We start from the raw sequence: 72,089 nt of genomic DNA, 5'->3' as shown, positions 1-72,089 counted from the left end.
CGAAACACTCAATTTCAATTCAGTCGCTGTCAAGACGTTTGAAAATCTTCCTAATTGGTACATTTCTGTTCTAAAAGCATCCTTGGTAAACGCAAACTGTTTATCTCGCTTCCCTGTACACCATTAAAATATTGGCCATCTCTGTGACAGTCACATCTTATAATAGCTTTACCATACTCGCTAACAGTTAACACTGTGCTAATTGCCCAAAGCTAAACTTGTAAATGTTCTGCAACCAACCATCCACCAGACTATTGATAGCTGGTAGGTTTGATTTCTGAACCTTCGCACCTGGCTTGTCGCCTGCCTCTCGCAGAGCGCCTGTACGTGATATATCACTGTCCTGCAATTGTGTATTCCCTAAACCACTGGAAAGGCACCTAAATGAGCGCAAAACACAAATTCAAGCATTACAGTTCATACTTGTACCTTTGCAGGTTTGCATTTCCAAACAAAAAAAAAACCTCTGATTTTGGCATTCACTGATAACCATTACATTTATGACCAGTGATTACAAAATTTATATTTTGTGTATCATAAAAAAACTAAAGTCGCTTAGTTTATTTTAAAATACCTACACAGATATATTAGTCACACTATTAAAGTATTTTAATTTGTAGATATATTTTAAATGTTCCCCACCCGAAAACCTCATTTCCCCGTACTTGTCCTGTAAAAATGAAGCAGTGGAATGATGTTTCACCGCTACCTTAATGAAGTGATCTATATGCTGTGTCGTGTAGTACAGTAATATCGAAAATAAAGAACTTTTTAACCTCTGGTCCTTTCCTAACCAAAAGGTGCCCGTGATACTAAAAATAACGCCATAACTACATTTAGCTGATTAACAAAATAAGAAGCTAACCATTAGCAGAAAAAAATAGTAAATACGCTACAGGTGGTGACAGAATTTTAATATAGATATTAATCAAAATTACTTCAATGTCATTTGTGTAGAATCTACACATTAACTTACTTTAGACAATAAATAGTTACTTCTCTAAAACAAAACTACTTACAATACTTGAACTATATATATTTAAAGGATCGGACGTTAACTACATAAACAAACTTAGAAATACAAAATATACAATTTACTTTCAAAACCTCACAAATAACCGCCAACTGATGTCAGATTTTCTTTTTTCAACGGTAGAATGCTGCCAACGTTGACGCAAAGAAAACAATTCAGTTGACGACATCCCTCCCTCTCTTTTCGATGGTTGACAACTTGACGTGCTGTTGTTTGGTTTTTGGTTAAGTAATTCGTAGAAAATGGCGCATTTCGCGTCGGCTATGCCTAATCAGGAGTTTTTATGGGATATATTTCAAAGGTAGATCTCAGATCATGTACGCATTAGTCAAGTAGTTATTTTTGTAATGAGTGGTTTGGTTCGTATGCATATTATTCACCATTTGAAAAGTGATTTGCTATGTCAATGTCAATAGAGCTTTCACCCCAAGTATGTTCATCAGTTGCCGTTTTCCACTCGCTACCAGTGGCGTACCCAGGATTTGTGTATAGGGGGTGTTAAGAAGAAGTATTCCCCCCCCCCCCCGTATTAAAGCGGGGGGTCCGGGGGTCCTCTCCCGGAAAAATTTGGATTTTAAGGTGTATAAAATAGTGCTATTTCAGCAGTTTTCGGTTCTTAAATTTAAATATTTTAATGGTAAAAATTTTATTAATTTTAATATGAAATTTGTTTGAGTGATGAATAAGAAATTAATTAAAGATTTGGTGCTAAGGGGGGGGAGGTGTTTGAACCCCTAAAAAACCCCCCTGGCTACGCCCCTGCTCGCTACCATCGAGTCCTTTTTTGAATCTAGTTACTTTCCCCCTTGTGGCAAACTTTTACAATTTCTCGTGGTTCCTTTTCTTCATGTAATTTTAACTATGCAACTTATTTCATGATAAAAACTGATTGATTTGTTTACACTCTGATTTTGTTTTTCACCCGGTGGCAAGAAGTCCTCCCCTTTCTCTATCTCCCCCTCCTCCCATTTTAGTCTTCGCCTCAGATCAGGGGCTCAATAACTAAATTTCCAAAGGGGGGGCAATATACCTTTTTATAAAGAATCATCGATCCCCCCTATTGAAGTGGGGGGTCTGGGAGTCCTCCCCCGGGAAAATTTGTGTTTAAAGGTGGAAAATGGTGCTATTTAAGCAGTTTTATTATATAAAAATTGATTACACAGCACTTTCTTTGCCCCCATTTACCCCCACTTCAAGGTTTCAGAGGGGGGGGGGGAAATACCCTTGCCCCCCCCCCCTGTTGTTGCGCCCTTGCCTCAGATCCCTTGCATCTCTCACACCCAGCATTCATTCCTCCCTTCCTGTCCTTGCAAGGAAAGCATGCCTCCCTCTTTCTGTGCACCTCCATACCCTCTAGAGCTTCCACCCTGTATACCCAACTGTATAGATATTCCCAATTGCCCACCTTGAAACATTACCAACCTTTCCACCTGTCTCCTCTGTAGCATTCCCCACCCGGGATCTGTTATCTCTGATCATGTCGGCCTTTGTAACGGCCTCTTCCTCTGCATTCTGATGCTCTTGGGGACAAGATGGTTGAAGCATCAGATCACTTGCCCTCCACCAAGATGATCTGTGTTCAATTTCTGGTGGGTCGGACCCAAGTTCTTCACATTTTTGAAATTTGGCAGCTGTCGAAGTAAATGTGTTTTCTCTGGGTTATTATACATTATGCCATTGCTCCATCCTCATCTTTAATGACTTCAATGTGATAAGACATTTAGCCCTAATTCTAATTTGTCTTTGCACACCAGCGTTGTCCCAAGGTCTGAGTTCAAGAATGCTGCAACTGTTAAATTCTTGGTAATTATTAGACGTTGTGGCTTTTTAGAACAGAAAGAAATAAAATTGCAAAACAGTGGTTTTCACACAGTACGCACATCCCTAAATTTACTCCTAAGAGATGGTTTTATAACCTACTAGTTTGTGAAAAAAATTAAAATTTTATATCTTAGTTACATTACAATACCTGTGTTTTTAAGCTGCTGCTGCTGCCATTCATTGCGATAAATAGGAATATACATTTTCCATATACATACTAGAAATGTTCCTGAATAAACCCCGAAAGGATAGTTTCTTAATTCTTACTGGTTTGTGAAAAAATAACAGTTTACAGCTTACATTACAATGCAATCGCCAACATTCATTGTTTATGTTTATCTGTGTGGGTTTTTTTTTATTTTTTTATTTTTTTGAGAAGTTTAGTCAATGGAAGTGTTCTAATAATGAAATTTGTTTAAATAACAATTGTAAGAAATTTTTAATGCCTGTATTTCATGTTTGTTGTTTTATTAGAATAAGGAATTGTATTACAAAATGTTTGTTTTATTACATTACATTTAAAGTAGGTACTACTATTTTGAGTCACGTAAGGAATGAGTCTAATGGAAGCCTAAAATTTGAATTGAATTAATGTTGTTCATTTTCTGTGTGGAATACGTGCTGTGCAATGAAGTATCTGACACATTGAATTTTGTAGTCTTTTCAGGGAATTCTTTGATTAGAGCCGTTGTATATTCTGTGTTTTTTATGGCTAGTGTTTCATGTATCCAAGTTTATCCCAGCATCCTGTTGGCTTGATCCTGTGGTACATGATGCTTGCTGTTTTAGTTCATTATGTCGGAAGATCCTGCACATATAAATATTTGCGAAATAAGAAAAAATTAATCCTTTTTATTCAACTTACGATCACAATTCATTATTAAATGACAACTTTTTTTATGTACAGGATCTTCTGACGTACTGAACTAAAACAGAAAGCATCGTGTACCATAGGATCCTGCCATCAGGATCTTTCATCATACTGAACTAAAATAGCAAGCATCATGTACCACAGTATCAAGCCAACCGAATCATGCTATCAGGATCTTTCGACATACTGAATTAAAACAACAAGCATCATGTACAGGACCAAGCCTTCAGTATCCAGGGATAAACTTCAATATATGAAGCGAAAGAATTAGCGTATTTTTAATTCTCTATAAGTAGTTGGCTACAGTTGTGTTAAGCAAAGAGATATACGATCGTGGTAAGCAATGACTGGCTGTGGCAGTGTGAAAACACAGGTATTGTAATGTAAGCATTAAACTGTTATTTTTCACGAACCAGTAGGAATTAAGAAACCATGTTTTCAGGATAATATAAGGACGTTTCTAGTATTTGAAAAACATATTTTCCGTTTTTATTTACTTTTCGTTCCACGAAGCCGTGATGTCCGATGCTGGTATAATAATGTAAGCTATAAACTATTATTTTTCACAAACTAGTAGGAATAAAAAAAACATCCCTTCAAGGTAAATTTATGGACGTGTGTAGTGTGTGGAAACCATGTTTTCCATTTTTTTTTCTTTCCGTTATAAAAAGCAGTGACATCCGATAATTACCAAATTATTACGTTGCTACTCTTTTGTGAATAATCCCAAAAATGTTTTTTTTTTTAACACTTAAGTGATTCCTCTATTTACCCTAGAAACAGTGTTTCTAAATTAATGCAAGAGTCTGAGAAATTAAAGTTTATAGGTTATTTTAGTGAGCCTGTGAAGTGATGGGACCACTGCCGGAGTGCATCTTTATCCTGTGACTCTCGATATATAAGTATGTGTGTATTTTGTGATGCAGTGGAAGATAAATAAAAATGTTTTAAAAATGTGTGAGTCTCTACCTACTGCATCCAGACTCAAGTGTCAACCCTTGACAGGGATTTTATTTAGCGGTATGACTGCATGAAGTGCCGATTTGTTATGTGCAATAGCACGTTACCCGATATAAAAAAAATAGTCATGTGTATCTGTAACAATTCCGCACCTCCATACTGCCCTTTGGCATCCTTCGAAGCAATTCCAGTGCCCAAAACCCTTTCACCACCACCCACTGACTATGATTTGTGGCCTCAGAGTGTGTCTGCAACAACACCCTAGCTAGCTGTATCCCATGTCTCCTGTTCTCTCCAGCGATAAACCTTTCATGGCCACCATGATAATTAGGAGTTTTTGTGCTATTCTGAAGGAAACAAATCAAGAAAACTATTTCTAATGTTGATTAATTACTCCACGGGTCTTTTTTATATTCAGACAGGATTATAAGAATTTTGATTGTGGAGAAGGACTACGAAGATCAGGAAAATAGTTTGGCTAAAAATTATTAATAAAATTAAATCATTGATTTTTTTTAGTCTCATAAAATTGCCATTAATTAAACATTCCATATTACTAAAATTGTTAAAACTTCAGTTAGCAGTGAGGCACAGCTTTGTAATACTAGCACTGGGATTTATTTAATTCCCAAAGTCCCATCTTATAATAATTATAGTAACTGTAAACAGTAGGGGTTCCATAGCACTCTCCAGCAGGGCTCCTACATCATTTATCTACCAAAATGTTCCCCCTTTTCATCTTTTCAGTCAGTCCATTTCTATCAGGAAATCTCGCTCGCGCCTGTTCTACCATCCCTCCCTACCTTGTTGAAAGCGTTCTCAAAATCTATGAAGTATACTTTCACCAGCATGTTTCCATCAGCTCCTTCCACTGTATCTTCTGGCAAGCCAGCCTCCGCACATCATAATACCTCCTGAAATCATTCGAACCAGTCTTTGACAATCCCGCCCACTAGGTTCTGCAGCTGGCAGATATTTGCAGTTTGATACAGACACCACTTCTGCCTCCCCAAACTGCCCTCGGCCAATAACTGGCAACAGCAACTTTGCAAGGTAAAAGTTGTGTATCGCGTATCCAAGTCTATTCCCTTGATCCTAATGGCATGATCCTGTGGTACATGATGCTTCCTGTCTTAATTTAGTACATCGAAAGAACCTGAATATAACAAAAATTGTGATGTAACAATAAGTTATGATTGTAATATCAGTTCAATTAAAAATTTAAAAAAAAAATTACTTCCTAACATTGTATTGCAATATTTTTTTGTCCAGGATCTTACGACGTACTAAATTAAAACAGAAATCATCATGTTCCACATGATCAATCATACAGGACCATGCCATCAGGATCAAGGTATAAACTTGGAGACGTGATCCGGAGCAATTACTTACCCTTTACATTATCGTGAATTAATTAGTGATTACATAAGTGCATTGTATTACTTTTTTTTAGGAGCAAAAAAATGTATACTTTTTTCTAGTTAATTTTTGAAGGAATATTACTGTGATGCACGCAAAGCGCTGTACTTACAGAGTTCTTTTGATTGTATATTTGTTGTGGTATACTACTGTCCACTTTCCATAATTGGTACCAATAAAATATTGAGTAATTGTTCTGTATCATGTATCCAAGTTCATCCTTTGATTATGAAGGCATGATAATCTATAGGTACATTGATCATATGGTGCATGATGCTAGCTTTTTTAGTTTAGTAATTTTAAAGATCCGGGCCAGACAAAAACTCAAATATCAGAATACAAGCAAATTGTCATGCCTTAAGAATGTGAATTTTTTCATTCGTATTCAACTTACTATCATAATTCATTGTTATATCACAAGTTTTTGTTATGTCCAGAATCTTTTGACGTACTAAATTATATAGCAAGCATCATTTACCACTGGATCAATATATACAGAATCAAGGTATCAACTTGCATATATGGCCATATAATTAGTGCCATCTGTGTTTGTATTTGTATGTAATATGATTGCAATTGTGAACAAGATTTGCTTATTGCCATACATATAGGAGATAGGTACCTAGTTTTAATGCTGTTGTTTTTTCCGTAGGGTAGACAGAGATCGAAGTGGATACATTTCGGCCGATGAGCTGCAGCAAGCTCTTTCTAACGGGACGTGGACGCCATTCAATCCAGAGACAGTTCGTCTTATGATTGGTAAGAACAACGATTCACTTTTCAATTACATATTCTTTGACATGATTAGATAACCAGATGATTAGTGTAGGTTTTGTAGACTATGCCAAAGTTACATGTGTATAATTCATACTGCTTTTTCATTTCCCGTGTTAATGTTGTTTTGCATCAAATTTTCTAGTGCACAAAATTGTGTGTGGGATGCTCTTTAGATTCTTAATTTAATAAGTGTAGGTCAGCTACTCGTCATCACTAATTTCGTTCAAACTCACACTATATGTAAGGCTTGACTAGAAATGAAAGTGATGTAAGTGGGAGTTCCAGATGGCCCAGCATGAAGGAAATAAAAATTTTGTTGCGGATTGGTCAGTAAATAAGCCTTTTTTGTTAGCATAAGCATGATACAAAAAAATTACAAACAACCAAATAACATTTAAGAGACAAGATTACATATTTGACGAATACATTAACGACGACAGTGCAAAAACATAATAATAATCAAACAAAATATCCCAAAAACTAAATACAAAAGTTCAAAGTATTAATGTATAAAAGGTATAAAATCTAATAGTATAAAAGGAATAGTTTGTAACAACCCAGACAACAGCCTTCCCCATGCAATCCAGTAATAATAATTTTTTCTATAAATTTTTGTCATATTTCATGTTAGATGTAAAGTTTTTCCTTTTTCAAAGTTATTGTGAACGTAATTCACCGGGTTTATTGTTGTTATTTTTAAAATGCATAAGTTAATTTTTGAAGTAATTTTTTTTTTGCTGGCATCTTTGTGTGGGAAGGCATGCTGACGTAATTCTCCTTCGTTCTTTCCACGACCGAGGCTTTGTTTCACACGCTAGGCATTTGAGTCACTGTCACTAGAAACAGTTATAAATAACAAGTGGAGTAAACAAGAATAATATATTGATAAAAAGCCATGATTAAATATAATTAGACATATGTTTATTTATATTAAATTTAAAGTAAAGGAATTTTTTTTTAATACAGTAGAATCTCGTTATAGCGAGCACGGTAATAGCGAGGACACTGCTATAACGAGGAATTTTTGAGGAATTTACGGCGTGATCGCTTGAAGCGTGCTTTGGTTATTTGTCTGCTTTATCTCCACCCCTCTCGCTCACCACTAGACATCTTGCCATTGATGCCTGTTACATTCTTCAGCCGTGCAGTCGCCACCTAAGTGCGTGGCTTTAAAAATAGAATCCCGTCCTTTCTTTCTTTTATCAAACTTCCGTTAGTTATCTGTGCCTGCGGCTTCACAGTCACAGCATCACTGGCTGGCTTCAAGGCCAAGGTAGGCTCGAGTCGAATAAACCAAGCCTTTGAATATACATATACTTGTACGCATTTCTTATTATTTAGAAAATAGACCAAATCTATTTTTCCCCGCCATTAAACATAACAATGTGCACTTTTTTTTAAAATATAAATGCTCTTAATTAATTTGTTGCGATATTTTCATTAACAAATAATAACATTGTTTATATCTATGTTAGGCCAAGAAAGTCAGAGCCGTCTTTATACTTGTTGCTAATTGATTGCGTTAATAATACACAAATATTTATAAACTTGTTTGGAATTATTTCAGTTGTGACACGTTTACAAACATGTCACGTTATTTATTTTACTATCTGACAAATAGTAGGCACTACCGTATTTATTTCCGAATCGCTAGGACAATTTTCTTGTAACTTTCGTTTTGGTCAGTTGTTGGGGTATCTGTCCGGTAAAGGGGTGGTGATGGTTTGAGTTTAATCCCAAATTTATTTTCTAAAAAAGTTGACAGGTTTCTTTAAATGAAAAAAGGATAGTTTTCCAGCGACTATTTCGTTTGTGGCGTATGTGCGTTGCCGCACTCCTGCTTTTTTGAAAGAAATTAAATTGTCGCACTACACTAGCACCACCTGTTAGCAACATCCCGAACCAACATGGCCGCCAGCAGACAGCCCGCGTCGACAATAGATAGCAGGACAATGCTGCGTCGGCCGCGGGCTGAGATGCTATACTTACGTGGCGTGGTAGGGTATTCTGGTTATTTTGACGCAATCGGTGATCGCATCCATACTTGTGGGGTATCGTTTTAAAGAGAATTCACACATCTGCTCACAGAAATTATACAGGTTTAAACACAATTTTTATGCTATTTTTGGTTTATTTTTATTTTTTGGGGGCCAAAATTTGTCCAATTTGATTATAGTGAGGACACGGTTATAGCGAGGATCAAACCCGGAACCATGACACCTCCCTATAACGGGACTCTAGTGTATTTAATTTGTTACTAGAGCGGACAAAAATAACTTCCATTTTTTTTGTAACATTTCAAAAGATAATGTCATTCGTTTTGCTTAATGTGCATAGTAAAGGTGTTTGTCAACAATTAAAGGTAGATACTGTAATCCCAGTATTCTTAAGAAGATAATTACTATTAATTTTATTGAAATAGCAATAATATATAAATAAGGTGTCTAAAGTCACTGTTAAAGATAAAGATCTTAGAATAAACTAAATTTTATGAAAAAGTTAGTATTTTTATCTATAATTTTGATTAATTTATATTGTTATTTGTCTCATTTATCACTATCGGATTTTATGATATTCCAAATAACAAATCTCACTAGAACTAAAAGTAAACTAATAATAGAATCTAAATTAGAGGTAGTGAAAGTAATATATTGACTCAAAGCTAATAATCTATTACATTGAGATCTAAGAGATTCTACATGATTATGAAATAATAGTTTATTATCAAGTAAGACACCTACATCGCTAACACAAAATGATTTGACAATAACATGACTCTATTTTGTAGTCAAAAGCAATGGAATGATTAGGGGAGAAAGTTATAGTCATAGTTTTCTCGTAGTTAAGGTCGTCAAGATCGAGACTGCACCACTCTAGAACAGAAACAGGCCCGTAACATTTCAGTTGGAGAAGTTGACAATCTTGAAAAAGGTTATTACCATCACGCCGTTAGTCCATTGGGGATGACACTGTTGCTGCACTACTCCGCCAATTCATCAAGTTGAATTTCAGAAGTGTAAAATGACTGGATTTCAACTTTAAAGTGTCCTGTTAACAACTTGAAATGACTGGATTTCAACTTTAAAGTGTCCTGTTAACAACTTGAAATCCAGTCATTACTCAGTATCAAAGACTTCAACAGTCAAATCTTGTAATCAAGAAATCATTTAAATGTAAAGAAAACCAAAAACAAAAATGTGCTATACTTCTAGGTTCAACGGACCTAAATGGGCATCCAACACAAAAAAAAAAATCATAAATACATTTAGTAAAACTCTTTCAGAATGTGAAAAATCTGTTTCAGAAAAAGGTCTCTAACTAGACAGAATGAACTGTGATGATAAAATCACCAAAAAAATCCTGCAATGGCGTAAATCCAAGAAATTGTATTAAATCAAAATTCCCCATCGCGTAAATCGTTTAAAGAACGAGAAATAGTTAATTGTGCTTTGGCATGAAATTTTAAAGTCAATCTTACCCGTTGCAAGAATCTTTCAAAGAGCATTTTCATTTGTTCTTACTTTTTGTGAGAAAAAATTTGTGAACTTTAAATTAGAATTTGTTAGAACTAAAATAAATGTACAAACCTTTTATGGGTACTCATTTATTTATATGTGGCATGAAAATTAGCAATACTGTCCAGCTGAGAAAAACTAATTACTCAGATTGTAACATGCTTGAAGTCCACAACACCTCTGTGTGATATGCAGGTTGCTCAAATAGAAATTATAATGGGAAAAACATTTAAATAAGCTGTTACGGCATGCCTCAATCCCATGGCAATCACTTGCTGTGATTTATCAGAAGGACATGCAAGCCCTGAGCATATAAAATACTTACTTATTCTGTGTTGTGTTATTTATAACTATTATTTTTAATTTTAATCTTAGATAATTATATATTTTAAGATCATAAATCAAACCAGATATTATTTAATTTATATGAAAGACTGAAGTAATGAATTCATATTTACAGCAAGAGTAAATATTTTGCCATAATTGCATGACATATTGTTTTTTTTTTTTCAGGAATGTTTGACAAGCAAAATTTAGGTAAAATAAATTTTGAAGATTTTGGCGCACTTTGGAAGTATGTGACTGACTGGCAGAACTGCTTCCGATCCTTCGACCGAGACAATTCGGGCAACATAGACGGCCAGGAGCTGAAGACTGCGCTAACATCGTTTGGGTACAGGCTGTCTGACAACACTGTCAACCTTCTAGTGAGGAAGTACGATAGACTGGGCCGAGGGACCATATATTTCGATGACTTTATCCAGTGCTGCATTGTGCTTCATGTGAGTATTGGTACTTTTCCCTTGCTAAAGTGGTTCCTAGGGGCCATGGTGATTAGTGGCCAAATCACATGTCTCAGGCTATGTGGGTTCATTAATGGGGGATGTTGCAGTAATTTAATGGGTTTTCTTGGAATCCTCCCATTTCCCTTATCAGTGCTTCCCTTGCTGCTCTGTCTTACTGTTTCACCCCCCAATATTCATCTCTAATGAAATTTTCAACAACCTTAAACTCTTAGTCATTCAAAATTGTCCCATCAATATCTAGTGCAGAATGATACCTTCTTTTTTTCTAGTAATAACAATATGTTACAATTACTAATGTTTCTGAGGTTCTGTGTTGGAATCCCAGCAGAACGGGTGATTTTCAGGTTTGGGAGTACACCAATCCCTCACTTAGCACGACTAATTCGTTCCTAAAAATGTTCGTGTTAATCGAAATCGCGTATTCTGAAGCATTAGTCCCCATAAATATAAGGCTAAATTATTTAATGTGTTCCAAGATGTGTAGGGAAGTAATCTTTACATAATATAAATGCGTAGAATAATATTTGAAAATGCATATGTCATATCATTTATCTTTTTAAGCCTACCACCGAATACGTTAGATAAAGAAAACATGGCACAGTGTAACGGGAGATAAGTGGTAACATATTTACCGTCAGTCAGCAGGTTGGCTTGCCCGCCCAGGCGTGACCTTCAACACGCGCGCGCATCTGTCTGCCTGCTGTTGCAAGCAGCTGGATCCTTTGTTATTACGTTTAAAACTTAACAAAATTAAAACACTTTTATGAAATTAAGAACCGGTTTTATGTAACTTTAAAACACACAGCCATATGTAAACATTTAATTTGTTATGCACACCTCTTATAAAAGCGGCAATGTAAACAAATCAGTTAACAGATAAACAGATTTAGATTTTCCCTAGAGCACAAACATAACATTAAAATACGGGTACACTCCCTATTTAACGCGGTTGTCGGGGGACATAACTTTTACCCGCGTTGTTGCATAACCGCGATGTTTCGATATGACCAAGGTCAAAAGGCATAAAACACCGCCTGTGTTCTAATAGGTCGGCAAGCACGCACAGTATAGACGGCCCGCCTTTGTGCGGACTTTGCATCCGCAGTTTCCACTAAACACGGGTGCAAAAATAAAAATAATAAATTTTAAAGATAAATATTAAATGTTGAATTGTTTTTATTTTTCCGCGTGCCGCGCACAGTTTGTCGCACGGCCTACGAGCGCGCCACACGCCGCCATACACACGTGCGGCACACAAGCTGCTGCTGCCAGTCTCGTGGTGTTAGCCACAGTATCTGCTTCGTCAGTGTCCGTAAAAAAGTAAGTGCAGTGTGTGCGGTTTCACACGATTCTGTGGTCAAAGTATTCTAAAAAGAAAGGCCGTAGTGATACTTCAAACCGAATATGAATCGCAAAGTACCGAGTTAGATTGACAAAATAAAAATTCTAGATTTACTTACAGATAGCTTGTCTTTTGTAGAAGCAGGCCGCAGATACTGGAAAAAAACGATTCTAGCATTCGTACAATAAACAATAAAGAATCGTCTATCGTGTCAAGTGGTTAAACTTTATTATCCATGCTTACAGTAAATTATAAATGGTCACATGTGGGAAACAAAAATTGCGCCAATTTAATTTTAGCGCAACCAGTGACGCCGTATTAAAAACCGTGTTAAACTTTGTCTTTACTTATTTCACCAAACGCTGTATCGAGTTGCTGAGTGTGTGTGGCTCGGATCGGCAAGTGTTATATTCCCCAGCCTCTGTTTAAAGGTCGGGAGACCGCTACACATAAACATTTCCGGGACTTGTTTACTACCTCACGGCAAAAGTGGTACAGTATGGTTCACGTAAATATTGGACCACTGGGAATTCCTGGGCAAAGATTAAAAATACGCTAGCCGATTTACTTTACTATTTAATGTTAAAACATTATACCAAAGTAAAAATATGAACTTGTATAATACAATGAATTACCCAATAATATTACGTCTGTAGGTTTAAGTTGTAACAAAACATTTATATACAGATGTCCAGTAAAGTACCAATTAAGATTCTGGAGTGGAATTTTAAACACCGGACTACCTGATTTTGCCTTGTACGCAGCGACGCTGCTCAGTCAAGTGACTCATGCTCTGCCTGTGTGCTGCGTGAACACATTCCCTCCCCCACTCCCCCTGGTGTTTCTGCCCGCTCTAATCTCTACCTCTCTCCATGTTCTCGGCTAGCCTCTCCCTACCCAGCGCTTGCCGACAACCAAGCCTATCCAACATCAATCCCCAGCCGAGTCACGCTGGATAATGTCGCTGGATGGTGGGCTTTATCAGGTCCCCTGTCCGATGCTTCATTTGTGAGATAAAGCGACGTTAAGAACTAGTGTTTCAGAAAATATCACTGGGCTGGATTGGACCATAATTTGAAAACCCTACAAGATAGAGGAATAATGTACGGAGATATCTTGTTTAGAATTTTACTGCGGACATTTTCTACGCCTAGGCTTTTTTCTGCCCGATGCTTAGTTTGTTAGTTACAACGCAAAATTATCCTAATCGGCTGTCAACCATTTATTCCATTATTATTATTATTATTCATTTCTGACTGGGGGACATGGTTTGACCCGCGATATACCCGATTCTGCGATCAATCGGGGCGCGATATACCGGGAGTTTACTGTATGTACCATATGTACATATACAAAACATAAAAGTTAGTTAAATATTTTCTGGGGTGAAATTAACACTATCATCTTGCTTTTTTTTAAAAAACGTGTCCAATTTCATCTGCTTTGGTTTCTGTACGGTACGGCCTGGTCTGCAGCCGGGCATCAACGGTAGGGCCTGGTCTGCGGCCGGGCATCAACAGTACGGCCCGGTGTTTGTTTATCTGCGTGCGCATCTCTTTCCCCTCTCATTCCAAACCACTCTTCCCCCCTCGAATTCCATACCTGACGTCGCGTCGTTTCCGAGATTTTTTTTAGCCTGTGGCGATTTCGTGCTAACTGAAATTTACAGACGTGCTATTCGAGACTAGGGCAGTAAAATTTACATCGTGCTAACTGAATTCGCATTAAGTGAAGACGTGCTATGCGAGGGATTGGTGTATCATATTCTGGACAGTGTCGGAAAGTTTGGTTTTGTGATCTCACCGGAAGGAACACCAGGATATTACAAAGTTGAATGGTGTCTGAAACCTTAACGAAAAAGTAACGCAAGTTATATAATTCACTAGCTGCAATACCCGGCGTTGCCCAGGCTGAACGCAGGGTGTAGTTAGTAATTGTCTTCTTAATTTTAATGTCAACTGTGAAAATTAATTTATATCTTTTTCAGATCCCGACAGACATTGTTCTGCCAGTTTATATTTATTTACCTGGTCTATATGTAATTTAGACTTTATAAAGCAATATAGAAAAAAGCTGAAAAATAAGAGATTACTATGTAATATTGAAAAGATTCCATTACCTAGCTAATGCTCGGCCTGCATTGCAATGCCTCATTCAGTTTTGTTTTGTAATATGGTTGAAGTAGTTCCACATATACAAATCATCTATCCATCTATATATATATATATATATATATATACATATATATACATCTATATACATATATATATATATCTATGTATCTCTCTCTATCTCTATTTATTTCTTTATATCTACATATATATACTTCCCACTATCTCTATATCTTCTATATAAAAGTCTCTATATAGCTCTATACATCTATAGGACTATAGGTATATCTCTTTATTTAACCCATTTCATTCTCTATACCTTACTCTATCTCAACTTATCTCTCTGTCTCTATCTCACTATTGTTTTATATATATATATATATATATCACTCTAACTCTGTCTCTCTTTTATATTTATATAAATTGTGTCATGTGTGCACACTTATACAACAAAAACAGACAAAGTGCTGCTATATAAAATGAAATTAACACATTTTTTGACACGATTCGTGCTCCAACTATTGAAAAATAGTTATACCGTCTCAGTAACCTTCATGGGCATGCGCATAACAAATCACCAAAATTTCATCACAATTGGATGAATGATATAGGAACGCATACGGCACAAACAAACGAAAATTAAAGACATGACAAACGCATCAAACGATGGTGCGTTTAAAATTCAAGGCAACTCTATCTATTGACGAAGTTAAGAACAAAACTGTTATTAGCGCCTTTATTTTGCTAGCCGCTGCGAGCTCCACTAAGCGGACTGGTCTTACCAAGGAGAAAAATATGAATTTTCCAGACCTTACTATGTGTATGATCGTGTGTCAGACATAGAGAAATGACACTCACTCACTATTTGTATGTCTATGACCTATGATTTTTTCTGTTATAAAATGAAATTATCACTTTTTCACTCCCTTAGGGATGGAATTTCATTTTAATATAAGGTCTATGTGTTATCAAATTTAGGCTAGATTTCAGACCCACGTTATTGTGTTTAATGTATTGGAATTAGAATTTACTGCTTTCCACTCCACATTGATGGGTCATCTGTAATTAAATATTTTAATTTATTTGGTGATGTTAATGGATGTGTGTGATCTAGTATCAGGTCAACGTGAAGTAGTATCATGCGGGTTCATAAATTAACCACATTTAAATTCATCATAGTTTATTAAGTAATATTATAAGGAGATAAGACAAAAAAATTATAACTTTGATAACTCTAAATTTTATACAAATTTTCCTAGCACGCGACGACCCATTGATACCTATATCTAATTCCAGTAATGTTCAGGGTTAAATTGAATTTCATGAGCCTCTAGCTAATAAATAAGTTATTCGTAAGAAAATAATCCGGCTTAGTTCAGGGGAGGGCAGTTGAAACTCCGTTCTTCTTGGACCACTGATCTCGTCCTCAGCTTTCCAGGATATACGAGCAGTCTTGCTGTGAAAGAAAGTCTAAACTACGATCCAGTAGCAATACTGATGATGACAGCTACTGTTGACGCCATTCCGGGTGTGCTGAAAAATCTTTAGATTGGGCAGGTCTCACCAGCGCAGACAGGAACTGCAGCATAAAGATGATCGGAAGTCTTGCAAGGACGGATATTCGCCCGACGCGGTAGTAAAATTAATTGCGAAATGCGACTCCCTATAGTCTGCATGACGAAGAATCAGACTTCCTTCACTTAAGACTTGCAAAAATAACTAATTACGCGGTAGCCACGTATCTTCTTGTCCTCTGCGCGCAATTCCCGAACCCAGGAACTGTCACACGCACAGAGAACGTCCATTCGCTCCGCAGTGCAAAACTTAAGTCCCTCGTTCCTCCCGAAAATGCCGACCAGCGAGCATCTCAGCTAGGAAGAATAATTAAACAACCTCTTTTCTTACCTGGCGAGAATTCAATACTCAAAGACCATAGCTAACAGTATCTACATGATGTGAAGTCAGTAATAAACGGAACAATACATCTCAAATAAATGTTCAACAAAGAAGAATAACATCCCAAATATCAATGTCAACTGATGAACTATGGAATATCTCTGGGTCGTCGCACCATGTACAATTTAGCATTTACATACATTACATAAAAATGTATAGTTACTTTTACTTAGATCATAAAATACAAAGCTAAGATACAACAATAATTATAAACATGTAAACATGTCAAAATGTTTACAGTGTTAATCCAGATTATAAGCTAGCTGTAGGCCAAATTTCATTCAAATCCATTCAGTAGTTTTTACGTGAAAGAGTAACAAACATCCATCCATCCATCCATCCATCCATCCATCCATCCATCCATCCATCCATCCATCCATCCATCCATCCATCCATCCATCCATCCATCCATTCATCCATCCATCCATCCATCCATCCATACTTACAAACTTTTGCGTTAATAATGTTAGTAGGATTATAGAGATTCATTGTGGTATGAGTATCAAATGAGGCTAACACTGTCATTTTGGTTGATTGATCAGATCACTTGCTTCCCACCAAAGCGACTGTACATTCTGAAACTGACTGTTGATTGTCACTTTGCCTTTCAAAGGAAGGAGCCAGTGTTCCACAGTAACTATTTTCGTCTAGATTAATTTTTGTTGAATGCCATACATTTGGCTTCCTTTTAATTTTCAAGGTTTTATCTTTAATGTGGTCAGTGTGTGTTTATTTTCAGTTTAGGAGTTTCTTCTGAAAATGCTGTGTAATGTTCCAGACTCTGACTGCGTCATTCCGACAGCACGATACAGATCAAGATGGGGTAATTTCTATTCATTATGAGCAGTTCCTTGGTATGGTGTTTAGTCTCAAGCTGTGAATGAGTGTGATAAAATGGTTAAGGGCGACACTGTTCACTTCATAAGTAAGATAACTTCAACACATTCAGCTCTTATAAACACAGAGTTCTAGGTAGTATTTTTGTATGTATGTGCTGCAGCATTTTCTGCTTCAAGAGAATTTTTTTTATACACAATACCCCACACACAAGCATTCATGTGTGGTCAGATGAGATATATCCCCTTCTTTCTCACAATAAATTTACAATATTAAGACATTTAGATGCCAGTTGCTGTTGTGAATGTGTATGATTTTGTTTGTGAACATAATAATGGCCCGGTTTTATCACCCCTAACTAAAACTAGAATTTGGCCAGCCAGCCGATAGGTCTAACATCTCGCCACACATACAACTGTTTTACCTCTGTTTTGAGCCTTCTAGTTTAACAGTTGCGGATCATATTTGATGTGTATTTATTGTGGTATAGTACAAGAGTTACTAAAAAATAGTGACTAGTAATTGATTGATTTTTTTTTTTCAATTCTATATACACACACAGACACAATAGAATACATAATTTTGTATATTTCTGGTAGAAACCTTTCTTTTATGTATGTATGTATAGTGAAATAAGTGCATTAAGTATTTATCATCCATGCATATAATTTCCATAATGCACTCCTGACAATTATTGTAGCTAATTTCTAATATAAAACTTACCTTGAACTCCAAGCACAATGAACATATTTAAAAATAATAAACTAATTTTTTGAATGCAAAATTATGTGAGATGTGGTTGACAGATAGCTGCGTAAATGTACTTCCTAAATCAATCACCCAAAATTTTGCATTTTTATTTTTTTCTTTTAAAAAAAATTGTTATTCTTTGTGTATGTATTCTATTATGTTCATTAAAATTCAGTTAACATAGTTTTTTTTTTGCACCATGTCTATTGCACATGGTGCAAACACACATAATTTATGATTGAAAAAAATGCATTGTGGGCAGGTTATGTTGCTTACTATGTATAATGTAACTAGTGGCATGCATCTTTTTTGAAACCAAAATCAATCAAAAATATTATTGTGTGTGTCTTACATATCTCATCTTAAAGTGTTTGAAACATTTTATGATTATGTTGTCCTATCAAGGTTCAGGTAAAAAATGTGTTCAAAGGTGTACAATATCTAACATTGTAGAAATTATTACAATAATTACACTTAAATATGGTTTCAACAACTCAAGTCTAGCACCTTAACAGCTGTATGATTAGTGGATTAGTGGCTGACAAAATAAATGGCATTAGATAGTAAAACAAAAACTCACTTCTACCAGCAAATATGCTAGATATTACCAGAAGGTAGAAAACTTAAGTTGGTAAAACCAGCCCTGAATAGAAAATGTATCAATAATTTATGTTCACTTCATAATATTTTAATTAGACATGCCCGTGAAAGAACCGCAGTATGTCAGTTGATAAATATTTGTGGTTTGTGGTAACAGTGATTTGCATTTGGTGTTAAGTTGTGTTTTTGTTATGATTGTTAAACTATATTGAATATTTTATCTAGGGCTGTTAATTGACAGAAAGCCATGAAAGATTAGTTGTGTTATACGTATGTTGGTAAGTCAAAGTACATGAAAATGATTTGTAAATATACATGTACAGCTAACTTTTTTTTAGTTCACAATAATATTTGTAATACGGGAAACTTTGGCTGAATCTATTGCCCTAGTTGTAATGATACTAGTGTATCATGTTACTAGTGTCCTTAACTTGGGGTTGTAAGTAGAGCTGTACCGATACGAATCAGCAGAAGCCGATTTTGCCGATATTTAGTTGAATCTGCGTTTCTCTCAATTCATGATATGCTTGTTAATTTTCGGCTGATATTATTTAAAGATAAAAGTGCCTGTCATAACCCAAAAAATAGCCACCAGTATCCTTTTCACTTTTCGTACTATTACAGCTTTGAACTCGCTCATTTATTAGCTACGTGTGCCAGCCGTACATATCAAACTTGAACATCCTATGTTTTGATAATGTTCTTGAATCTAATACATTGTAAATAAATGTATCAACAGCACTGTAAGTTAGATAAGAACAAAAAATTGCTTTATTCAGAGCATGGCTACCACTATAAACAGCAGAAAATACCAAATGCTGGAACAGCAAATGTTCGTAATATTATGATGAATACATTTTTTTAATTAACTTACGTTGAGTTTTTTTTTTTAAATAAAATAAAAAATAAAATATGACTTTACGTAAAGTAAATTACTTTTACTGTTTCACACGCAAAGCGACCACAGCATTTCTGTTATTTTTAGTGCCGTAAATTTTACAGCCGCACGCGTTAATGATGGTATTGGAATTCATTTTTTTAAACTTTGTATTTTGTGAATCAATATATTTCATATTTACCTATTTTTAAATAATCTTATTTTATATAATTATGTATTAATTAAATTTTTCATCTGCCATTTGCAACTAACAGGTCTTCAACAAGCTAAAAATACGAGTTTAAAGAAAGAGTTTATGTTCCGTTTATAAACTAAAATACATGAGCATTTGCATTGCATGCTTTTCTTAGAATGAGTTATTTTGGGTAATTTAGTAAATTTTAAACAAAATGTGTTTTCTCCTGTTATCGGTTTGGAATCTGTGAATCGATACAGCTCTAGTTGTAACTTTAAGTTCATACTTCAAGGAACAAAGGTACCTAAATACAGGTTGCTGTATGTTGAAACATATCATCATTTGTGGACATCATGGTTCATATGAACTTAACTTGGTTGGCCTACATTGTGTATTTTGTCCATTTGTCAATCTCCTTCAGTCAACTCTTATTTTGAAATGCGGGGTCATTATTTTCCCAGCTGAAAATAGTAATGGATTCATTATATATGTCACATGGTATTCACCTAGGACAGGTTACTGTAATCGTGGCAACTTTCCACAAGTCGTTAATGTCATAAATGTTTCTGCCATTAAATGCAGTGATGAAGCCTTAATTTCAGCTATTTTAAGAACTATTTAAGAAACACCGATATTTGCTCTTCATATATTATTTTCTTGATGTTGTAAGAGTCTGTTTAAATTGTGAGCTGCTTTTGTGGTTTGTTTTACACTTCGTATACATTAATTGGTTTTTTTTTTTTTTTTACCCTTGTGGTTATTTATATCTATCTTTAATATCAGTAATCTGTTGACTTTTTTTTATGAAAACATATCCGTAATTATTTTAAGCTGTATATGTACCATGATTGCAAATTGTCAGGCATAAAGTTTTATGTTTAGATAGTGAGTTGTAAGGGACATATTAAAATTCAAACCAGTAAATATGCCACAATCAATCTTTGCTATTTAGTCTTGATTGTTAGTATAGTTTTGAAAAACCACTACACATCTTGTAAAATTTTTATAATTGTCTAGTATGTATTGTATTGTATTGTATGCATTGTACTAGTTTTTGAAATGATTTATTATAAAGAAAATAGTTTTGTACTATTTATATCTCTTATTTACTCATTAATGATAGTTAATGCATTGTAATTCAATAAACAATAAAAAATGGATTTTTATTCTGTTCAAAACATTTGTTACGTTTAATATGAAAAGATTGAGGATAATCTAGTCCAATGAATTTTTATCTAATATTATTTTCAACGAAAGTTCTGTTGGCGTTTGTTTGTAATGAAAGTTACAATTACCGTAATATTGTAATAATTCTCTGGCACATCTGTAGAATCTGTTGGCATTGAATGACTCCTTTTAATATTAATTAAAAAGTTTCTGGAAGATAAAATTAAGATTATATTGACTAGAATTTCTTGCAAATTATTGAAGCTGTGATATTTTTGGGGCTTTTTTTTTTTTTTTATCTGTTCAATATTTTACCTGAAAGGGAGTAGATAACATTAATAACAAGTAATTATTAAAAAAAAATTAATTTTATCACATGGGTTGAAAATGCTCAAGCTGACATACTATATACCACTGAAGACAAATTCATAGTTAACTGACATGCATATGTAACATAGCTTTAAATAACTTTACATCATAATAAACAGCTGGGTTTCAATCTCAAAATTAAAGATTAATATATTTTAATATAATTAATAAATAATAAAATATATTTTGTACCCTGAATTACTTGTGTGACAAGTACCAATGTTAAAACTTACATTTGGTCAGTTCGAAGTGAAAAAAGAAGCAATCTTGGATTTTATATTTTTGCTATATAATTCTCAGTTTGAACCTTTTATCTCACTTTTAGCGTGAAATGGAATAATATCTCCCTGCCTTTCTATACTTTGTTGCAACTATATATTTACCAACAGTCTCCAGTCTGTAAGCACTGCGAGGAAATAACTTATGAGTTTCATGCAACTATCATACAATATCATACAACTATCATGATAACCACACCAGTTCACAAGTGTTGACTTCAACAAGTAGTCAAAGCTAAGTCCTATGCAGTGTCAAACCAAAAAAAAAAAATATCACGGAAGCTTTATTGCAGTAGTATCAAAATATTTGAAAATGAAAGACAAGACCTATTTCCTCTTTGGTACAGCAAATTACTGGCCAGTGAAGTTTATCAGAAAGCTTATGTGTGGAAGAGTTAACAGAATGTAAAACTACAGAGGATCTTTGTTCAAAAATATATTCCTCACATAGGATTTTTTTATAAATTAAAATCTTAATATCAAATAGATAATGCAAATCATAAGCTGCATGCAGGTTTACTTTATAATGCTTAGTTAAGAAATATGAATATAACACGGTGAGTAATGGCATACCTTTTCAGGGAGGGTAACTAAAATTAAAAGTTCGGGTGAAATGAGTGATTAAAAGGGGGTGGAAATTGGAGATATATACCCTATAGCATTTTAGTAAAAATAGTATTTTTCATGCAAAATTTTGCATGTTTCTATCATTAATTCAATTTTGTAGTAATAACATGATGTGTATTGTTTAGTAGATAAGTTTCTACTAACTTCAATTTGAATTCAATGTTTCAGTTTCAATATTAAAATTGTATGCAATGGCATTGTATTTGTATTTTCTCATGGATAACACTCATAAGGAGGTACTAAATATCAATTTTTTTTATTCTAATTCATAACTTGTGGTATATGAACCATAGTTACTATTTCAGGGTTGGCATCTTAGTTTCTATTATATTATACAAGGTCAGCTTTTCAGTAATCAAAATTGGAAAATAAATGGCAGCTACTATGAGGCCACTTGATCTTGAGCATGGAAGTAGTACAGCCTTCTTTATTCACATTTGTTCTAAAAGTTTTGGGTCACGTCTCGAAGTTTTATGTAGGGGCAGGCATTTTTCGCGATAATATCTGAACACTTATTAGACTGCAACAAGGTATACCTACACCTGTGGTTTCTTCCTTGTGATTGGCGACCGACTGGGCCACTCAGGATCCCTTGACTTCCGCACGGAATCACGGTGGTTGGTGTTGTCACGATCGATATGTTCCTGGGAGAAACTCATCCAATCACGAAACACAGACGATGCTAAGTTTTTAACTTTCATCTAGTCTCGAAATCTTTTCGCGAAATCCGCATGGCCCTAGTTATATGTATAAAGAAGGTTAAAAACAAGAATGCATTCATTTTGTTCAACCTCTGATAAGAATCTACTGCCTGACAGCTGTAACAGATAGGGGTTAGTTGTGGGTTTTCACATGCATGCTTGTGTTGCAGAGTGGGATAGAGATGTATAGATTGTGTCCACAGAGCCTGGTTCTTGTCAATCAGTAGGTTCATAAACAAATGAGGAATTGTTTTTAATTTTTTTTGTATTTAAACTCTACAGCATGTAAAAAGGTGCCAAATCCTAAAACTAGACAGATACAGAACATTTAACACAATGTATAAAGTAAAAAAAAAAAAACTCAAGCTAGTCGGTTAATTAAAAAAATATGTATATATAATGTCTGTCCTTCGTGCAACACCAGCATTAATACCTCTGGGAGTATTGACTGTGCAAAAGTGACATATATACTGTCATATAAGAGAACATATAAGAAGAATAGTAGATGCTATCAAACCTGCATTCACATTCCACGAGGTCAGTGACATTTTGTTTAACTTGACAGGACCTTTGTAATAAAACTGGAGGCATTTGTTGGCTAATATTCAGAGATGTCAATGATTTTCTATTGTTAAATGGCAATTTATGTTGTTAAAGCAAGTTGTTATTGAGTGTGTAATTAAATATAGCGCACTCACATGAAACTATCTTTTAAGGTTTTGGATTTCATTCTTCAGTAGAACGAAATAGCAAAATTTGCACTTTGAGGTTGACCAATGTATTATTTTGTTGTGTTTGAAAAGTGGGAATTTTTGCTGAACATCTAAATATAAAAAAAAAATTTATTTTTTTTAAATAAATAATTTAATTTTTATAAAAGCAGTCAAACAATAACAAAACATTTTAACAATTTTTTTTTGTGTTTACAATTTGTGTGTAACATTTAAAATTATTACAACTATACACAATTTTTATAAATATACATCCAGAAATATGCACAATCTTCAATAAAGTTTTATAATCATCTACAAGTACTGTAACAAAAATAAGTTAGGAAACCTTTTTCTGTGTTTTCATTTAATCTGAAGGTTCTGCTGTATGTTTAGTATAGACAGTTCTTTACCATCAGTTTTGATTATCACAGCCTGTGCTCCATCATCTAGTTGACAGACAGTAGAATAATGAATGTGTAATGATGAAGTTGGATATTCTCACTTAAGTTCTGTTGTGTATAATTAGTCTATAGCAGCAGGGATCGTAGATAAAACCACGTGACATGTTTGTGCTATGAGCAGGATTGGCATAGAACATGCACCAGGAGACTGCATAAGACTATTGATAAATCACTCATCATTATTCTCAGGCTGCTCCCAGCCAGCAGAGTGTACACGAATGTACAAAGTCCTGAGGTCTCACGTCTGTGCTCATTGACAATCCCCAATCTAAAACAAAACTCCCAGGTCACCGGTTCATGGAATTGAACCAGGTTTCTTTAAGTGGCAGGGTTACGTCCAATCCATTTTTAAAAAAAAATTGTAATACCAAGAAGTTGCTGAACTTTTCATTTCAGTACTAGGGTCCAATTGACTCAACATTTAGGGAACAAATTAGCTAAACATATCTTGTCTTTTTTGAAGTAGTTATTATATATCTGGGAAAATTTACACCATTGATACCGTTAACTAAACCTAAAAGTTTCAATACAGTTACAACTAACACATTATTTTCAGTCCACCTTGCTTAAATCTGCACCAGGTGTAATTATCACAAAGTTCGAGAATGGGATTGCAAGGCAGGTGACTGAGTTGTGAACTAGGAGCTCATATCCGTAGTGTCTGGTGTCGCTTGTTGTTACTTCTGCTTCACCAAGACGACGGCCGACACCACCTCCTCGGAGTTCCCGTTGTAAACTTCTCCCGCGCGGGTTTCACCGAGGGGCACCGATGACACCTCGCCTCTCACGCCACCTGAACGACAGTACCACACAAACAGAACATTTCATTGATGGAGTGTGAATGTGGAAATACTTTGTATTAGGATTGTTACTTTTACCTAGAACTTTAAACGATTTTGAACATAAGGGGCCTCGGTGGTTGAGTTTTTAGATATTTGACTCTCTTCTAAGCGATTCTGTTTCCATTCCCAGTGCATTCAAACCTGGATTTTTTCATGAATGGGGAACATGGCAGACTGACTGTGGGCCCATTGGTTTTCTCAAGATAGATCAATTTTCCTCACCTATTGAGTCATCGCTCCTTTCTTACCTTATTTCATGACCTCAATGTTCATCATTCATGGAACTCTTATTCACACTTAGAACATGCTCTATGTATCATGGCTTTGGAGAATTGTTTTTGTGTGATGAGCGACTCGGGATTTTTGAGAGCAGTATTAAATATACGTTTTCTTTGAAAATTAGCAGAATTATTTGCTTATTAATTTTTGTGTGTGCGTGCATGCGTGTGATGCACATACATATTTAGTTGACACTATCTGGCTATATTGTGAGTTCTAAATTTCGTGTCTCCACATGTAAATGCTATATACCACATTGTTAAATGTTAGCCACATAACAGAGTTTATTTTATTATCCATTTTCTTTTACTCCGCCATCTGCACTACCAAGTAATGGTGACTTTCATCCCTCTGTTTGCGCTTGAGCTTGTGGGTTGGTATCCTTGGAGAACGAGCACGTGACACTAACCTTGCAGCCAAGCTCCCGAGTCCTCGGACAAGTCCGGAGCCGTCGCGGCGTGGGGCCCGGCCGGAGCTGCGCGGTGGGACGTGTCTATTGGCATCCAGTTGGACTGCGACACCCGTGTGCCGGGGCCGGGCACTGTCGCAGCTGACAAACACACACGTTGAGGCTTTACCTCGCCAAGTGTTGGGGGAGAGCCTGCTTTGTTCATTTTTCCTTCATTTATAATGTTAAGTTAATAAATTATTTATCTACGTAGATAAACACTTAAGTTGTATATGAACTCAACATTATTTACTTGTATATACACATACCAGGAGCGAGGCGTGAGTTTTACATGAGGGGACCGAAAACACCCTTCACATCAATATAGATGGGGGGGGGGGGGGGGGATCTTTCCCAGGGGTCCATCCTGGTAAAATTAGGAGTTTAAGGTGCAAAACGGTGCTATGTAAGTAGTTTTTGTAACTGAACATATACTAAACCGTTGGTAGAAATATTGATTTAATAATAAATCATTTCTGTGAAAACTATTGCCATCTCAATGTGAAATTTGAGTTCATCATATTTATTAAGAAATTCTTTATTATTACCCTTGTTAAGTGATAAGGAAGACATATCATGACCACAATAAGCCAGTTCTTGTTTAGACAAAAAAAAAACAAGTTGCTCTTGTAAGATGGCTCACGATCAGTCTGTTATTGTTCGTAGCTACTTTCTCATTATGGATCTCGATGCTTGGCTGATACTGACTGCTAACAGTAAATTTTGTCCAATTGTGTGAGCTATTTCAAACACATAATGTGGCTGTGACACAATTTGTGCCGTTTTTCTGCTTTCTGAAGATTATTTATATCGCAAAAAAAAAACTAGAAGTGGTCCACGCAGATTTTTTTTTTAATAAGCAATGTCAATTTAAAAGTTTTGTCAGTTTTTTTGCATTCACATATCCTGGGTATACGTTCGTAAATGCGTGGACAAAATGCCAAGTGATTGCTTTAATTTTTGACCAGAGCTAAAGGAGGTGTCGTGTCCTGCAATTGGCCTCGGCCCCTTGTGCGAGTGCGACATGCTCCTCTCTGAAACCAACATGGCCGCCTCCCAAAGAAAGCAGTATCACACAGGCTTCTCTACGCAAGCCTTGGGGTATATGCGACTAGTGGTACCGCAACCCAAACCTAGATAACATCAAGCATTATTAACATTTATTAGAGTGCGTATTTATTTTATAATTGATGTACAGTGTAAGATGCTTGTCAGTGCTATGTGGTCGCAATAACTAAATAGTGTGCTTGATTGCGAGTTACTAGGGGGACAAACGATGACCTATTTTTATAATGTGTATCGCTTGTATCAGTAACCTATGGAGGAGTTGTATTTAAGCTAGATATAAACTTACCCCGCCAGAGAGATTCTCACCAAGTAAAATTGGCTAATAAATTTGGTAAAGTTATTGGCTCTCATTCCTTCTCTCTCTCCCCTCTCCCCTCTTCCTTCTTCTGGAGCGGCCTTCGGGAGCTCGCTCTAGGGCTCCGACTCACACCCCTTCCTCGTTCCTTACCTGACCCCAGAGCGCAACAACAGGGGGGGGGGGGCAAGGGTATTTTGCCCCCCTCTGAAACCTTGAAGTGGGGGCAAATTAAGTGATGTGTAATCAATTTTTAGATAATAAAACTGCTTAAATAGCACCATTTTCCACCTTTAAATACAAATTTTCCCGGTGGAGGGCTCCCGGGGCCCCCCGCTTCAATAGGGGGGATCGATGATTCTTTATAAAAAGTTATATTGCCGCCCCCCCCCCCCTTGGAAATATAGTTGTTGCGCCCCTTCCTGACCCCTCCCCTCCATAGCCCCTCTTAGCATTGGGCACTGCCCGCCTGCAGGAGCTGTTCGGCAACGTGTGAGCGCACTACACCCAGGGGGTCTTTCACTCCAGCACTGGACGCTGTTGCGGGGACACGTCAGAGGTATGGGCCTGCCACTAGGATTATATATTTTTTTTTGTTAAAAACTGAAAGCACTACTGTTTATTAGTTTTTACATATTACATTTACATTACATTACTGATGCACTATTCCTCTGAATCCAACGAAACAGCACTAACTGAAATTTGAGGTTGAGAAAATTTTGCTGCTTGCCATTATTCACAGCCGCTTCTTGTTTGCCATGCTACACTGGCATTTCTCATAAGAGAAAATTTTTACGGTTTATTTATAGAACAACACTGTTCACTTTAACAAAATAAAACATTTAAGCACATTTTAAGACACTCAATATTCATTAGTTTACATTAAAACATTTGTATAATGTTTTCTCCTTCATATTATATCCTTGGTTCTTACATTGTTTTGCACAACTTGAAGCTGCAAGTGAAACCGCTTCCAGGCCAGCTGTACTCCGCAAGTACTTCGTAGTTCCTTTTAGGACGGTTCTACAATGAAACGAGAGACGGAACACATGAACGGAGATGTATCTCAGCGGAACAGAGTTTCTACCATTGTTCTATGGTTTCTACAATGGCACGCAGACGGAGACAGGCCTGTACGTATTAGCTCGACAATGTTGAGCTCTTCTGTTTACGTAGCTCCGTGCAACTAATAGAATCCGAGTACTTGGTGGGGGTAGCCATGTTTGTTTATGTTCTATTATTACGTTGTCACTTATTTTTACTATGTATGTGTAAATTCTGCCCTTGCTATAATTTTGAAGCATAATTTTAAATTAATATTTCGTAACCTTGAAATGAAATATTTGTTACGTTTCCGTTCATTATGGAAGCAGCAGATGCGATAAGATGTCCCGGTATATGTGTGTGTTTCTGTGTGATTGTAGAACGGGCCTCAGAGGCGAAGCGTCCATGGAAGCGTGTTTCCCTTCCATTAACTAGTTACATCAATCTCAAGTTGCAGGAGGTTTACATAACCTGAATGGTAACACAGTGAACTGAAACAGCCCACTCCCTGTTGAGAAAGCAGTCTTCTGTTTATCCTCAGGGTGCAACTCCAATTGCCAGTAACCACTCTTCAGGTCCAGTGTATAGAACCATCTGGTGCCATAGTGTATCAAATGTGTCATCGATATGTGGGAGAGGATTTCTGTCTCTTTTGGTGATATCATACAGCTGTCGTTAGTCCACACAGAAACTAAATTAACCATCCTCCTTCACTATCTAAATTACTGGGGAATCCTAAGGGCTCGCTGATGGTTCTATTACACCACTCTCCATCATAACTGCAATCAATTTCTCTGCTTATTTCCATTTTTCTTCTTGCTAAGATGTCTTAAAACATGCATGTCGGACAGTCACACTGGATATGTCCTAGTTCTTTGCAGACGAAGTCGTACTATTCTGATCTAGGTACCTGTAGTGACATTCAATAATTTCTTCAATACCCTGATAATATCTCATTAGTGTTGTTTTTAGACATTTGCTGCATTGTTGGGCTCCAGTCCAGCTCTCCTTGTCCTGATGCTTGTGTTTCTTGAATCACTGTGTGCTTCCTCGATTTCCAAGGCGTGGGCCAAGGTATTGCCGCTCTTATTGTGCCGTGCCAAACGAAGAACCTGCTGAACCTCCGCTTTTCTGAGTCTGAGCCATATTTAAACACACTGGTGGCTAGCTGCTGGCTGAACTCTGTTGGTGCTCCTGGGTAGGCCAAGTTGCACGAGTATCTCAATGACAGCTTCGAATTCCTGGAATGTTTCCGGGGATTGCTGTTGATGTGTCTTCAGGGCTGTCCTATACATCTCACCCAGGTGTTGGTCACCTTACCTCATATCGATTAGTCCACCCGCCTCACAGCAGTGTCGTGAGGAAGAGTGAGACCCTGTATCTCTATTCACTGGCGGCTAACTTCTTCGCAGAAGGCATCGAGAAGCTTGTGTTACGATACGACAAATGCCTCGATCGTTTTGGCGATTATGTAGAAAAATAAGCAAGACCCTGTTGTACTTTTGGTGATAAAACTATGTTATATTAATTTGTCGTTTTTATAGCCCATCTGAGGTTGGGAAAAAAAAACCACCACTGTACAACATGTAAGTTTTGCTCGGAAAGAAGGGGGTCACCGGTTCCCTAAGCTTCACGATCCGAAACATTCTTTGGGTCAGCCTCTGGGCAGACAAATTAATGTCTTACAGGCTGCAGTGCACTTGCCTTTGTGATGGTCTTCTGAAGAGTATGAACATCAAGTAGTAAGTTTATGTTCCTTACCTGTTACCTCTGAAGAGAAGTACCTTACAGGAAGGCCATAGGCACGTGTAAAACAGCCTTTGTCAGTGAGCCATCGAGAGGAAGAAAGGAAGCAGGGAACCAAAATCTCCAGCAAAGGGGCCCGATTGAGTTTCAAGATTTTTTAATGCATGGGTTTACCCTGATGGTCGGATGAGATAATAAGTCTATTGCTGATATAATTCATTTTAAACCTTAACAAAAATTTTATTACAGAAGGTCACGTTTAAAGTCTATAGATATATATATTTTAATTTTAGGATTTAAAATTGTACTTTTTATATGGGGAGTGGACCTGAAAAAATTATTGTTGCTTGATGGCAGGGGCGTAGCCAGGGGGGGGGGGGTTCAACCCCCCCCCCTTAACCCCAAATCTTTAAATAATTTCCTATTCATCACTCAAACAAATTTCATATTAAAATTAATAAAATTTAAACCATTACAATATTTAAATTTAAGAACGGAAAACTGCTAAAATAGCACTATTTTACCCCTTAAAATCCAAATTTTCCTGGGGAGGACCCCCTAACCCACCGCTTTAATACAGGAGGGGGGGTGGGGCAATCTTCATAACACCCCCCCTACACAAATCCTGGCTATGCCGCTGCTTGATGGCCCTGCTAGCCTAACAAGCTTTCTACCATAAGCATGTGAAATCACTGGGTTATGGAAAGGTACTGACGTAGACCGGGGCTACGCCCTCCCTAAGCCCGATGTGCCTCACGCCATCGACACCCCTCTCCTCCCACCCCCACCCTCTATTTCAAACCTCCCGCCCCGTGTGCAGGTGTGTGTGTGCGTGTGAGGCTGCCCACAAGAGGCGGGAGTAAAGTCTGTGCCAGGACCCCTTTTATTTTATTATTCAATTTTTATGTTTACCTACCTGTCTTTTCGTTAAATAATATTCCCTAAGTGTTATGTTTTAAGTGCTAGTTGTAAAGACGGTGCAGCGCCCCACGCGGCAGGCAATTAAACTACCCGCAACTAGTTTGAACCATAATCATAATTAAAATAATCAATACTCAACTTAAATAATTAAGGAAACTTTGTTATAATTTTATTATAGAATTTTAGTGTAATTGTTTTAGTTAAATATGTATTAATAAATAACAGGAGAGGCTAACGGTAAATCCAGCGCTTTTCCTGCCGCCATGCTGCCCTGGCCTCTTCAGTCGCTTCCGTTCGTCACCCGGGGTAGGATGCTTGGTGAGCACCGCGCAACTTCACATTTTTCTTAATCAACTGATCTTTTAACATCCGCCGGACTTTTTATAATTCTTAAACCTTTTTTGTATCTGCGAACATTTAATCACGAACCGTGTCCTAAACTAACGAGGCCAGGCCACGAGGTGACCTGGTCAGCCTGTAAACTTATTCTCTCCCGCTATTGGCGTTATTAACAGTTTCATAGTGTATGTAGGTGTAGCGCGATTGGAGATGTGTTTTAACATTGCTGAATTAAAGGAGTACGTCGAAAGTGTGATTTTTAGTCGAGTGACCACGTGTCCCTGTTCCTGAACCTCGAGGCATGTGGGATGTCTGAAGAGCCCACTGTAACGATATCGTGAGCTAAGGGAACCGAGCCTAGCCCTACACGGGTCACGTCACGCCCTGAAGAGAATCTCTGCCGGGTCCACGTGCCCAAATCACGTGGTGGCGCCCAGTCCGACATTTAATTTGTTAGTTCCCTTACATCCCTAGTACGACAAGTGGCGCCCGAGAGCGTGGGGCTAGGCAACGATCCGCAAAAATCAGGATGTGTGAGTTGTGCGGTTGTGCTACATAACACGTGGAATAACAACCATTGTGCGCGCGGACTACCTAACTGTACTCCGGCCGGCCGGCCGGCCGGCCGACCGACCACGTGATCGCCACGTGTGGGCTTCCGGGAATTCTACCGCGAGACAACTGAACACTTCATACAGGTACTGTGTGTTACATCTGCACTTGTAACCATGTCAGAGTTCAAGGGACTTACCGCCGGGTCGAAACCCCTTCTGGACTTAAGCGAGATGTACTGCGTGAAGTGCACACGGCCACGCCACATGGGCGGGCTTACAGGCGCCACGTGGTCAGACACTTGCATTTGCCTGGGATCATGCTAACTATGCACGGACCCAGAACGGTCCCGGTCCCGGTCGAGTTTTTAAGATGTACGGAACCTAACTGCACGGGAAAGGCACGAGAAGGTGGATGGTGCACGAACTGCCGGATGTTCAAACATATACAGTGCGCCGGCGATGCGGAACACGCAACCTTCAAGGATGGGTGGTACCTCTGTACCAGATGCAGTGACGTCAGACCAAGAGCACGAGACCGTAGTCTCGTGGACACCACAGCCACGACAGTAGCCGTGACGTCACATGCCCGAACGACACCGGTGGGACACGTGGAGCTACCAGAGTTTGCCGGGAGGACCAGCGATGACCCGGGGAAATTCCTAAAGAGCTGCCGCGATCGACTAAGCTGCTACGGTGTACCGGATGCAGAGTGGGCGGGCCGCGTCGGACAAGCGCTGAAGGGAGACGCCAAGACCTGGTGGACAGTAGTGGGAGAGTACGACGTGCCATGGGAGGAGTTCAACTGTCGCTTCGAGGTGCGCTTCGCCGACGCGCGGGCCGAGATGAAGGTGCGCTCAGAGCTATACTGTGCGGAGCAGGGCCCGACGGAGACGGCAGAGACCTTCCAAATCAAGAAAATACGTCTCTTCAAAAGACTGTTCCCGACGGGCAATCCAGACGAAGTGATCGAGATGGCTGTGGAGCTGATGCGCCCCGAACTACGCCCGCACCTACGCCACGCAACGCAGAGGACGGCAGAGAGCTTCATTAAATGTGCACGAGCTGTCGAACAAGATCTAAAGGTGGTGAGGATGGCACGACCGGAAGCCATGCAGAGACAACGCCCAACCAACTCCGCAGACACCACGGCCGTGGTGCCGTACACCGCGCCGCGGGACAACAGCCGGGACCACGACCGACAGCCGGCCACCTGGAGGGGACGCGCCCTCGGTGAGGGACCACTCCCTCAATGCCACTCCTGCCCGATCGGCATATGTCACTGGCACTTCGACTGCCTGGTGCGGAATGCACCGCGCGCGGGGCAGGTCCGGGACGAGCGGCCGGGAAACGGTCAGCAGGGGGCGGCGGAGTAAACAAACCCCTCCCCCCCGCACTGCCCTGGAAGGATGAGACCCGAGCGACATCCACGGGGGGGCCCAGTCTGGGCCACGTGGGCATAGACAATGGCTAACTACTCCGCGTCCCAATCCTGGTTAATGGCCGCACAACCGACGCCCTTATCGATACAGCTGCGAGTCACAATTACATCGCTACCAGGCGTGTGGGAAACGCGCAGTTCGAGCCTCGGCCGGGTCGGCTCCAACTCGCCACCATCGACGACGCCTGCCAGACGCGGGGCGTCGCGATGCTCCACATCAGCATCAGAGACCAGCACTCTACCACGACAGCCCTGGTGGTCAACGGCCTCCGGGACGACGTCATCCTGGGGCTGCCGTGGCTGTGCGAGTAGAACGCCAACATCGAAGTACGAGCTGGATGACTACACGTCGGTGTCCAGGGGCGGCGCACCGTCCACGGCATCGGACGCCCCCTACCGCCACCGGATCACAAGGTCAGTCTCGACGATTTGCAGCATAGTGTACCCCCCTGTCACCGGGCAAGAATTCAGTGTGTTCTCGACCACCAGAGCCAAGTGTTCGCGACAGCCGACCCACTCAGACGCACGACGATGTCAGAACACGCCATACCGACTATCCTGCATGAACCAATATTCATTCCCCCGGGGAGTTACAGACACATGGGCAGGCAGACCATCCTTACCCAGGTGCAGGAGATGCTGAGCGACGGTATAATCGAGCCCAGTGAGAGTCCATATAATTCACAGATAGTTCTAGCAGAAAAGGACGGTACTTTACGCTTCGGTGTAAATTTCAAGCCGTTGAATTGTTGCGTGTGCTCCGCATACGCACATCAAGATGTGTCGCGCGGCGCCTAACTGCGCGCCGATGCAACCAGCACAAGTCAAGTATTTGCGTGCTGCGCGCATGACGTTCGGAGCCGCTCGGGAGCCCTCGGGGAGGCTCGTTTTGGCGGGCTGCCAACCGGACATCGCCGAACGCGCCTGTTCCGGTTGCCCCAACCGAGAACAATCTGCCATGTTCGATACTAGCAGTTCACAGAGTATAAAAGGGGTCCCATTTTCCGCTGAGAGAGGAGACTCGTCGCGACCACCAGCGACACCAGCCGGAGGCCCCTGCTGGCCTTTCCTGCCGAAGGAAGCTACACTGTCAACACGTCTCGCTGGTCTGCCGTCACGCTGCCCGTTGGAAGAAGCTACCACTTGGTAAAGTACTGTTTCGTCGTAGACACCTATAGACCGAGTGGGTAGAAAACTTAGAGTGAGAAGAGGGGCAGTGGTGACGGAGGCAAGGCTTGAGGACGGCGGTGTGAGCTTGTGAGTCCCGATGAAAGACTTTACATCTGACTGGACACACAACACATAGGTGCGAATCCCGGCAGCGACACGTGAAGAATAATGCCAGTCCCCACACCGACGAGCATTTCTCCCGCTACGATAGTTTGGGGAGATAGTCAATGGTAACCCCTGCATCGACGAATAAGAACTTTCCCGCAGAAATACGTGTCGACAAGAGTAATCGAAGTCGACGACCTGTTATATTAATAATTAGAGGTCTGCGTACCCTCGTGAAAACATGTATAGTGGTCCTTTATGTATTAGTCATGTTGTGTATAAATAGCATTTTAGTTAAATGATATTAATGATTATGCTGATGTTTGCTAACTTGCGCATTGACAGAGGTGTGTCACATAATATTCCATAAGTCGAGGGGTCTTGTTATATATTTTCATTTGCACTCTGGAAATTTATGTACGTTAATTGCTTGTAACTTAGCTTTTGTTTTGACGGTGTATCCAGCGCCAAGCGCGGTGCCAAGTATGAGAGCACGAGCAATTGTGAAGTGAATTTGTTAAGCTGCATTCACGTGTCTCACGGAATAATTCTTAAACGTTTCTGTTCGCAGACTTTTTGGATCAGAGCCACGCCGCAAATATCAACTGCTTACATTTGTGTCATTGATGAAGTTGTAATGAATAATTTCATGTATAAGCGATAATAAATATGTTGTTACCATAGAGTTGTAATACCTTAAGATGACATTTCGCCACACTCTGTTCCATTCCTACTCCTTGTTCCCCTCGAGTGTTTAACACGAAAGGCTACAGAATAAGGTAACCATCAATGCCCCGCCCCCTCTCCTGAACATTGCCGACACTATAGCTGGGTTGGGGAATGCCAAGATTTTTCATCGCTGGACTTAAAGTCAGGTTACTGGCAAGTGCCAATCAGACCCGCGGACCATCCGAAAACGGCCTTTACCATCTCAGACGGAAGGCGTTTTCAATTTTGTGCCATGTCATTTGGTTTACAGGACGCCCCCGCCACGTTCCAAATGTTGATGACGCATGTGCTCAATGATTATGCCGGTAAATTCGCCGCTGCGTATTTATATGACATCATCGTCTGGTCGCAAACCTGGAAGGAACACGCCCACCATCTGGCACTTGTGTTGGAACGGCTCGCCACACTTAATCTGACATGTAACACTGTGAAGTGTCACCTGGGTACTACCGAGCTTGACTTCCGGGGACTTGTCGTGAATGATAAGGGTAACCGACCTACAGAGAAACAGCTGGAAGTGATTGCGAACAAACCGCCACCTCGCACGCGCAAACAACTACAGCGTTTCCTAGGGCTGGCCAACTGGCTCATAACGTTTGTACCGGGGTTTTCACTTGTAGCCGCGCCGCTCTCAGACCTGTTGTCACCTAAGTGCCCCTTTAAGTGGACAGATGCCGCACAAGTCGCCTTTGACGAGCTTAAGTACAGGTTCAGCCAGTGTCACCTGCTGGCCCGACTCGGCCCGAACAGACAGATCATCGTACAAACCGACGCGAGTCAGGAGGGCATCGGTGCCATCTTGCTACAGATCGGCGACGAGGGCGAGCCGCGAATCATAGAATATGCCAGCGCAAAGTTTGGCGACGTGGAGCGGTGTTACAGTGTGAACGAGCGGGAATGCCTCGGCGTAGTATGGGCGCTACGGCGATACCGGCCGCACCTATAAGGACAGCACTTTTTGCTATGCACTGACAGCCAGTGTCTTAAGTGGTTAGCGACGATGCAAGGCCGCCGTTCCAAGTTAACACGGTGGGCAATGTTGCTACAATCTCTGCACTTCACGGTTGAACACGTACCCGGAAAAACTAACGAGCTCGCGGACGAGTTGTCTCGAAACCCCGATCATACGGTCAGAGTTCGGGACGATGCCTTATGGGACGAGCTCTTACCACCAGCAAGAGACCAGCGCGCCTGCGAACCTTACACGCCGGAACACCAGGCAATGATCTGCGACATTGATCAGGGGAGCCCCCCTACCATCCCACCAGGGGCCGAGATAGATGACATTGATGAGTACGTGCGCGCCGTGCAACTAACAGACGAACACACGCAGGCAGTTATCCGCAGCTGTCACGAGGGTCTGCGTGAGGGGTACCGCGTCGTGGACGGCTGCTTACAAGCGCGGCTCGCCGGGAGCTTAACACCGTGGTGGACATTTGCACCACTCGAAACCACAAGTCAGGTATTCCAGATGTTGCACGTTAATCGGCTGGCCGGACACCCAGGCACGAACGAGACAACGAGGGCCATTCGCGAGATGTTTTATTGGCCAGGTCTGAGCCAGTATGTGCGAAATAGCGTGTGTCGCTGCCGTCACTGCCAGCGACACAAAACACGACGCTCCGACGGCGCGGAACAACAGCCGCCGCGGCGGCCCGCTGAGCCATTTCACACAGTTGCCTTAGACCTAATAGGACCGTACCCTCGCTCCCCAAGGGGAAAAAGGTTCCTCCTGGTGGTGACCGACTGCTTCACCAGGTGGGTAGAGGCCTACCCGCTACCTAACGCCCGTACGGGCACCATTGCGCACGCACTCGAAACTGAGTTCTTCCCATGCTGGGGCTACCCGAGGATGCTGTTGTCTGACAACGCCAAGCAATTTGTGGGGCGACGTTGGGCAGGGCTGTGTGAAAAATGGCGAGTGATCGCGCACAAGACGCCGGTGTACCACCCAAGGGCCTATCTGACCGAGCGTCGGAACCATGAAATTAAGGCCCAACTCCGCCTCCGGTTAGCCGAGGATCACTCTCAGTGGGACATGCACATACCCGAAATTATGTTCTGTGTGCGCCGACGGGTCAATTAGGCCACGGGCGAAATGCCTGCTAAACTGGTACAGGGGCGTAATCTTCCCTTACCCGGACAGTATCGCATTGATGACAGAAGTCCGGAAGCCGCAGAGGAGAGCCCCGAGTGCAGGACACGGGAACTGGCGGAGGCGCACGAAGCCGCCCGGCAACACCAAACCGCGTACCAGGCGAAAATCACCCCGGTTACAACACGCCCGCCGCCTCCATTAAACCCCGGTCAGCTGGTCTACGGACGCCTTCACCCGCTCTCAGCAGGGAATCGCAACTACTGTGCTGGCTTGGCACCTAAATGGGTCGGACCCATGCCGCTAGTTAAGACCATAGGCATCACCGCTGTGGTAGTGAGACTCCCGTCGGGGCGAGCGGCGAGGTATCATAGAGACGCCATAAGGATAGCGGATGAGGGGCCAGACGAAGCAGACACCGAACCGGAGACTCCTGCGTACCAAGGACCAGAGAGGGAAAGTGCCCAAAACACGTCGACCCCAGTGACACCGACGAGTGAGGCAGGAGGAGACTCCCGAGGATTCCCCGAACCAAAACGGCCGACGGCGATCATGCATGGCATCATGCCACGGCGGTTGTTCACTCGCGAGGAGCGCGAGCCGACGGAACTCCGCGAGCCGGAAAAAAAACATAGGGAAGGAACAACGACTCTGTCACCGACACCGGACCCAGTGGTGTGGGAGCCGGATGATGCCTCGTCCCGCCCGGAGTCACCCAACGAGGACACACCCAGGTGGCCTTTGCACCTGTCACTTTCCGAGGCCGACTTCCGCGTCACCGTAGAAGAGCCAGCGGAGCCCGACACGTCCGAGACGAGGCTGGAGAGTGTGGCGGGGAAGGCGGAGGCCCCCACCCCCGCGCCACGGTACTTCCTACGACCGAGGCGAGCAGCGGCGCCGCCCCGATGCTGCAACACGCCGGACCCGTAAGATCGTCTCAACGGGCTCCTTCAGGGGGGGGGGGGGGGCAATTGACGTCGACCGGGGCTATGCCCTCCCTAAGCCCGATGTGCCTCACGCTGTCGACACCCCTCTCCTCCCACCACCACCCTTTATTTCAAACCTCCCGCCCCGTGTGCAGGTGTGTGTGTGTGTGTGTGTGTGTGTGTGTGTGTGTGTGTGTGTGTGCGTGTGAGGCTGCCGACAAGAGGCGGGAGTAAAGTCTGTGCCACGACCCCTTTTATTTATTATTCAATTTTTATGTTTACCTACCTGTCTTTTCTTTAAATAATATTCCCTAAGTGTTTTGTTTTAAGTGCTAGTTGTAAGGACGGCGCAGCGCCCCACGCGGCAGGCAATGAAACTACCCGCAACTAGTTTGAACCATAATCATAATTAAAATAATCAATACTCAACTTAAATAATTAAGGAAACTTTGTTATAATTCTATTATAGAATTTTTAGTGTAATTGTTTTAGTTAAATATGTAATAATAAATAACAGGAGAGGCTAACGGTAAATCCAGCGCTTATCAGGCCGCCATGCTGCCCTGGCCTCTTCAGTCGCTTCTGTTCGTCACCCGGGGTAGGATGCTTGGTGAGCACCACACAACTTCACAATTTTCTTAATCAACTGATCTTTTCACATCCGCCAGACTTTTTATAATTCCTTAACCTTTTTTGTATCTGCGAGGCCTACTCCTGGTGGCCGACTCGTTTTAATAAATAATTAAGTTCAATTCGAACATTTAATCACGAACCGTGTCCTAAACTAACGAGGCTAGGCCACGAGGTGATCTGGTCAGCCTGTAAACTTATTCTCTCCCGCCGTTGGCGTTATTAACAGTTTCATAGTGTATGTAGGTGTAGCGCGATTGGAGACGTGTTTTAACGTTGCTGAAATAAAAGGAGTACGTCGAGTGTGTGATTTTTAGTCGAGTGACCACGTGTCCCTGTTCCTGAACCTCGAGGCGTGTGGGACGCCTGAAGAGCCCACTGTAACGATATCGCGAGCTAAGGGAACCGAGCCTAGCCCTACACCGGTCACGTCATGCCCTGAAGAGAGTCTCTGCCGGGTCCACGTGCCCACATCACGTGGTGGCGCCCACTCCGACATTTAATTTGTTTGTTCCCTTACATCCCTATTACCTACGACAGTACATTGTCTGGTAAATAGCCTCAATGAGAAGTTTGTTTTACACTAGCTACAAAATTTAGCTGTACCAAAAATTGGAGGTTGTGTTTTAATTCTCTATTACCATGCACATTACAAATTCTTTTAGATAATATGCACTGGAGGTAAAAGTTTAAGGTTGGTTTAAAAAAAAACTTCAAGGCTCCCGGATAATTTTTATATATTTTTGGTAGATTTCGAAGAAAGACTACCTTTTAGTGTTCATTATGGTATGACTTCTGGAAAATGGGTGACAGGGAGTACCAAAACAAGCAATTATTTTTAAGGACTTATGTTCGAAAACGAAAACATCCACTGGATGAGAGGACGAGCGATCGTAGAGCAGTGACTACCAAACACTTAGTGGGAAGCAGGCGACGAGCCGTGCGCAGACGTTTAGAGTTAGCTACGTGCACTAGCAACCAGCACTCTGGTTTTCAGCACGCTTCCCGGTATAAAACCTATTAGTTTCAGGCAGTTGCTGTTAAGATGTATCAAGGTACATATATAACTGTTTTAGGGACACTAAAATTACTTCCAAAATGACACATAAAATATAAAGTTAAGACTATGTAGCAGAGATCCCTCTGTGCAATGTACTCACAAGGCCAGTTGGTGTCGGACCTGTGGACGCGGTGGGCCGGCGGGTAGCGCAGTGGCTGCAGCCCGGGCCTCTGGTAGAAGGTGCCCACGATGGTGGAGTAGCCACTCTGGTCGTGCATCATGGCCACCTCGTGAGGGCCCGCCTGGCCAGCCAGGTGGTAGCCGTGGTGGGGCGCGTACCCGGCCAGCTGGGCCCGGTACAGCTGCTGCTGGCTGTGCTGTCTGTGCGAGGGCGCGCCCAGCACCACGGTGGCTTGGGCGTGTCTGTGCGCGCCGTGCGGGAGGTGGTAGTGGTAGTAGGGGGACACCACGCCCCTGTGCACCGGGTGGTAGTGCGGCACGGCCACTGCCGCGGGCCTCCTGGGCAGAGGCCTGGGCGGGCCGTACGTGGCGGCCCTCATGGGCGGCGGGCGCCGGGCCGGGGCGTAGTCCTCACCGTGGGAGGTGGACGGCGCGCCAAGCGAGTCGTAGGTGAGGTCGACGTCTGCAAGGGAGCGGTCGTCGTGCGCGGACGAGGACGAGGACTGCTGGCCGGAGAACAGGAAGCCGGGTGCCAGGGGCCTCACGCCCTCCTGGTACAAGGCGTGCGGCGGCTGGAAGCCGTACGGTGTAGTGGGCGCAGCAGGCTGGCTGGCGGCGTAGGCCACGCCGGGGACCGTCGTGTAGGCCGTGGCCGGTGGTGTGCTGGGGGTGCTGGCGGCTTGCAGGACTCCTCCTTGTGGGGTGTACCCTCCTCCATGGTGCAGTGGCTGAGCGCCCCCGTACAGCACCGAAGTCTGCTGCCCGTACGCCGGCACGGGGGCGAGTTGAGCCGGCTGGGTCCCGTAACCAGGGAGCGGAATAGCTGCTGGCTGTCCCACCTGCAGCACACAGTGTGACCGTGTGTCTGCTACATCCAACACCTTCCATTACCGCCTGTGAGTCGTGCAGGAAGGTGGTTCAATTGTATGATCTAGAGATAATTAATTACTATCAAGTAGGTACTAAGCTTACTTAGTAGAAACCAATGGGTTTGTTGAACAGCCAAACCACTGTAAAGAATCAGAACACACTTTCGACTTCGTATTGAACAAGATTGCACATCACTTAAAAAAAAATGAAATCATACACTTTATTTATATTATTCTTTTATTTAAGTTTTAATTAATACACAATATCTAAAATTTCGTTTTGAAATGATTAAAAATGGCTACAATGAATTAAAATGGTACTTTTCACACACCACGTGTGTATTTCACTGGAGCCTGCTAATAACACTAGCAAGTCAAGTGGGCGAAGGTGTTACTTGAGTGAATGAGGATGCTACCTGAACTGGGCGGGCGAGGTGTTACCTGCGCGGGCACCAGAAGGTGCGAGCCGACCACCGGCCCCGGGTACACGAACAGCTGCTGCGCCGGTAGACTGCTGACTCCAGTGGCGAAGTACTGCAGTCCCTGCACTGCGCCCGCCTGCCACACAGCCTTTCCGTCAACAACCACGCAGCCTTCACGTCTCACTGCATCTCAGACACACTAGCCTCTTTCAGTTAGATCCTGCACAAGGTTCTCTTCTTTAGACAAGGATAACATTTTTAAAAACATTTAAATTTAATTTATCTAAAATAAATAGAATTACGTTATGAAATACCCAGCAGCATTGACTCTAAAACTGCAATGTTTTATTTCAGCTAGTCAATTATATAGATATTTTGAAAATGTTATTAATTGGACTTCGACAAATTAATATTCAAAAATACATACAATTGAGTTTTTTAATTGTCTATAATGCTATAGCATCCAACGTAAATTAAATAATTATTAATTAAAATACTAAATACCTAATAACCTTGTAATTTGCGAAAAACTCACTTGAAATAAGTGCGTTTAGTTTGTTTCTTTGTTACGGTTTGAAATGCTGTTGTTTCGTGGTCTCGTGATAGAACTTACACAGTGTCAATTCCGATGTGCACTCACAAGTTGGGTGAAGAGAACATTTGTGCTCGTCTTGTGCACACAGTTTCGTCGGTACCCGGAGGAACCTCGAGATTCCAAGGCCGTTCTCACACACAGAAATACACACAATGAAGTTCGTACGTGTACACAAATTTTAGATGCACCCATATTCGCTATTCTAGCCTCCCTGTCACTGTTGCTTCGTCGAGGTATTCTGACGGGCTTTGAGTGAAGGTGCATCGTACCTGCGAGAGGAAAATGAGGAAGAAACATGGCACGTGCTGTTTCGCCCATGCACACGAGTCTTAGTGATTTTAGCCCAATCTGATAATTCTAATTTCTCTCGGTACACCTACTCGTTTTACAATGAACTGAAGGCAGCAAATTTTTGTCTGACGTTCTTGAAGAGATGAATAGTATAAAATGAATTCTATACTTTATGTAAATAATAATCATATATATGTGTCTTGAACTACCGACTATGGGAAGAACAAGCTGAGGTTTCTCTCGATCAGCAGAGAGATATTACAACCAGAACAGTAGGCCTACTACAAAATACGATTAGAAAGTTAAATAATGAACTTATTGCTTATTGACCTCCTACAATATTACATAAGTACCTCCTGATCTCTTCTCAACAAATAATAAACAATAAAATGATAAATTAATAATTAAAATAATATAAATTATTTTGAAATCATACAACTAAATAAATGATCCCAAATAAACTAAAATAACAAACTAAATAAAGTGTAATAAAGTTTTAAATTCACTTATCCAACAGATTAGTAAATAGAGCTAGTTTTAATAAAAAAAACTGTTGAAGTTACAGTTTGTTAAGTTAGTAAATATTTTTCACTCCTAGTGGAGTTTCTTGGTAGGTATTGTTCAACAAATCTGCATTGAGTGTTACGGGATTTAAATAATCCAGGAATCGAGCATACACAATGGACTATGTCCAACGGAAAGCCTAAATATAGAACTAGGCCTTGTTACAATTTTAAGAAAAGTATGAGCTTCAGTAGTGCTCGATACAATCATGCATAAAATTATCAACCATTTCCAACGCTAAGTATCATAACAATTTGGTGAACTTTTAACTTTGCTGTGTAATAACTGGTGAGTAGCTCATCATAATATCACTGCCTAAGCTGTGTGCACTCAGAAATTTAAATCCGCGAGAAAATTGTATACATTTTCAAAAAAGTAAACAAATGTAAAAAAAAAAAACAGACTCGAAGTACAGTTAATTTTCTGTTAAAACTCTCATCGGAAATTTATATATGAGTCGATCAGCGGCCAAACTTTCTGTTTCGTTAGGTTGACTGTAGCCAGGAGTATTCACCATGACTATTGCCATGGCATAGGCGGGCGCACTTACCTTGTCCTGCGCCGCGGCGTCATGGCGCCCGGCTCCCGGGGGCTCGCCCCTAGCGCCCCAAGCGGCCGCCAGAAGCGACACCAGAAACACCTGCAACAACCCCGCCTCTCTTAACCTTTACCTTTCTTCAAACTTGAGCGAAGGAATTTATTTTTTAAATGAAAAATAAACATTTTAAATATTAATCACAATTGCCTCAATAAGCTCTTCAGAACTAGGTTAGGACGTAAAATGTTCTGGAAAAAAAAAACACACTATATATAAAACACTATCAAAGTAACAAACTATCGTGTCACGTTAGTACTGGTCTTCCCGTTGCTGACTGTAGCATTCTAGTGAATTATGAACTCAAAAAACATCTTTGTTTTCCTTCTGTCTATGTTACGAAATTGAAGTTTTATAACAAACTCGTGGTTAAGTTCAGTTTCACTGACAGCCGTGTCGTTTCTGTGGCTCAGGCCACCAGGCTGGCGTTCAGTGAGCCTTTTGTGGAGACATCCACAAGAACTCTGCACTTGGTTGTGGAGCTACCTGGTTTCAGGCCTGCCTTACAGCGGTGTGGTGATTCTTCGACAGATTGGAATCGTCTCCATATCCTAACACCCTCTGTTTTCAGATACGTTCTATTCAAATGCTAAAATTAATTTTTACTTCATTCAAAAAACAAAATAAAGAATGTTATGTATACAAAATTACGATTCTAGAACAGCACACGCGGACCGTAAAGTAACTATCCTTTGGGTCGATGAGTACAAATACACGCATATGATGTAAAAAAAAAATAGCATAAAGATGTACTGAGCAAACACTGTGCTAAGGGAAAACAAAATCTCTAGTTCTTCGTTTATTCCTTGTACTCCGCTAGTGAAATTTTTGTTATGACATTATGCCTCTTTTGCATGGGATTCGTTTGTTTCCCTGTGGTTTGGATTGACAGGCTGATTCGTAGTACAGTTAGTTAACGTTAACGACATTTGAGAGATTAACTAATTCATTTAACCTGCTGACTAAAGCTTCGGCCACACAGAAAGCTACGCTATGTTCGCTATGTTCGCGATGTTCGCTATGTCCGCTATGTTTGCTGCGCGAGGTGGCCACACAGAATAGTGTAGTTTGCGATGTCGGCGAGTCGCATGCCGTGGGATTCGAGTGCTTATTCCGACGAGGATGATATTCTGTTGGCTCTCACAGTATGCAAACGAAAAAAGAAATGGGTTCATGAAGTGAATCTCAAAAGAAATGAATTTGGTGAATTTCATCATTTAATGGAGCAGTTGTGTGCGGACGAGGCCAAATTTATTGAATAGGTACTTTAGAATAAATACAACTCAGTTTGATAGCATATTAATGCTAATCAAGAATAAAATTGAGAAGAATAATTTAAATTACAGGAAAAGCATTGGAGCAGAAATTTAATTTGATCATTAACTGAATAACAAATAAATTGCAATTTCACCTAACCTGGTTTATTAACCTCTTTGGAAATCAAATCCCAGGCATTATCACGCATTGTCCTGCTTTCTATAATCTTCTATTGATTTATTCCATAAACATGGATATTTTCTTACTTCTTCAATAAAATTTTCCCTTGACATTATACTAATAATTTAAACACTGAAGTGGGTACCTACAGCACAGTTCCGCGCGAAAACAGATGTTTTTGTTTATCTGCGCATGCGCGAAGTCAGCGACGTTTTAGAAAAATAGTCAAGAACCAAACACCTGGCGACGTCGCCAACATAGCAAACATAGCGAACACAGTTATGTGTGGCCAGTGGCACCTGAGATGCAGCTGGCTATATTGTGATCGCGTAGCGAACATCGCGAACATAGCGAGCATAGCGCTCTGTGTGGCCGTAGCTTAAGTGCTATAGTACTTGTTTAGCGTTATATTTTCATACGAACCTGAAGAGTGAAACTACTATCAGATCAAGCATCTGCGACAGCCTTAAATAAGTGAACTTCAATTTGAACTAAATATGACACTCGGATGTTGACGACACGACAAACACTGACTCAGTCAGTGTCGCGCGGGGCAAGGTTTGGTTCTGTGCGCTGCACTTTCTGCACGCCGGCGGAGCGACGAGCGAAGAGAGAAAGGTTCCGACAGTGTTGCCAGCATTAGTACACACAATTAGGGTACACTCACCTGTACACCCGGGTACTTTAAAGCACAAGACGTTATAAGTTTGTCTGTCATTCAGGTACATAGTACACAAAAGGTATTGAAAGAAAATATGTTCCGTCTTCTTTAATACAAATATATACTACACTGTTCTATTAAAACTCATAACAAAAAATTTACAGTTTGAATGTCATATTGGCTCTATTGCTAAGGGCCGTGCGTAGGATTTTAAAATGCGTCATCGTTTATTTTAGGATGCGAGGAGGTTATAATGAAAAAAGTCGACTGCTATTATTCCAGGGACAAGTCAAAAAAAGGTATTTTAAGGTTAAAGGTTGGTGTAAAATTATTCAACTATTACCTGCAATGTAAATATGGTGACTTAAATTTGTGTTGTTTTACTAATGTAGCCGAAAGATATCCCTGATCCGTTGTCGCCACTTTATACTAGCTGCAACTTGAACCTGTGGTTTTCCGGGGATTCTTAGGAATATAGCATAGCTGAGGCTGGGATGTGTAATGTCAGTGCGTTACAGCCAGGGCAAAGACTGTTTTCCACCCTAATTGGTTATCCATTCCAAGCGAATATTGTTCAAAATTGTTTTTTTGTTTTTTTTTTTCCCCCTACATTCGGGTATGTTTGCGTACCCGAGCGGATATTCTCAGGTATGCATACAGTACTTTCGGCACGTGTGCCTGAATTCGGATACGTCTGGCAACACTGGTTACCAAAGGAATGGCGGCGTCGCACGATGATCAAGGGAAAGGGCGCTTTCTCGAAGCGCGGGCCAGCGGGGGAGGGGTATGCGCCCCTCCCCTCCACCCCCTCCCTGGCGGGAAGTCACGTGGAACCCGGGCGGCGACGGTCAGCGGGCCGCCAAGTCGGGGGAACGTGGCGTCGCGGTGCGTGCGCGGGGTTCAAGGTCACGGCGCGCGATCCTGCGCGATCCTGCGCGATCCTGCGCGTCGCGACGGAGCGCGGCTTTCCCCCGCGCCCCGCCCCGCCCCGCCCCAGATCGCGACCACGGCGTCCCCCCGCTGGACTCTCGACGGCGCGGCAGACGTGATGCGACAGCCAAGCACCTCATCATCGCCAACACGCGGTTCCTAGACCCGTTCCACAACGCACCCAGTGCAACCGAGGTGGTTGAATTTCACTGTTCAGAAAAATAAATGTAACTAAAAACAAATTGAAGTTCGAGATCGTTGCACAATTAAAATTTACATATACTATAATTAAAAATAATTATACAACTCTAGGTATTTGTACTTGAAGCAATTTTTTAACGTATTTAAAACTAAAACAAACATGGCTGACACTAGGCTTCAATTGGTCGTAGGTATTCCATTCCGTGTGATCCGTCTCCGTTTGCGTGTCATTGTAGAACGGGCCTCAACCGCGTGGCAAAATGCAAAAAAACAGTTAGATATAAAATATTTCTCGCCATTACATTCCCATAAACATACGACAAGCATCGTTGTTTGCAAATTTTTTTCAATGGACCTGTTTGATAATACAATTCGATTAATCAAAAATTAGTACGTGTACGAATTAAAAGATTTCACAGACAAATTTGGTAAACGGAAGCTCAAAAACACACGAACAATAATCGTATTACCAGTGCACCAGTTTAACTATCATTAGAAAATAAAATTCTAGTGGTCATTTCAGTTAAAATTCTGACAAACATTTCAGCGATGTAAATAGAAAAAAAAATTGGTTGTCTGTAAAGTCGGTTTATGGACATCATAACAAAACATTTATGAAATGATTGCATACTTTTATGAATAAAATTGAATCATTTTAATTGAATTATCACTATTTTGTATGGATACAAAGAAGGAGTGACATGAAATCTACAATTTAATTGATAAATTTACTTTTATTTGCACTCAATTCAAATATGTTTATTACTTTAACGAAGAGATTATTTTAACTATAACTTTTATACATTTTTTACCTATTTAACTTCTTCCAATCTGTGTTATTCTGTTAAGGATAGGACGATGATAGGAAAAGTAGGAAACGAATGGGAGTGTTTCAAGTTTAATGTGCCTCGAAAAAGTCAAATCGATGGTTGTTCCAATCGAGTGGAAGAGAGATAGATGCGGCGCAAGCGTATAATAATTGTAACGGGACACAGCGTATCGGGACAATGTGCGTAACGGGACACTTTTTCGTGCGTGCAGCCGGAGTTCATCGATTTATTAGACGTTGTCACGTCAAAAACTATTGTGAGCGAGTCTTCCAGTACTCACGAGTGATGTGTAGCTAACATGTAACCTCGGTAACGAGAAAATTCATGTGTTCTCATGTTTAAAATTCACTTATAAAACTAAACTTTGACACGAAATTGAACATATAATTATTTAAAATAATGCCGTGCATGATAAATATACGAAAATTGTTTTCAAGTACACTGACGCGAAACACTAAGTTTCCACATCCGCTGCGAGAATCGCTGCTGAAGCAGCCACGTCGACTATCGAATCATTCCACATGCAGACTGCAATTCTAAACTGCATTACGAAACCGCTCTGATAAAAGCGAAAATGACTTGAAAAAAATACTCATGAAAGAGTTTAATTTAGTTCATATATTCATTAGACTCCAAATATAATATATTAAGGTATACTCGTACTTTGATAGTATAAAAACAAATTTAAAAACTTGGTTCAGTTTGATAAAATTGAAATGTTTTTGTGTTGATCATAATTATATTAATAATTTTTAAAAAGTTTATTTTCTGAACCGCAAACCTGTGCACAAAGAGAAGATTTCACACGTCCAGCGACAGGCAGGTGGCACACTCGTAAGGAATTCGTCACTGTTGGCGAAGATTGTACCACTTGCTGAGAGGTCGGTCGTGCTTCGTGGGTTCGTAGTTGACTCGAAGTACCGAGAAGCGTGTTTCAATGAAAGTTCCTTGCATTGGTACAGGTATTTGAAATCTAGCTTTCCAACTATTCCACAGTCCACTTGACGGCTCAGTTGTTAGATCTTCTGGCTGGCGAACCAAATGGTTTGAGAGTTTCGACTTGGGGCAACATTTCCTTCCCGTGTGTTTTAAATGGTTTCTGCACTGGGGAAGATTAATTCAAGATGTTATTGTGGACACGCCAGCAATGGCGCGTCTCGGATGTCCTGTGACTGTGCTGAGGACCTGCGCGCTGCTGTCCGGGTCGACGACCCCGCGGAGCGCCTGGCGAGTAGGCCACCGGCGCGCCGCCGCAGCCGGCCGGGCGGCGGACTGGTCCGGGCGAGACACTGCACTGACCTTCACCCCCGCACGTCGTGTGGTCAGGCGGCGACCCCGGGACCCTTGAGGGTCCCTGGGTCTGGCCTCGACACCACAACGAGGCCGCTCACAGTCACTCATCCCCACAGTAATTAGTCATGTACGTGATGGGTAGTGACCTGCAAAATTCGCGGTTTCGATGGCCTTCGGGATAGACTGCACATACCCCTGTACACTCGGGCAAATAACGCAAGTTCGTTTGCTGCCGACTTGTAAGTCGTCTCAGCTGGTTTGTCTGTGATTCGATCCTTCTTTGGTTGAGGGTTTATAACTGGTTGAGATTCGTCCAGATGAACAGTAAGCCAATAGCAAAATTATCCAAGAGGTATATGTGTTTGAATACTAGCCTATCACCGAATGAATCCGCGAATTGTGCAGGTCTCTAGTGGTGGGGAAACCGGAGGAGAGTGCGTCAGCGGCGACGCCACTCCAACGCATGTGCTAGCGGTCAAAAGGGAAAGACGGAAAAGGTAAGGGGAGATAGGTACGTAGCGTAGCTAGTTGTAGCGGCCGGATGGGGAGACGGCAGAGGAGAGGCAGAAATGACACAGCAGTGATGCTACGGAGCTCTCGTAACGCTGGCTTTTTTTGTTTACTCCTTACTTTTTTTTAGACGAAAAAAAAATACAAATAATTTATTTCTATCTATACCTAATAAGCAAGAAGGATGTGGGTGTGCCGTCTTTATCATTGGCGAAGTTAAGGTAGTATGACTTGTCTTACACTTAACCACATTTTCTACTTTCATATTACACATTGAAATTTTACAAAAAAAATAGATTAACATAAATATAATAGATTATAAAGTAGGTAAAAAATAGAATAAGAATAAGCTGAATGAAGCTTTAACTAAATTAGCAAAGATAAGAGGTAACCATTACGAAATATAACCAAATTAAATTTACAGGTAACTAAAATAGAAGCATAGGCATACACTTGCAGAAAAGTAATTAATACTTTAAAAATCCGGCGTTACCAATACAAGAGTATAATAAAATAAGTAATATTACATTAAAACCAGTCACACATTCACAAACAGAATAAAGCGGCAGGTAATCTGGAAATGATAATGGTAAATAGATGTTCCAAATATATATATCTATATATTTTTCATCCTGTGTTAGAAACTACCTAGGTTCGTTTATGGCCCTGTCGCTTGGTCTAGTCCACTCGTGTAGCAAGGCCGTGCGGAAGGATGTTAAGAACTGATTCATTGTTCCCGACTGTTTGCCAGTGGGAGTCCTTTACAAATGTGTGACGGTTAACTCTTGACTTTAAGGCCCCGCTTACATACTTTGTGCAGAGCTTCAGAAGAAATCACGCGATTTGAAAACTACAAGATATCAGAGTGGTGTCTGTTACGAGAGGCATTCAAGAAGGCAGTTCTGTTTCCGTATTTAGTTTTTGACGTGACAACGTCTAATAAATCGATGAACGCCGGCTACACGCACGAAAAAGTGTCCCGTTACGCACATTATCCCGTTACGCTGTGTCCCGTTACGCTCATTGTACGCTTGCGCCGCATCTATCTCTCTTCCACTCGATTGGAACAACCATAGATTTGACTTTTTCGAGGCACATTAAACTTGAAACACTCCCATTCGTTTCCTACTTTTCCTATCATCGTCCTATCCTTAACAGAATAACACAGATTAGAAGAAGTTAAATAGCAAACATGTATAAAAGTTATAGTTAAAATAATCTTTTCGTTAAAGTAATAAACGTATTTGAATTAATGAGTGCAAATAAAAGTAAATTTATCAATTAAATTGTAGATTTCATTTCACTCCTTTTTTGTATTCATACAAAATAGTGATAATTCAATAAAAATGATTCAATTTTATTTATAAAACTATGCAGTCATTTCATCAATGTTTTGTTATGACGTTGTCACGTTATACTATCGTCCGTAAACCGACTTTACAGACAACCAATTTTTTAAACTGGATTTCTAGGAGTGTGAAAAATACTAAAACGCGTTTTTTCTTTATAATATTTAGACATGATACGCTCGGTAAATATTCCTGAAAGCATCCAAGGGCCTTACAATACACGTTTATCTTCATTTCTCCGCCACCTAATTTTATGGTCACCACTGGCACGGCCATAGTTGTCCTATGAACGACGAGAAGACTGCGTGCCTTTTCAAAGCCTTGCGCTTAGAGGCGATCCCGCGCTAGAAGCACCAGCGAGCGTCGCACTTATCATCCCGCCTCACAAACACATACACCCCTGTCTAGGTGGGTCCCTTAAATTGTAATTTTTTTCTAGCAATCCCTGTGAAACCAAAAAGGCTATTTTATTCTATTTATTTGTCTGTTAAATGCTATATACATTTTGAAATGTGTTTATTAATAACGAAGTCTTGTTGTCAATATCAGGAGAGTGTTATTTGACATTACGTGAAAAATTTTCATTTCTATGTCCTGTAAAAATTAATATATTTTTTAAATGTTTGACACATTTTAATCCGCTTGTTAAACATGCTGGTTTGGAGTAGATATAAATATTTTATTCCTCTTACATTATTCCATATAATTCCGTAGGGGGAAAGAGAGTGGGTTGACCTGGAAAATGTTTTTAGTTCGGCTATTACTAGAGACCATAAATATAATCTCGCGGTTTCTTTGACCACCCGGCTGAACACCGCAGTCCTACTCATGCTAGACAGAAAGTGGCTGTTGATTGGCTGCCCCATGTTGAAGACGTCATCTTCGCGTTTCACTATTTCCACGCGTGTTTAGCGCGTCTTGCGACAAAACTATGTTAATTGGCTTTAAGTATTCTAGTACGTATCATATCAACGATTATGTAACCACACCATACGCAGAAACGTAAAAATTATTGTAAGTCAACCGGTTGGTAAAACATGCATGTCATGTAATTGTAAGATATCCTGATACTACAAATACTTAAGGACACCGTTCCTGTGCTTGACTGCACCAATGAGAATGCTTCTGAACACATATGATTCACCCGAAAAAAAATGTTACGTCATGTAAAACATATTTATATCAACAATAAAAAAAGTAACCGTGTTAGGGTTTGTGTCTCGACACAAAACGTTTTGGCAAACTATATGGATGTCTAGGTGTTACTAGAAGCCTGTGAATTTCTCGTATTAATTGACCTGCAGAGTAGCTTTGATGGTGATATGTTTTTTCCTTGTCCTAATGATTTTTTAAGTGTAACTTCTTTACAGCCAGTAGGAAGACAAAGTAATCATATTGTAACGAAAGAGAGTGGTGCAACTGCATTGCTATTTGGCTCTATGTTTTGTTTCACTTACACTTACATGGGACCACGAGACACTGGGTGAGGCAAGGCTTTGTGGCTGCGTATACGTCAATTTCACACCACACACTTAGCACTACTGGAAACTCAATTTTCAGGTCTATATCAATTTGGAAACACTTAGCTTACACGTAACCTCTAATTGCACTGTACTAACGTTAACACTTGAATCGCGTGTTTATCTATCACATTTAAGCTATCAAGTTATTTGTCCGAAGTACAGACGGCGGCAGAGCGCTGCCTGCAGCTCCGTTAGTGAGCTGACGCAGAACTGCAACTGGTCTGGCTGTGAAGTTTCATTTCTAGCGCACGTGGCGGCCATGTGTTGATGAGCTTTTTTTTTTTGGTAGATTTTGAAGAAATACCACCTATAGTAGCCGTTACCATGGTGCAACTTTCAAAATTTTTATATAGTTGTTAGTTTCATGGCCCATAGACACTAAACCCACCGTCAACTCAAATGTTACATACATGCATTATATATATTAATATTGTGGACATGATAACTGTAGCAATTTTTCATAAATCACTTTCAAAATGATACATAAAATCTAGCAGTAGAAAATATCGATCGAGTTCTTTAATAGACAATATCCGACCAAAGGGGTAGAAATGGGGAAGGTTTTTTGAAAACCAGAAAGATAGCTTTAACTCCAATAATATGATAAATATCACATCCGTTTTTGATTTTACCAACCAAAACTGCAAAGGGTAAAAAAAAAAAACAAGGTTTGGAGGACAAAAAAAAAAATCATAACTCTGTTCTTAGGCACACCATCGAATTTGTTCAAAATGTGAGTAAATCTTGTAATTATTATCTAAAACTTTTGTCTGAAATAATTTTTGATATGACGAACAGCTGCTGCAAGGGGTTGAAAAAAAAATTTAATTATTCCAGCGTCCATGAGTATGTAATTGTGGACTATACGATACTACTCTCAGTTTGTTACTGGCTACGACGGTGTGAGGATCATACAGTTTCACTCGTTTGATACCATTACTGAGAACTTGATGGCATCTTTACCATCCTTAATGACAAACTCGATGGAAGTTGTACCATAGATGTCGGAGATCCTGATGGTAGCGACGATCCCGCTCGCATAGTCGACGACAAACAGGAAGTCCTTGATGGACGGTTTACCATCAGCAGCGCAGGACCTGGCGGCAGCGACGCCGATGGCGATTCAGAACTCGATGGAATGTGCATCATCGTCACCGACAACACTAGAGGAGACTTCAACATGCGTGGTTCCACCAGCATGCCGTGCTGGCTGCAGAGGAAACCTAGATGAATGGATGATCTTCCACCAACGAAGGGGACTTCAATGGCTGCAGCACCACTAGCATCAATGATGTCCACTGAAGGTGCATCGGCGTCTTCCCAGCATCGATGTCGTTTCTGTGACAATATGTTCTCGAAAAACAGTAATGCTCGTTGATATGAGAAGAGAGAATGTGCTACGATCATGTTTGGCTGTGAGAAATGACATAAGCAGTTTGCCAGAAAAGATAATACGAAAACAAAATTGAGTACATGCAAAGGTCGTGCTGCACGGCAGAAAGTAAAGGTTTCGCTGAAACAACATGTATCAATGTGCATAAGAGTACACTATTTTCCAAAATTTTCATTCCTAATTTTCATTTTCAAAATAAATTCATTACAATATATAGTTTTGTGTAAAACCTTTGTGCTCTTTGAATACATCTGGCAATAAAGCACACTAAACAAGGGCAGCGCTAATATCATGTATCTTGCAGTGGAAAGAGAGAGTAAACGACCATTAAAATGCACACAAGTGTCTCTAAGGACGAGACACGCTACAGACAACCACCCACTAGAATGCAGTCCTGCTTCCAAGCACGTGACGTCATCAAGAGTAGTCCTTCACTCTGCTCAGTAGCGCGCCTATGTCACAGCACTGCACTAGCTTTTTGCTTTTTTTTACAGTTAGTTTCTTATCCTTCTGTCTGAATACACGGGCCGCACCTATCACATTGCAGCAGTTTGTAAATTATAACCAAGCCTGTTTAGTGAAGTGATTTAACAACTGGATGACAAATGTAGTATTTTATCGAAGACAAAATCATCAACACACATCTTATCTTCCTTGCCTTTGGCCGAGCTCATCGAGATGAGACGTTGGCTTCTAAAAAAAATATTATTACTACTTTGAATTGTACATTTCATTTATTCTCCGTAAAAATATTTCTACTATTAGGCTTGTGTCGACAGAATCATAACTTATCCTACTTCCTTCAAATACATAAATGTGAAAGATTAATTATTGTTAATAACGTTTTAATACTAAAACTGATTTGGATATGAATTTAAACAGACTTAGCCCATACACTGGATTAACAAATAGACTAAATATAATTACGGGGATTCCACCCCTAAGGGGATAAACCTGAGGTAAATATGGTTTTACGCTACTGTGATAACTAATTATTATAGTGATCTCAGTGACATGTCAGAAATATATTTGATAAGCCGAGCAGAAGTATATTGTCAGGTATCTGAAATATTTTAACTATAATACTTCGCAATATTCCAAGGTAATACTAAACTTGAAATATTATACGAGCAGCATGTGATAAATATCAACCTTCCCTAATTAATTAAATTAATTTTTGGTATAGAAAATGTTAGGTAAAAAAATTATTCAGGATTGTAATTTCGGAAGTGGTATGTGCAATCAAGCTTTCCTTATAATCAGGGCCGTATTTACGTGGCCGGGGGGGGGGGGGGGGGATTATGGCAGATTTTAAGGGCAGCAAAAGCTGGAAAGCTTTACAAAAAAATCTTTGATAGTAAACCGTCAAGTTCCTAAAATTTATATCTCCCGCGCGCAAGGGAATATCAATAGACGACATTGGCAATACTGATTAGTTTCCACGCTACGCACACATAGTGATGACTGGTGGTGACAAAGCGAAACACACTGCAAGTAAAGGTTTCGCTGCAACAACGATGCAATGATGTGCACTAGAATACGCCGGTTTCAAATATTTAATTCCTAATTTTCCTTTTTAAAATAAATTTTGAAAAAAATTTCGTTACGATATATAGTTTTGTCTAAAACGTAAGCGTAGCAGCATTTTTTTTTTTAATTTAAATGTACCTAGTCAGTAATTCTTGTGTTATTCTGAATTTCAAGTGTGCAAACTTTCTTCAAGAAGTATCTAAATTACATTTTAAAGGGTGGGGAAAGCGGCGGGGGTTGAAAAATAAAAGTTATATGCCTACCTAGAGTAACATAACGTAACTTACGGTCTGATTTATGTTATATAAATCGTTATAACATTTATTTAAATATACAGTAATATAATAATTCTCTTAAATATTATAGTTCAAAATGCAATAATAATTTGTATAATAAATAAATATATATTACCTAGTGGTGGACTACAAACATAGAACTTTATTTTACGACACCACGCACTCTACCGCAGAACTAAATAGACATGGTACAGAACTGTGGAGTATATTGCGTTATCAATGTTTTAATACCAGAATTAAAACTTATTTCTAAAGTTGCAATAATTTATTTTTATGGGTATTCAAATCCAGGACATTTATTCCAGGATGGTTCCGCTATCACGAAGATTTATTTGGCCCACTTACACGCTTGGCGTTTTTTTTCCTTGTCCCCCGATGTCCACGAAAGCGAATCGGGCCGCTGTCCGGACGACTTCGCCTCTTGGACAGAGCAGGAACGCGAAAGCGCTTGCTCGTAAGACTTAACTTTGTTAACTTCCGTCCCTTGTGCACGAGCACTTCCTTGCATTTCCGTTGCTTACTCAAACATCACCCCCTGTATGCCTACAGAAGTGCAACTTCAAAAATCTTATCTCTGATGCTAACCAAGTGAGACGTAAGAAACTAAAGAAAACAGACAATAAAGACTTAAGTAGTGTTTATTTATGATTTTTTCTAAAGTATATAGCTAAAATGAAAATGGAGTGTGTTTTATTTTGTAGTAATAAAATAAACATCTGAAAATATCCATACAAAAGTTAAAATATTGGGTATGAATAACAAAAATACAAAAAAACTACAAATCCTCGTTACCATTTTCCGGAATTCCACCTGTAAGGAGGTAAGAAACTAGGGTTACTAACACACAAAATATGATGTGCTAGCTGTGGTTACCCGTTATTAAGTGCTCGATTTTAGTTTTTACGTGAAGATTTCTGAAGCACTTACCTCTGTATATATCTATACATCTAATAAAATAACTGATATCTGCATTTTCATTACCACATAATGGCATGAGAAATAATATATGTAGCCTACGTATATGAACTTTTTTTTTAAAACTAAATGATTATTGAAACTTTAAACATAGGCAGTAAGGTGAATATTAGGCATATTGGATCGATATTGCGACACGTGTCGCCAAGCATTATCACTGTAAAAGGATATTAATGACTATTCCATACGAAAAAATGAATTTTAGCGGGATAAATGTACCGTGTGATTTTATTCCAGTATATGACTACCTCTGTTCAAAAGTAATCAAAATCGGCTTTAAAGAAATGATCGTGTAAAAACATTTTACGCACATATATTAGTAGAACTGCACAGATAATGTCTCTGCTAAAAAAAACTGTAGTTGAGTCGTGTTTAGTCTTAACGCAAACATACAAAAAAAGATCACCGATGTTTTGAATTACCTATATATATTTTACAAACTGCTTAAACGGATTAAAAGTACTCGAGTCCTACTCCCTGTTAATATGAATAGGGAAGTTTGTGAGTACGAATGTTTCTATTAAATCACGACTTTACTACCAAATTGATTTAGATTTAAAATTTAAAACAGACATAGTTTGGACAAACACAGTTTAGTTATAGTGATTTTTTGGAAGTGTACAGATAATTTATGATCATCCTGTACACCATCATGAAATTCCGCCCTTAAGAGGGTAAGAAAAAAGGGATAGGTTGAGTTCTATAAAGTGAACGCCTTATCAATGAATCCATTTAAGTGGAAACTCATAAAAAGTTACATCAAATATATATTATACATTTTGTGGAAATTGATCCCTACAACCATATTCATATCAACAATCTTCTACATGTGAATGTAAGAAACTGAGTATTAATTGTATGAACAGGCAGACGTAGTGAATCTTTTTCATTTTTCAAAATTTTACCGCTGAGATGACGAAATCGGTGTAAGTTGTGGCTTCTAATAAAAAAAATTATATACCTACAGCTAAATTACAGTAAGTAAGATACTGGATGTATCATAGAACCATATCCTATTATAATGTAGAAGTTAGGATTTTTAGATGTCTGTTAATTATGTCTTTATTAACGAACCGATTTTCATAAATTTATTTAACTATTGAAAAAATGCTTGGTTTAAAACACAGAGCGCTTTTTATCCAGTGAAAAACAATTAAGAAATTACCAATAAAATCCATTTACAGAGATAACTTACGGCTACACGGGCCGCAATAGCGAACGTGTAGGGTAACCATGACTAATATTAGTTTTAAATACTATTTATCTGCATCCGAATAAAATTTTAGCGTTAACAAGCAAATAAAGATAGGTTCTCTTGAACCATGAATCATAATGTACTCCTATATCCACAGCAAGTCCCATAGGGAATACATATACGTGATTTCAAAATATATACACAAAATAATTATGTTATTGGAAGTGGGTCTTTAAATAATGGTTTTATTTTCTCTACATTCATTCACGAATGATTTTTAAAATCAGATTTTTTTCCAAGGAAAAAGATTTGTCAGTAGTGTTTCCTTTTTAATTTTCAAAAAGTACTGTAATCTTTTTGACATAACTCATTGTCTATTACCACATATTTCAATATCTATGGTGCGGTAAAATGCCAGTAGTATTAGAATTCTGGACGTGTATATACAGCTTGAGTATAAACCACATTATTTTAGTACTTATTGCAGTATAGATGACATGTATTTCTGTTAAGCTTGTAAACTAATCGTGAAGCAGTGAAACGTATTTTTCATATATGAAAGAATTAACGAAGCAAATAGTGGAATAACAAATGCATTGGTGAAAAATCTGTAGTTTGATGAGTAAAACTCAAAATATTTTAAAATAACTGGGATATGAAAAATATTCATATTAAGAACGTCTGAAAAAGATTGTACTGTACACAGCGGTAACAGGTGAAACACAGGTTTCGATTATGTTTTCAATAAATATGTAAACTATTAATATTTTTCATAAAACATTAACTTATCGTGGAAGAGTCTGATGATCTGAAATTGGTACGAGGGATTTTGTGCAGCCATAATCGTCCTCCTCGTTTTTTGGGAAAAACCAAAAACTACCTAGAATCGAGACCCATTATTTTAATTCCCGTTTCATCCTGTAACAAAACTGCGATATGACATGTTAACTGGCCACACAGTGCGATGTCAGTATATACAGTATTGAAATATGAAGCCGGAATTACAACAGAAACTCGCCTCCGTCTGTCTATCACATGACCTGCAACCAATCATACGACCCGAAAAATTCCATCCGTACGTTCGTCAAAAGGTTGGTAACTTCATACTTTTGACGGATGGAAGAATGAAATTATAATTTGCAAATGTCTGTAAGAATTTCGAGTATTAAATTTGATTGCATTAAAAGTTTTTGAACTTTTTTTGGTAATTATTTAGATGCTTATATGATTGTTTTATAAATTATGTTTTAACACATTTTAAAGGTAGCTTTTTGAAACAAAAATCGCCCAGTTCACAGATTTGAAATGAATTACGCAGGGTAACTCTGAAAATGTTACATAAATACCAGAGTGGGAAAAAAATTGATTCTAATCTATATATAAAATGGGATGTCGGTATGCATAACGTCGATAAACTCCAACACCGTTTGACCGATCGCCGTGAAAATTGGCACATCGAAGTGTTTTTTCCATGGAGAAGGTTTTTATCATGTTTTTTGTAACTCGCCGCTAGATGGCGCTGGAGCGCATCAACCTCTAAACCGTTCAACCGATCGCCATGGGTAAAGAGAAAATGATAGGTCGTAGAAATACAAACAGCAATAATTATGTGTCATCTCTCTTTGTCAACCACACTGTCATACAGCGATATCCATTTTATTTAAAGTCGCGGACAATACATCACCCTGTGTTCAGCCCGGGCAACACCGGGTACTGCAGCTAGTAAGTTATTAAGGTATATAGCTTGTATGACTTCCAAATTGATCTAATTATGAAACTTAAATTTTCTCCAAAATTAAAGTTTTCTCAACAGTTGGCAGCACTTGCAAGAAAAACTATTTTCATGGAAGCCTAAGATGTCTATCAAGTTCTGTCCCTTCCCGAACACGACCGAATATTCATCTTCGGCCAACTTCGGGATTTGTTTTATTTTTACGCAGGAAAAATGAATTCAAATATTAAAAGTGGTCGGTTAGGTTAGCTACATTAAAACACTTTATAACACTATGGACAGTTAGTTAGGTTAGTATAGCTACATTAAAATAAACAGAGAAATATAAATATATATAAATAAACCCGAGTTTGGCCAAAGGTGAATATTCGGGCGTGTTCGGGCAGGGACAGAACTTGATGAACATCTTAGGCTTCCCATATTTTCACGGACGGACGGGCGACGGACAGCAGAGGGGAGGAAACATGAGCACGTCAAGGAAGAACCCTAGGATGGGAGAGGCTCGGACCACGCGAAGCAGGCCTGGAGTCCAGTGGGATACTGGGCAGGGTAGAGTTTCATTGAAACCGAGTCAGAGACCCGAAAATTACGTATGCGTGCATCTTCGGATTTTTTTTTTCCTGTTTGATAGTAAGAGGTAGGTTAGGTTAGATATGTTACTTAAATAAAATTCTCGCAAAAATTCGTTTCTAAAATGAAAGGTTGGATGTTTTTAGGTCAGCGATGTTTAAAATACCTACTCTAAGTTCGCGAAGTTGCACGAGCGAACGCCGAACTTCGGATTTGTTCGAGCCTGATCGAGGGTGGATGAATCTTAGGGTTCCCGGACGAGTCAGATCTTCAGACGGACGGCCATTCCTGCCCCAGTTTCTGGAGTGAGTGGACGTCACCCTCAGCTCATAGAACCATGCCAAAGAGACGCAGCTTTCAAGATCGCTACGAGAGTGAAATCGCCACCGACTACAAGGGCCCGATATTCGCCGCGGAGCTGCACGCAACGAGTGGCATTCCGGCGGACCTAGGCGCGCGGCTTGCGGAACATGCATCGCTGCGCAAGGCCCACCTCTGGCCCTGCCTGGAGGACAGAAATAGGGCGATAGTCTACAAGTAGTGTTCGCAAGAGATGGTCAACCTAGAGATTTTCGCGCACCGAATGCAGCCCCCGCTGCAAATCGAGGAGCAGGCGGTCCGCATGTGTTCGTGTCCCGCCGAGTACGTCTCGTGGGCCACCTACGAGATGGTTCTGGTGGTCGAGGTGGACACTGCGCGACTTGCACCGTGGAACGTCCTAGCTGCGTAACAGCAGCTGCCAGACCAACCTGGCAGAGCGGCGCGGACACAATACTCTCGCCCCAGCCAAGTGCCTGCAAACAGGCACCCAAGCAGCTGTTTGAACAGCTCAGGAGAGCTCAACTGCAGCACTTCTAGCAGCACCAGACAACTCTCCACTGCTGCCGCCGCCGGTGGCTTCTGCAGCAACACAGACCGCCCCCAAGGCGGCCACAGCTGACGAGACTACGGCGCGACAGCCCACGAAGGAGCAGCCCATACAGCGCCCGTCAGAACACCGTGCGCCCTGGCACTTTGTCGTCCTCAGGGGCGGCAGAAGGGCCGGGGGGCACCTGCGCTCTGCCGGCCACACGCCGACCAGGTGCTGGCACGTCCGCAGCCGGGCCACAGGGCGTCTCACCGGCCTCTACAGAGTGGCCTTCGCCACTGTTCAGGAGGCCACTCGCCTGCTGGAGGCCGGCCTCACCATCAGAGGCGCCCACTGCGCAGCTGAACCAGCCCACACCAGACAGCAGCTCCCCACCGAGCTGCAGTCTGCTCCGCGCGGCGCAGTGCTGCAGCTGGCAGAGATGCTAACTGCGGTGCTGAGCCGCGCTAGGTACACCACGAGCCAGCCGTGGGCAGAGGGGACTCGTCCCCTCCGCCGGCCTAGCCCCTCTTCCCGTTAAAGGGAGGGGGTCAGCAGCCCACGGTTTAGGAATCTCGTCAACAGACAACACACTTAGCTCAACACAGTAAATTAGTCCAGTCATTGCCCACAAGCACAAATAAATCAACACGTTTTTGAACGACAAGTAATAATCAAGACAACCTGAGCAGCTAAGGCCAACTGCTCAGCTTAACTTAAAATTCACCCCCCCCCTTTCCCCCTTTAAACTTAAACTTAAAGGGAGGGCTGGACAACACCACGAGTTTAAAGTAGAGTCAACACTCGAAATTAAATTTAAATGTTACAGGCCAATTGCATTCATCACAGCTTCGCAGCTTATTCAGAAAACAATTTTATAAAAAGCCAAAACAAAACTTTTATTGGTGAAAACATGAGGTTATGGGTCGCAGAAAGCGACCTGGGACTCATAAAGGGCCTAGGGGCTCGATGCCAAGTCGCGGCACTCGGGCCCCTAGGCCCACACTGGCGATGATGAAAGCCCTGTTAGCTGGACGAGAGTCTGCCTGGGATTGCTTCATTAAGCAATTTTTCTGAGCCTTTTCTGAGCCTTCAGACGGACGGTTAGTGGCACTGGTGCGTGCGTGCGTGCGTGCGTGCGTGCGTGCTCTCGCAGTCAGACGACGTAGGTGCTTATGTTGTATTTGTTTCATGTGTACCATCTTAGCTCTCGGTATACGGCATTTGGTGGGAGTAAATTCGTGATTGGAAGGGAAGTCTCATGGAATGGAAATGTGTAACCACGGTGCTGCCATCTGTGGAGGATAGCGCAAATCAAAGTTCACAAAGCCAAAGCGAAACTTTATATTATCAACTGTTTAATGAATTTTAACAACATGGGCAGCTTTTTAATCAAATTCATTGTAGAAAATCAGGTGCAAAGCAGGGGTTCAGTATTTTTTCAAGTATTTTTTTTCCCCCTTCTAACGAAGCCATTTCATTACATAGTTTAAAATTTTGGTCTGCTTGAAACGATTCAACTGTCGACGTCGGTGTTCCGGCAGGTGCGGAAAATATGTGTGATTCGCGTCACTAAATGTAGTTGGAAACGTAATTTGCGTAAATTTATCACGCTCGAAATACCTTTAAAGTATTCTGCATTAAATTGTGTATCTAAGTTTCATATTATAAGCGTATTTGCGACACGAGAACACTTGTATTTGCTCGTTGCCGAGGTTAGTCGATGCACTTCACTCGCGAGTATTCAAATACTCGTTCACATTTTTGTTTATTGTACATTCCTAGTATACGTTAATGTATACATATATATATTGTGTACATATACTTACATTTTTAAAGCTTCACGACGTTTTATATTATATGGGCAAGTATATATTAAACAATGGGGTTTAAATTGTTTCTTGTATTGCATTTTTTTATCAACCGTCAGTTGTTTGTGCCCGGCTGATAGAGGTATATGGGACACAACCGCAGTTGTCGATGTGGAAATTGCCAATGTATGTATAGTGGTATTGGGCGAGTCTTTTAAACCTCCCGGAAACATAAGACAACTGACAGAAAAAAATAGACAATGGAAAAAAAATCGAACAAAATGCCGCTTCGCATCACCTTAAATGTAAATTTCATGAGCATTTATTTTAACAAAAGGAAGACAGACATTTACTGGGAATATATTAGTTATTTGTCATTAGTATTCAGGATATATGCAATACTGCATATTAAATATGCTTAATTTCTTACATATTATTTTATGATTTTGTTTTCCCTTATTTATTGGCTAAGGTTGGTACGTATATGGATACCTACTACCCACCCACCACCCCCCAAACAGACTATCCAATAAGGAACTTTCACCCGCATGAGAGTGGGTTGTCTCTTTACTTACTCTGTGACTTGAAGCTTCCACACAATCCATGGTGGTGGACACATTGTAGTGAGTTTTTTTAATTGACAAGAACTTAAAGCCAACGTAAAGAAACACTCTTCTTTACCGGCACTCAAATTAAAGAGGCCACGTGGAACTTGTGTGAAAATAATGAGTCAATGAGTAAATATGTACAACACATTGTGACAGCAACCTACGTATTAGGATTTGGAAAGTGTCTACTAATGATGTACATTTCCAGCACCTTCTCTAGGTAGGTTTCTGCTCACTGTACTGCATTTACTCACATACGAGTATTGTTAACCTTTACAGATTATTTATCAACTGAAGTGGGCAATTTATATCTTAATTATACGGAGATTAATTAAACTTCGAATGTGTGGGTCACGGTGTAGCCAACATTATAGTCGAAATTATCTTTAGGGCTATTAAAAAAAAATTATAGTAAGTTATGTTATTTATAAAAAAAATTATATATAAGTATGAATTGCAAATAGAGCTTAAAATTCTTACTTGATAAAATAAAATACGGAAAAAAATAACGGCAAGGAATAATGTTAAATTTCGTTATAACAAAAAAAAATCGACTATCCAGCCGCGAAGGTAGGTAGTTCTCATTTCGACCCTCACGTGTTGAAACACGTGGAAGACCGCACACACGCCGGCTACTGTCTGCGGTGCTGGTACTCACGGGCTGCATGGCGGCGTGTCTGCTGCTCGCTGCGGCACACACCTCGCTCCTGCTCCGGCCGTGTCGACGGCGCGACTGAGGCGCGCGCCCCGCGCGGCGCCCTTATACGTGCGCCCCACTTCCCCCTCCCTTCCCCTGACGGGGCACGATCTGGATGGATCTTTGCTCGAGTCACGGCTCTGACTTGTCTGCGCAGCGTTTCGTATTCACACTACACGAGTTGTGGACATTCTTAAAAACATATACATTATTTAATACCTAATATCACAAAGCCTTTCCTGCGCCTTAATAACGCCAAACACTGTCATCGTTGTAGATATTTCAAAATACATAACTTTCGCGGGAAAAACAATTTGCATAGCATATTAGCATGATTAATTTTCAAAGCCAAAAAGGCAATATTTTGTATAAGTTCAGTAATAAAACTTTTTCTTATTTCAATAATATTCGCTACTTTGCGATGTCGTAAGTTTTTCTTTCATATATTTTTTTTTGTTGGTGTCATAAAACTCAAAAAATTTAATTATTTTTACATTTTAGAAATATATTTTAATATGCCATAAGTAGCCAATAACATTTAATATTAACCTGACACGTTTCACTCACTTAATCCATTTAGATCTTCTTATGTAAAAATATGATTTCGATGGATAGTTGTTCAATGGAATTTAAAATACCACGAAATTTTCAATAGTATGAATATTTCTGTATATTTGTGTCTCTCAACATCGCTGCGACCACGTCACGTGGTGAGGGTCTCGTGGTGAGGGTCTCGTGGTGAGAGTCTCGTGGTGAGGGTCACGTGGTGAGGTTCTCGTGGTGAGGGTCTCGTGGTGAGGGTCTCGTGGTGAGGGTCTCGTGGTGAGGGTCTCGTGGCGAGGGTCTCGTGGTGAGGGTCTCGTGGTGAGGGTCTCGTGGTGAGGGTCTCGTGGTGAGGGTCTCGTGGTGAGGGTCTCGTGGCGAGGGTCTCGTGGTGAGGGTCTCGTGGTGAGGGTCTCGTGGTGAGGGTCTCGTGGTGAGGGTCTCGTGGTGAGGGTCTCGTGGCGAGGGTCTCGTGGTGAGGGTCTCGTGGCGAGGGTCTCGTGGTGAGGGTCTCGTGGTGAGGGTCTCGTGGTGAGGGTCTCGTGGTGAGGGTCTCGTGGTGAGGGTCTCGTGGCGAGGGTCTCGTGGTGAGGTTCTCGTGGTGAGGGTCTCGTGGCGAGGGTCTCGTGGTGAGGGTCTCGTGGCGAGGGTCTCGTGGTGAGGGTCTCGTGGTGAGGGTCTCGTGGTGAGGGTCTCGTGGCGAGGGTCTCGTGGTGAGGGTCTCGTGGTGAGGGTCTCGTGGTGAGGGTCTCGTGGTGAGGGTCTCGTGGTGAGGGTCTCGTGGCGAGGGTCTCGTGGTGAGGGTCTCGTGGTGAGGGTCTCGTGGTGAGGGTCTCGTGGTGAGGGTCTCGTGGTGAGGGTCTCGTGGCGAGGGTCTCGTGGTGAGGGTCTCGTGGCGAGGGTCTCGTGGTGAGGGTCTCGTGGTGAGGGTCTCGTGGTGAGGGTCTCGTGGTGAGGGTCTCGTGGTGAGGGTCTCGTGGCGAGGGTCTCGTGGTGAGGTTCTCGTGGTGAGGGTCTCGTGGCGAGGGTCTCGTGGTGAGGGTCTCGTGGCGAGGGTCTCGTGGTGAGGGTCTCGTGGTGAGGGTCTCGTGGCGAGGGTCTCGTGGTGGGGGTCTCGTGGTGAGGGTCTCGTGGTGAGGGTCTCGTGGTGAGGGTCTCGTGGTGAGGGTCTCGTGGTGGGGGTCTCGTGGCGAGGGTCTCGTGGTGAGGGTCTCGTGGTGAGGGTCTCGTGGTGAGGGTCTCGTGGCGAGGGTCTCGTGGTGAGGGTCTCGTGGTGAGGGTCTCGTGGCGAGGGTCTCGTGGCGAGGGTCTCGTGGTGAGGGTCTCGTGGCGAGGGTCTCGTGGTGAGGGTCTCGTGGTGAGAGTCTCGTGGTGAGGGTCACGTGGTGAGGTTCTCGTGGTGAGGGTCTCGTGGTGAGGGTCTCGTGGTGAGGGTCTCGTGGTGGGGGTCTCGTGGCGAGGGTCTCGTGGTGAGGGTCTCGTGGTGAGGGTCTCGTGGCGAGGGTCTCGTGGTGAGGGTCTCGTGGTGAGGGTCTCGTGGTGAGGGTCTCGTGGTGGGGGTCTCGTGGCGAGGGTCTCGTGGTGAGGGTCTCGTGGTGAGGGTCTCGTGGTGAGGGTCTCGTGGTGAGGGTCTCGTGGTGAGGGTCTCGTGGCGAGGGTCTCGTGGCGAGGGTCTCGTGGTGAGGGTCTCGTGGTGAGGGTCTCGTGGTGAGGGTCTCGTGGTGGGGGTCTCGTGGCGAGGGTCTCGTGGTGAGGGTCTCGTGGTGAGGGTCTCGTGGTGAGGGTCTCGTGGTGAGGGTCTCGTGGTGAGGGTCTCGTGGCGAGGGTCTCGTGGCGAGGGTCTCGTGGTGAGGGTCTCGTGGTGAGGGTCTCGTGGTGAGGGTCTCGTGGTGAGGGTCTCGTGGCGAGGGTCTCGTGGTGAGGGTCTCGTGGTGAGGGTCTCGTGGTGAGGGTCTCGTGGTGGGGGTCTCGTGGCGAGGGTCTCGTGGCGAGGGTCTCGTGGTGAGGGTCTCGTGGTGAGGGTCTCGTGGTGAGGGTCTCGTGGCGAGGGTCTCGTGGCGAGGGTCTCGTGGTGAGGGTCTCGTGGCGAGGGTCTCGTGGTGAGGGTCTCGTGGTGAGAGTCTCGTGGTGAGGGTCACGTGGTGAGGTTCTCGTGGTGAGGGTCTCGTGGTGAGGGTCTCGTGGTGAGGGTCTCGTGGTGAGGGTCTCGTGGTGAGGGTCTCGTGGTGAGGGTCTCGTGGTGAGGGTCTCGTGGCGAGGGTCTCGTGGCGAGGGTCTCGTGGTGAGGGTCTCGTGGTGAGGGTCTCGTGGTGAGGGTCTCGTGGTGAGGGTCTCGTGGCGAGGGTCTCGTGGTGAGGGTCTCGTGGTGAGGGTCTCGTGGTGAGGGTCTCGTGGTGGGGGTCTCGTGGCGAGGGTCTCGTGGTGAGGGTCTCGTGGCGAGGGTCTCGTGGCGAGGGTCTCGTGGTGAGGGTCTCGTGGTGAGGGTCACGTGGTGAGGTTCTCGTGGTGAGGGTCTCGTGGTGAGGGTCTCGTGGTGAGGGTCTCGTGGTGAGGGTCTCGTGGTGAGGGTCTCGTGGCGAGGGTCTCGTGGCGAGGGTCTCGTGGTGAGGGTCTCGTGGTGAGGGTCTCGTGGTGAGGGTCTCGTGGTGAGGGTCTCGTGGCGAGGGTCTCGTGGTGAGGGTCTCGTGGTGAGGGTCTCGTGGTGAGGGTCTCGTGGTGGGGGTCTCGTGGCGAGGGTCTCGTGGTGAGGGTCTCGTGGTGAGGGTCTCGTGGTGAGGGTCTCGTGGCGAGGGTCTCGTGGCGAGGGTCTCGTGGTGAGGGTCTCGTGGCGAGGGTCTCGTGGTGAGGGTCTCGTGGTGAGAGTCTCGTGGTGAGGGTCACGTGGTGAGGTTCTCGTGGTGAGGGTCTCGTGGTGAGGGTCTCGTGGTGAGGGTCTCGTGGTGAGGGTCTCGTGGTGAGGGTCTCGTGGTGAGGGTCTCGTGGCGAGGGTCTCGTGGTGAGGGTCTCGTGGCGAGGGTCTCGTGGTGAGGGTCTCGTGGTGAGGGTCTCGTGGTGAGGGTCTCGTGGTGAGGGTCTCGTGGTGAGGGTCTCGTGGTGAGGGTCTCGTGGTGAGGGTCTCGTGGCGAGGGTCTCGTGGTGAGGGTCTCGTGGTGAGGGTCTCGTGGTGGGGGTCTCGTGGTGAGGGTCTCGTGGTGAGGGTCTCGTGGCGAGGGTCTCGTGGTGAGGGTCTCGTGGTGAGGGTCTCGTGGTGAGGGTCTCGTGGCGAGGGTCTCGTGGTGAGGGTCTCGTGGCGAGGGTCTCGTGGTGAGGGTCTCGTGGTGAGGGTCTCGTGGTGAGGGTCTCGTGGTGAGGGTCTCGTGGCGAGGGTCTCGTGGTGAGGGTCTCGTGGTGAGGGTCTCGTGGTGAGGGTCTCGTGGTGAGGGTCTCGTGGCGAGGGTCTCGTGGCGAGGGTCTCGTGGTGAGGGTCTCGTGGTGAGGGTCTCGTGGTGAGGGTCTCGTGGTGAGGGTCTCGTGGTGAGGGTCTCGTGGTGAGGGTCTCGTGGTGAGGGTCTCGTGGCGAGGGTCTCGTGGTGAGGGTCTCGTGGTGAGGGTCTCGTGGTGGGGGTCTCGTGGCGAGGGTCTCGTGGCGAGGGTCTCGTGGTGAGGGTCTCGTGGTGAGGGTCTCGTGGTGAGGGTCTCGTGGTGAGGGTCTCGTGGCGAGGGTCTCGTGGCGAGGGTCTCGTGGTGAGGGTCTCGTGGCGAGGGTCTCGTGGTGAGGGTCTCGTGGTGAGGGTCTCGTGGTGAGGGTCTCGTGGCGAGGGTCTCGTGGTGAGGGTCTCGTGGTGAGGGTCTCGTGGTGAGGGTCTCGTGGTGAGAGTCTCGTGGTGAGGGTCACGTGGTGAGGTTCTCGTGGTGAGGGTCTCGTGGTGAGGGTCTCGTGGTGAGGGTCTCGTGGTGAGGGTCTCGTGGTGAGGGTCTCGTGGTGAGGGTCTCGTGGTGAGGGTCTCGTGGCGAGGGTCTCGTGGTGAGGGTCTCGTGGTGAGGGTCTCGTGGTGGGGGTCTCGTGGTGAGGGTCTCGTGGCGAGGGTCTCGTGGTGAGGGTCTCGTGGTGAGGGTCTCGTGGTGAGGGTCTCGTGGTGAGGGTCTCGTGGCGAGGGTCTCGTGGCGAGGGTCTCGTGGTGAGGGTCTCGTGGCGAGGGTCTCGTGGTGAGGGTCTCGTGGTGAGGGTCTCGTGGTGAGGGTCTCGTGGCGAGGGTCTCGTGGCGAGGGTCTCGTGGTGAGGGTCTCGTGGCGAGGGTCTCGTGGTGAGGGTCTCGTGGTGAGGGTCTCGTGGCGAGGGTCTCGTGGTGAGGGTCTCGTGGCGAGGGTCTCGTGGTGAGGGTCTCGTGGTGAGGGTCTCGTGGCGAGGGTCTCGTGGTGAGGGTCTCGTGGTGAGGGTCTCGTGGTGAGGGTCTCGTGGCGAGGGTCTCGTGGTGAGGGTCTCGTGGCGAGGGTCTCGTGGCGAGGGTCTCGTGGCGAGGGTCTCGTGGTGAGGGTCTCGTGGTGAGGTTCTCGTGGTGAGGGTCTCGTGGCGAGGGTCTCGTGGTGAGGGTCTCGTGGTGAGGGTCTCGTGGTGAGGGTCTCGTGGCGAGGGTCTCGTGGTGAGGGTCTCGTGGTGAGGGTCTCGTGGCGAGGGTCTCGTGGTGAGGGTCTCGTGGCGAGGGTCTCGTGGTGGGGGTCTCGTGGTGAGGGTCTCGTGGCGAGGGTCTCGTGGTGAGGGTCTCGTGGCGAGGGTCTCGTGGTGAGGGTCTCGTGGTGAGGGTCTCGTGGTGAGGGTCTCGTGGTGGGGGTCTCGTGGTGGGGGTCTCGTGGTGGGGGTCTCGTGGTGAGGGTCTCGTGGTGGGGGTCTCGTGGTGAGGGTCTCGTGGTGAGGGTCTCGTGGTGAGGGTCTCGTGGTGGGGGTCTCGTGGTGAGGGTCTCGTGGTGGGGGTCTCGTGGTGGGGGTCTCGTGGTGGGGGTCTCGTGGTGAGGGTCTCGTGGTGAGGGTCTCGTGGTGAGGGTCTCGTGGTGAGGGTCTCGTGGTGGGGGTCTCGTGGTGAGGGTCTCGTGGTGAGGGTCTCGTGGTGAGGGTCTCGTGGTGGGGGTCTCGTGGTGAGGGTCTCGTGGTGAGGGTCTCGTGGTGGGGGTCTCGTGGTGGGGGTCTCGTGGTGGGGGTCTCGTGGTGGGGGTCTCGTGGTGAGGGTCTCGTGGCGAGGGTCTCGTGGCGAGGGTCTCGTGGTGAGGGTCTCGTGGTGAGGGTCTCGTGGTGAGGGTCTCGTGGTGAGGGTCTCGTGGTGAGGGTCTCGTGGTGGGGGTCTCGTGGTGGGGGTCTCGTGGTGGGGGTCTCGTGGTGGGGGTCTCGTGGTGAGGGTCTCGTGGTGAGGGTCTCGTGGCGAGGATCACGTGGTGAGGGTCTCGTGGTGAGGGTCTCGTGGTGAGGGTCTCGTGGTGAGGGTCTCGTGGTGAGGGTCTCGTGGTGAGGGTCTCGTGGTGAGGGTCTCGTGGTGGGGGTCTCGTGGTGGGGGTCTCGTGGTGAGGGTCTCGTGGTGAGGGTCTCGTGGTGGGGGTCTCGTGGTGAGGGTCTCGTGGTGAGGGTCTCGTGGTGAGGGTCTCGTGGTGGGGGTCTCGTGGTGGGGGTCTCGTGGTGAGGGTCTCGTGGTGAGGGTCTCGTGGTGAGGGTCTCGTGGTGAGGGTCTCGTGGTGGGGGTCTCGTGGTGAGGGTCTCGTGGTGAGGGTCTCGTGGTGAGGGTCTCGTGGTGGGGGTCTCGTGGTGAGGGTCTCGTGGTGAGGGTCTCGTGGTGGGGGTCTCGTGGTGGGGGTCTCGTGGTGGGGGTCTCGTGGTGGGGGTCTCGTGGTGAGGGTCTCGTGGCGAGGGTCTCGTGGTGAGGGTCTCGTGGTGAGGGTCTCGTGGTGAGGGTCTCGTGGTGAGGGTCTCGTGGTGAGGGTCTCGTGGTGGGGGTCTCGTGGTGGGGGTCTCGTGGTGGGGGTCTCGTGGTGGGGGTCTCGTGGTGAGGGTCTCGTGGTGAGGGTCTCGTGGCGAGGATCACGTGGTGAGGGTCTCGTGGTGGGGGTCTCGTGGTGAGGGTCTCGTGGTGAGGGTCTCGTGGTGAGGGTCTCGTGGTGGGGGTCTCGTGGTGGGGGTCTCGTGGTGGGGGTCTCGTGGTGAGGGTCTCGTGGTGAGGGTCTCGTGGTGAGGGTCTCGTGGTGGGGGTCTCGTGGTGAGGGTCTCGTGGTGGGGGTCTCGTGGTGAGGGTCTCGTGGTGGGGGTCTCGTGGTGGGGGTCTCGTGGTGAGGGTCTCGTGGTGAGGGTCTCGTGGTGAGGGTCTCGTGGTGAGGGTCTCGTGGTGAGGGTCTCGTGGTGAGGGTCTCGTGGTGAGGGTCTCGTGGTGAGGGTCTCGTGGTGAGGGTCTCGTGGTGAGGGTCTCGTGGTGAGGGTCTCGTGGTGGGGGTCTCGTGGTGGGGGTCTCGTGGTGGGGGTCTCGTGGTGAGGGTCTCGTGGTGAGGGTCTCGTGGTGAGGGTCTCGTGGTGAGGGTCTCGTGGTGAGGGTCTCGTGGTGAGGGTCTCGTGGTGGGGGTCTCGTGGTGGGGGTCTCGTGGTGGGGGTCTCGTGGTGAGGGTCTCGTGGTGGGGGTCTCGTGGTGAGGGTCTCGTGGTGGGGGTCTCGTGGTGGGGGTCTCGTGGTGAGGGTCTCGTGGTGGGGGTCTCGTGGTGGGGGTCTCGTGGTGGGGGTCTCGTGGTGGGGGTCTCGTGGTGAGGGTCTCGTGGTGAGGGTCTCGTGGTGGGGGTCTCGTGGTGAGGGTCTCGTGGTGGGGGTCTCGTGGTGAGGGTCTCGTGGTGGGGGTCTCGTGGTGGGGGTCTCGTGGTGGGGGTCTCGTGGTGAGGGTCTCGTGGTGAGGGTCTCGTGGTGAGGGTCTCGTGGTGAGGGTCTCGTGGTGGGGGTCTCGTGGTGAGGGTCTCGTGGTGAGGGTCTCGTGGTGAGGGTCTCGTGGTGAGGGTCTCGTGGTGAGGGTCTCGTGGTGGGGGTCTCGTGGTGGGGGTCTCGTGGTGGGGGTCTCGTGGTGGGGGTCTCGTGGTGGGGGTCTCGTGGTGGGGGTCTCGTGGTGAGGGTCTCGTGGTGAGGGTCTCGTGGTGAGGGTCTCGTGGTGAGGGTCTCGTGGTGGGGGTCTCGTGGTGGGGGTCTCGTGGTGGGGGTCTCGTGGTGAGGGTCTCGTGGTGGGGGTCTCGTGGTGAGGGTCTCGTGGTGGGGGTCTCGTGGTGGGGGTCTCGTGGTGGGGGTCTCGTGGTGGGGGTCTCGTGGTGGGGGTCTCGTGGTGGGGGTCTCGTGGTGGGGGTCTCGTGGTGAGGGTCTCGTGGTGAGGGTCTCGTGGTGAGGGTCTCGTGGTGGGGGTCTCGTGGTGGGGGTCTCGTGGTGAGGGTCTCGTGGTGGGGGTCTCGTGGTGGGGGTCTCGTGGTGGGGGTCTCGTGGTGGGGGTCTCGTGGTGAGGGTCTCGTGGTGAGGGTCTCGTGGTGGGGGTCTCGTGGTGAGGGTCTCGTGGTGGGGGTCTCGTGGTGAGGGTCTCGTGGTGGGGGTCTCGTGGTGGGGGTCTCGTGGTGGGGGTCTCGTGGTGAGGGTCAGGTGGTGGGGGTCTCGTGGTGAGGGTCTCGTGGTGGGGGTCTCGTGGTGAGGGTCTCGTGGTGAGGGTCTCGTGGTGAGGGTCTCGTGGTGGGGGTCTCGTGGTGGGGGTCTCGTGGTGAGGGTCTCGTGGTGGGGGTCTCGTGGTGGGGGTCTCGTGGTGGGGGTCTCGTGGTGGGGGTCTCGTGGTGAGGGTCTCGTGGTGAGGGTCTCGTGG

At 43.1% G+C, this 72,089-nt stretch overlaps 3 protein-coding genes across 13 annotated transcripts in view; 1 reads left to right on the top strand and 2 right to left on the bottom strand.

The window, feature by feature from the left end:
* LOC134533247 (maternal embryonic leucine zipper kinase-like) overlaps nt 1–8,000 on the bottom strand; it is a 135,668-nt gene extending 127,668 nt beyond the window's left edge. For 2 of the 9 annotated variants that reach the window (XM_063370663.1, XM_063370669.1), the window contains exon 1: nt 1,099–1,181. The gene's annotated coding sequence lies outside the window, so the exon portion shown is untranslated. Of the gene's footprint in view, nt 1–976; nt 1,182–7,981 lie in introns of those variants that run through there. The other 7 variants (XM_063370660.1, XM_063370668.1, XM_063370666.1 and 4 more) reach the window with 6 other exon arrangements.
* Nucleotides 1,202–18,001, top strand: LOC134533249 (programmed cell death protein 6-like). 2 transcript variants are annotated; one of them, XM_063370671.1, is made up of 4 exons: nt 1,202–1,334; nt 6,757–6,863; nt 10,910–11,178; nt 17,390–18,001. In XM_063370671.1, the coding sequence occupies exons 1-4, from the start codon at nt 1,276–1,278 to the stop codon at nt 17,489–17,491; spliced, it is 537 nt and encodes a 178-aa protein (XP_063226741.1). In that variant the 5' UTR covers nt 1,202–1,275; the 3' UTR covers nt 17,492–18,001. The 2 variants fall into 2 exon arrangements, with proteins under 2 accessions (XP_063226741.1, XP_063226742.1); XM_063370672.1 differs by having other exon boundaries at nt 1,287–1,350.
* A 5,853-nt stretch (nt 18,002–23,854) lies between these two features.
* Nucleotides 23,855–63,754, bottom strand: LOC134533246 (myelin regulatory factor-like). 2 transcript variants are annotated; one of them, XM_063370658.1, is made up of 6 exons: nt 63,682–63,754; nt 43,288–43,377; nt 41,307–41,423; nt 39,977–40,835; nt 25,718–25,858; nt 23,855–24,980 (listed from the first exon to the last, which is right to left on the bottom strand). In XM_063370658.1, exons 1-6 carry the CDS (start codon nt 63,688–63,690, stop codon nt 24,865–24,867), a joined length of 1,332 nt encoding a protein of 443 aa, XP_063226728.1. In that variant the 5' UTR covers nt 63,691–63,754; the 3' UTR covers nt 23,855–24,864. The 2 variants fall into 2 exon arrangements, with proteins under 2 accessions (XP_063226728.1, XP_063226729.1); XM_063370659.1 differs by lacking the exon at nt 25,718–25,858.
* Between the last annotated feature and the right edge of the window lie 8,335 nt (nt 63,755–72,089).

The sequence above is a fragment of the Bacillus rossius genome, chromosome 6 (assembly GCF_032445375.1).
Source record: "Bacillus rossius redtenbacheri isolate Brsri chromosome 6, Brsri_v3, whole genome shotgun sequence".
Classification (NCBI taxonomy): Eukaryota; Metazoa; Arthropoda; class Insecta; order Phasmatodea; family Bacillidae; genus Bacillus; species Bacillus rossius.
This window is presented reverse-complemented; position numbering and strand designations above follow the sequence as displayed.

Excerpts from the sequence above, each read along its gene's own strand:
- LOC134533246 (XM_063370658.1), bottom strand. Across the intron at positions 25,859-39,976 it reads GTCCGACACCAACTGGCCTT|CTGCGACAGTGCCCGGCCCC; the intron begins GTGAGTACATTG and ends TGTGTTTGTCAG. Across the intron at positions 24,981-25,717 it reads CTCGGGAGCTTGGCTGCAAG|GTGGCGTGAGAGGCGAGGTG; the intron begins GTTAGTGTCACG and ends ACTGTCGTTCAG.
- LOC134533249 (XM_063370671.1), top strand. The coding sequence starts at position 1,276 with ATGGCGCATTTCGCGTCGGCTATGCCTAATCAGGAGTTTTTATGGGAT. Across the intron at positions 6,864-10,909 it reads GACAGTTCGTCTTATGATTG|GAATGTTTGACAAGCAAAAT; the intron begins GTAAGAACAACG and ends TTTTTTTTTCAG. Across the intron at positions 11,179-17,389 it reads AGTGCTGCATTGTGCTTCAT|ACTCTGACTGCGTCATTCCG; the intron begins GTGAGTATTGGT and ends GTAATGTTCCAG.